Raw genomic sequence first — 72,089 nt, forward strand, 5'->3', positions numbered from 1 at the left:
GCTTTGAGTTCTATTTTTCAAAAATTAGGAATCTTTAACGATGTGGTACCCATGGTGCATGTAATTCTTTGTACTGGATTAAGAAGAAACTTACTTTTGCATTTGGATGACAACAAAATTTAGAGTGTTTTCTGATTGGTCAAGGAAGGTGTCATCTTATTCTATTTTTATTTCCCTTTTCTGGTATCATAACTCACTTCAATTCTTTATGGTATTTAGAGTGATGAATTTCTCAGTGATGATTACTCACCAGGTGTTGATGGAAAACAATGTCTATTGATTGTGGTTGCCTCTAAATAAGAACTATGTGACCTAGGTACAAGATTGTTGTATTAGGTGCAGGAATCTTATGGTAATTTTCTTGAAATTGCACCTTTTCAACAAAGATTTGATTTTTTTATCATGATTGTTAGTAAGATTCTGGACAAAAATAGGAGCTCTCAAATATATGACAAGCGGGGAATTCATCTGAAACAGGACAACATGTATGTGATGTCTATCATAAAGGTGCAGTACATTTTTTCCATAATGTTTCATTATGAATGTAACATGGTTTTAGTTGGCACAGTAATAATAATGTTGCATACTTAATGAATGCTTAAAAAATGATGACGTACCAGGTATCTTAATATTTCCTTGCTCAGATTTTTGGTGACATTTTTATCGGGAAGCATAGTATGATCTTTAAACATTCCCCCTTGCTTCTTCCATGGTTTTATAATCTTATGGTTTGCCTTGCATGAGGACATGCAAGAAGGTAAGCATGGGGGAGTGTTGAGCCTCGATTTTTTTCCAAATTTTCATGATTTTACTGAGTAATTTTATGCCTGTACTAAGTGTCTGTAATCATTATTATTCTTTTTACACATTATTAAATTATTATTTAGAGGCATTTAGAGCTGACAGTTGTTGATCCATGAACTCTTCTTATTTTATTAATTTGAAGAGTATTTAATGTGAAAATTTCATTAATGTTAGGCTCTTTTGTGGCAGGTGCTAACATTCTTGTACTAGCAATTCCTGTACCAACATTCCTGCACCAACAGTTCCTATACCAACAGTGCAGAGATACTAATGCTACTGGTTTTGATAGCTTGGCATGGACCTTGACATTCCTATGCATATTCCAACAAGCCTTGGTCCTACATTCACCTTCCTGCATCATACAACATTCCTGCACCAGTTGTGCCTGCACCAAAAGTTGTACCTGCACCAATTTGGGGCTTTCATACATTTATACATTTCTAGGAAAATATGAAAGAGGTTTTTGTTCAAATGGTTTTTGAACACTTCCAAATAAGCTAATATACACCCAATTTGTATGGATTTATATTTAGGGAATCATTAATGCTTCAGCCCCAAATTCGCAGCAGTTTCCAGACTGCCAAATTCTACCTCGTTTTCCGTGCAATTGAAGGTGAATGGAGAAATTCGGGGACATGGGTTTTGGTCCCAGTATAGCAAGTTCGCTAAGCCTCAAACATGTTTCTAAAATTATTGATGGTGGAAAAGTTACATAAGGTTCTTTAAGGTTGTTTTATAAAAATAAACTATTTTTCCAGAATCTTAGGATCTCATATTTCAAACAGTCAGTTTCAGGCACAATTTCCGAGGCAGTGGAGCTAAACCAAAAAAATATAAGAAAGGTTATTGTTGTAAACATAAAAAAAACTAGGTTTCCAACAAACAAATTTCCCAAATTCGTAATGGTTAAGGGGATACACAGAGTTCTTTGGAGGCAGTTTGTTAAAAATATCAGTTTTTCCATAATTGCAAAAAATGGCCAGATTTGGAAAATTCGTGCCAGATCTTCATTCATTTAATAGGGAAATGGTTGTACTGATATTTTACTGATGAAGATCAGTTGGGATTCAATCCCCATGTTATTTGCTAAGGGAATGATCATGTAAAAATAATATAAAAGGAGGAGTTACGTAGGTGTGCATGATGGAAGATGCAGATTGTAAAGTGCACTTCATTGCAGAAGGAGGATTGGTTCTGATTCTGTAGGGAAGGAGGAGCTGCATGCCCAGTGGGATGATCCCTAGAGGGGACCACTAGAGCCAAGCGCAACTTGTTCAGTCATGATGTAACACAACTTCAAGATTAATAGACATTTTGGCATTCTACTTATATTTATGTTTCTTATGAATTTGGTTGCACTATGATTTAATTGCTGCAAGGGCAACGAGATGGGTGGTTGCACCCATCAACTAGTCCGTTGCCCCAAATCTCTTAGAATTATTTTGCTACATTTTATTTTTTGCATAGTATGTGAGTGCGATTTCATATAAATTTGCAATTTCATTTCATATTTCTGCTTTATGCTTTGATCAATCGATTGGTGATTTTATCTAAAGCTCTTTCTCATAGCTTTGATCATTTTAGTTCAATTAATAATATTGTTATGTATTTTTATAAAGACCAAGGCAGAGGATAAGCATCGAATGTTTTACTGCATCTCTTATTTCCATTACAAGTTAAGTGTGATACTTGCCCTGATCTCATTGTTGCATAACGAGGTTTTCTTTCAGGATATAATGGTGAAGGAAACGATTGTTGAGTAAGAGTTCTGGTTAATTCAACTTAACATGTATCATTGAGCATTCATGATTGCCTTAAAATCATTATTTTAAATGTGAAACTGATTCCTGCACTTTGAAAGAAAAACATTTATTCCTGCACTTTTGCAAGCAAATGCCAGGATCAACATAAGGAAAGATTGTGAATCTTGTTGACAAAACGCTCACAGAATTCTTCATTATAATTAAATGATGCATATATTATAAGGAAGTATTTAATAAGATCAGGGTAAACAACATGAATTATATGTTGGTTCTAATTGCATATTTCTCTTACAGCTAAAGCACTGAATTGTCTTTAATAGAAGCAATGCATTATTATCTTGATTCTTTTTTAAAGCATTCGATTTTTCCTTAAATTAGTTGGAATGAAGTTTCCATGTGATTTCTAGTTTAATTTCATGCTTTTCATCCTTGCAACATAGCAGTAATTTTTAATAGGTTTTGCATTCCTTATTTCTTGAATCAAATTCTTTTGAATGGGGCCTACATTCCTTTGTCCCCTGAACAACTAAAGAAGATTTACTGCAGGAGTCAACTCAACCTATAAGAGGAGGCAGAATTAAATTCCGAGAGTGTGTTTACTTTACTTTCGAAAAGCCTTGTTCATTTTTCCTCAATGATTCTCTTTTAGATTTCTTGTAAAAGCTTGGTTTTGAATTGACATATCCCTAAGGTCGTATTCTAGCATATATTGTGTTACGCCTCTAAGTTTACTTACCGAGATTTACAAATTAAATGTTGATGTAAATCTTGCATTTATACTGCCCGACAGATATCTCATACCTTTATCATCACAATATGTGCTCCAATCCTAAAGCATTGTCCCTGAATATCCCATGTTATGACTAGATATTTCGGTAACTCAAGCTAAGCTCTCATGCTTGAAATCCAAAAAAACTTAAGGATTCCACAATTCCTTAAGGCTCGTATTATTGTTGGGTCATTGGAAGCATCCAAATATTGGGAATCATGTTCTTTCTCTCCAGATTAGAACAATTTTTGCTCCAATGAATAGCTGTAAACTTATGAGAAAAACATTTAGAGTCAGTCTTGTGTAAAAAATTGAGAAAAATTTAGGTAAAAATCATAAACCCATTTTTTTAACTGTGCCCATCGGACCTGTATTTAAGAGGAAAGAGTGCCCCAACACACTTTTCCTTCCAAAAAAGTGCACTATGTCATTCTTCCCAGTTTTGACCAGATAGACCCAACACACCTTTCGATACAAAGAGGGTGTGATGGGCCGAGGGAAAAAATATAAGACTTAAAATCATTGAAAAACTCTCAAAAATATGCATAAAAAAAAAAAAACTATGAGAATGAAAAGAAAAGATAAATCTCCTACCTAGAACTGACGGCACTAGAAATGGTCCACCGAATTAGCTGCAATCACCTAGTGAAGTTTGAGGGTAATATTTACTCAAATCTCACTCACAAGAGGTAAAATGAAAATGGTAAAGAATGTTTTTACTTTTTCCTATTTATGGTCAATTTAATTATTATTTTAATATGCTTTTGATATTTTGACCTAGTTTTACCATGGAACATATATTCTTAACTTTTTGTGGTGTTCTGGGCAAGTTAAAGACTAATTGAAGGATCTGATACAAATTTTAAGTCTAATACAAGTCATTTTGATGAAAAGAGTATACTTTTTTCACTTTTTCATGCTATGTAAACTTACAAAAAAGGAACCCCCTAGAGTCCTCTTTTGACTCTTTTCAGACTCCCAAAACATGAAAAGATTGTCGAGAACTTGTCTTTTCAAACTCGTTAAAGTAAATGAAAAGACGTCTTCCTATTATAAGTTTAACAATTTTCCAGATTGGGATGGACTATTTACAAAAAAGGAATACTTTAGTCAAATATGACTAAAAGGTTCTCCTAAATATCATTTTATGCCTTTTCAGACTCAAGAGACTAAATTTATGAAAGGGAACCTTTGGAGTTTTATTTTTCACATCTTTTTCAAACTCTCTAAACATGAAAAAGAATTCGAGTTACACCTTCGCTGGACTCGTAAATTCATCAAACAATGTTAGATTCATCAAACATGACATGACCAAACCACTCCTCATGGTTCATTAAATATACTCAGAAGGATTCATCTGAAGGATGAACTTATAGATCAAGCATATGTTATCCTCCTTAAGCTTGTAAAAAATAAAGAGGTACTAACTAGAAATGATTGGGGAAATTGGGAAAACAGGGTACTTAACCTATTAATGGCAGTGAGTCACTCTTGAACATGACAATCTTTCACTTCATCTCCGTGACTGTTGGGTTGGGAAATTTTATTGCCTCTTTGGTTAATCACACCATATCAAAAGACTCCACAATTGGTTTTGGGTCAATGCTACCAACTCCATAAAGTGTCGTTGATATGTTCAAGAGAATTCCTTCATTTAACATCTACTACAATACTCTTAATCCTTCATTCATGTATGTCATTCATGAACCATCTCTGCATTAGCTTCATTCCGTCTCAAATCTTGATACCTGTTTCATGTCGTTGATGAGGGATACATCAAGGCCCTACTGCAACAAGTCGCTTCCTATCAACATCAGCTCATTATCCAAGAAGTTGACTTAGAAACTATTTTTGATACCTTGGATCTTGCATACATCAATGGAATTTTTTCTTGCTCTCGGTGACAAGTCCTCATCATTGGCCTTCAACCAAAATATTTTGTGTGGTGTTCGACTTCAACTCATTCATTCACACCACATAGATTGTATTATATTACCTTGAGAGCCATTATCATTATCGATGGTTTCTCTTGCATCTGTTAATGGATTCCATCATTGGCCGGTAATCAGATGGTGTCTACCATGTTTGACTCCAACTCATTAATTTTCATGGTTAGACTTGTACTACCGTGTGACAACGTAGAAAGCCCCGAATCTAGTTCCATCCATTCGAGTTGTATTTTCAGTAATCATACCATATTAAAAAGCATGATGTCTATGATCATTCATACAGTCATCAAAGCACGAGTACACACTTTTCATTAGTGGACGAGACTGCTTGATCATTGTATATGTATTATTGGCTTATATGTTGAGCATGGATATGCCTTCCTCAGAAATGATATCATAATGATAATATGTATTGTAACAGATGATGATCTCGACCTAATTTTTTCTTGATCCAAACTTGACACAAGGTAAAGCACTTCAGTCCTTAGTCACTACTTCTAACTTTGTACTTTAGGGGGAAATATATTACATGTCATTTTGTCACATCTACTCAAAAGGAATGAAAACCGGATCAATCAACATCCTTGAATACTTTGTCATTATCCCTAAGCATCACCTCTCCAAAAAGTCTAAGTTTCTAGGTAAATCATCTCAAAAAACATGATCTTACCCCTAACACACTTTACATGCATGTCCACTTTCAATGTTTGCAAGTTGCAAATCTAAGCATCTACACTAATTAGTGCAGGTTGCTCTACTCTACAGGGGTGTTGATTCTATAATTTCGGTGAAATTAAAAAATATTTTCAAATCTTCTTCTTCGAGAAGGTTGTAAGATGGTTTTAACCATTTATCATGAATAGAGATCTTGAATTCCTATCTCATCCTACTCTAGTGGTCTTATCTCTTATCCCTATAGCTTATCCTCCCTCATATATGAATCTGAAGCCTAGATTGGTAAATCTTAAACTACCACCTTCACCCTATAAATTTACTGCCTCTAATAGAGTCTGGGTTGGCTTTTGGAGATTCTTAGTGCCCTCATGTTGTTTCCTTAAGCTTAAGGAGGCATCATTCATTTATGAATTAGGGTTGAGTGTGGATGATTTCTTTGTGGCAAGGAAGGACAATACAATTGGGGAGACATCTACAAATTCAACTTCTATATATGGTTGTAACTCTCTCCTTTATTTATTAATACAAAAGCACTATGTTTTCCTATACTTGTGTCATGTTGATGCTTATGTATTTCAATGCCATGTTGACTCATTGATTAGAGATATTGGATTATTCTATGTGGATATTGTAGTTCCCTTGCTTATTTTAGTCTTTGTTGCAGGTTCCATTTATAGCGTGAGGAGCTAGAGTTGGAGCTTACAAGCAAGGAGAAGAGGAGGACTTACTACATATTCTAGGTAGGTCTCTTTTTCATATTCTAATCTCTATAAGGAAAACATAGATATTTTTTTCCCTCTGTTGTTCTAGATCAGACCACTAGATCTAGGGAGTTCATTTTTTTCTACAAAAGTGAATTTTCCATATAATAGAGTCAAAGTTAGAGTCAAAAGACCCTCTGAGATCTTGTCTATGTGCTACAATCAAGTTGGTCCTCCAAAGAAGCAAGTTGTCCTATCAAGAAGTCATGTCAATCTAGGAACAATGTCAAGTCGACCTTCTAGCATGGGCAATAAATTATATATATCGGAGGAATCAACCTCATTCTATAAACCATCCAACAAGATCACAGAAGTTCAATCAAAATACAAGAAAGATTCTCACATCAAGTGAAAAAGGAAGAGTACAAGAGGAAGGATAAGCTAAAGTCTTTCAAGGTATGTTTTGTGTTAAATCCTCACATGTGTAGACTATAACTCGGGCATATTCTCATCTATAGAAGGACAAAATCATAGTCTTGTCAAGGAGGTGGATCAAGGGTCAAAGAAGTCTGAAAATGTAAGCCGAATATTCAAAGAAAGGAAGCCTACCCAAGCGAAGGAAAGAATAAGTCTCAAACTACCTTAAGTCTGGCACACGTGTGAAGTATAAGAGGTCGAAAGTTACAGGTAAGGAAGGTCGAAGTTATTGTCAGTGTTGCAAGTCAAAAAAAATTGTCGAAGAATAAAGTGAAGGTTTCTATGAGGAAATTTTGATTCCGGTTGAGAAAGTGCTTTGAGGAGAATTTTGACTTAGTCATAGAGGGTCCTAGCCAAGGTTCATAGGCCTTGAAATTATTCAATTTAAGTTCTATAAGAAAAGAATAATTCTTGTGGTTTTTCCTCTCAGTAGGAGTAGTTTTGAATACTAATAATAATCAAGTGAAAATAGGAAGATAATCAAGTTAAGTAAAATTACATCACAAGTTGTTATTAAAGTAAGATAAATCACCTCATTTAGTTGCCCTAGATTTCTCAACATGGTTTTCTCATTTGATAAGATTCTATAAGAATAGAAGAGATTCTTTCTAGGTTTTCCCCTTGGAGGGGTTTTTCCCTATCTTGGAGCCTACTTCTTATGTCTATTTTATTTATTGTTTATTCTCTTGATAATTGTTTGATGAAAAAATTTGATAAAGAAAAATAAGAAGATAACTAAAGTTCATAAGAAATTATTGAGGATAAGGAGGATTGGTTTAAATAGTTTCCCTACTAGATTCTCCAACATGGTTTCAGAGAAAAGGTGAAGAAAGAGAAGGCAACTTGAATACCATCTGTTGACATAATAAATTTCCTGTCAAGGGGAATCATTTGCAAAAGGACATGGAAAGAAGAAGAATACCTATTGACCTAGAAGGAAGGTTACTACATCAAACTTTCATTAAAGGCCTAATCATCTTAAGAAGTATCAAGCACGCATTGAAGGAAGGAAGGATAAGATCTTGTTGAATGATTTCTAGTGCACTCCATCATCATGAAGGAAAGGAAGAACCAAAGAATCCTAAGATCATCATCCACTCTCTGAAGCTTCTTGAAGACACTATTGTTGAAGCCATCCTATAAGTCATCATTGTAGGGCATCTTTAAAGTCTCTTTGAAGGCCTTGAAAGCATCAATATATTTGGAGACGTTATCGAGAATGACACTCGTTTGATAAGTAAGTACCATTTTGTGCTCCATGTATCAATCTACAGATCAAATGGCTACATTTTGTAAGGAAATCAACAAGCTCATTGGGTCAACAAACTTCCTAGCATGGAAGAAGAGGATTGACTTGGTGCTCACAGAAAATGACGTCATGGAATATGTTCTTGGTGAAGTTACTCAACCAAGCAAAGAGAAAAGTCAATAATTAGCAAGATACAAGAAGGGAGAAGTGAGGGAATTGAGGATTCTTATTGAATCTATAAAATATCATTAGATTCCCTTTGTTGTTGATTTGAAGTCATCTAAAGAAATATATGATAAGTTGGTGAAGTTGCAATTTATAAGTACATCAAGTTAAAAGATATTCTTTAGGAATCAACTATATAGAATAAGGAATTCAAAGGATGAATACATGACCACTTAGCTTCTGAAGCTCTCACAAATAGGTGACCAATTACAAGGGCTTGGTGAGGTCATTTCCAATTCACAAATGACTACTAGTGTATTAAATGATTTACCACCTGATTAGAGTAGTTTTGCAACTAGTGTTGGACATTGGATAAACCAACGCTCCCAGTGTGCTTCACGACATCGACTAACCACCTCTCACGGATCCTTATCTCTAGCAATGCGGTCGTTGATTAAGACCTGCAGGTTTTGGTCTAATGACAATTGTGATTCCCAACGAGTGGTATCAGAGCATAGGTCCCGAGTTTGATACATGTTTGACTTGCATTTGGGGGGAGATTGTGTGACATTGTATAAACCAACGTTCCCGGTGTGTTTCATGACATGGACTAACCACCTCTCATGGATCCTTATCTTCGATGATGTGATCGTTGACTAACACCTACGGGTTTTGGTCCAATGGAAATCATGATTCCCAACAACTAGTGTCTACTCAAGAAAATATACTACTCACTTTGATGAGCTATGGGCTCAATGTATCTTGGGAGAAACTAATATTAAGGAAAATAATGACACCGAGTCAAATGAGAAGTTTCAAGCCTTTATTGTAAAATCCAAGAAGAAAAAAAAGAAATGTTTGGTAATCCAAAGGGAAGCCAAATATGTCTAAGATTCAATGCTTTGGTTTCAATGAGTATGGACATTTTAAGAGGGATTGTCCAAACAAGAAAAACAACAAAAGAAAGGAAAGGAGTGAAGATCTCATAGCTAAAGAAAAGGAAGAACCTAAGAAGAAGCCAAAAGGAGAAGATCCCAATGATCTTAATTATTAAAGGAAGCTCCAACTCCGATAGGTTCATTTGCAATTTGTCTTTCCTTTATTCAAAAGTAGAAACTAGAGTAGCATACACCATTGCATTCTCTAGAAGAATCTTGGTTTTTTGTAAAAGCATGGCATCATCAAAAGAAGCAGATGATAGTAGAGGAATTAGAGTCTACATAATCAAGTTGTTTTGAAAAGGGTCATATAGCTTAAAATAATGAGAATATCGGGGACCATCTAGAAAATTATAGTTCGTCCAAAAATTTTCTAACATAAAATTAGAGGTAGTCATCTTGCAAAGAGGGATCATCAAAATCCAATAAGAACCATCATTTAGGAATGTTATTGGAAGAAGCATTATGACATGACTTATTAGGTCCCTATACTACTAGTGTAACCCCTTATTGTTATTAGTACAACCCTCTTATTATATTTTTGTGCCCATGTAGTTCCCATATTGTTATTATTGTGCCCCATATAAGCCCACTATTGTTATTATTGTGCCCTTACATTATTATTGTTATGTCGACTCTGATTATATTATGACCCCTTAGACTCTTATATATAGAAAGGAGGTCTTTTCATTTGTATCATCCAAGAATTATTCATTTGTGTAATGTAAAGGAGGTTACCCCCTCGAAGAGGCTGATTTCTAAGGCGTTGATCTTTCTTTTCTATCTTTTTGTGAGCTGGTTTCATAACATTTGGTATTAGAGCTTTGGATTCTAGGGTTTCATTGCTCCAAACAAGTCATCGTGGAATTTTTGCTATAACTTTGTTTCTATGATGTTTCGGAAGATTAAAAAAAAACCCATTTGAGACAAAATCGTTCTGAACCTCGGATCCAAATTTTAGATCTTGTCTAGCTATATTTTTGGAGATACGATCTGAGGAAGTTAGGGACTTTCCAAGCTCCAAAATTCAATCTCAAACAGGTCATCATGGAATTTTCGCTATAATTTGTTTTCTACGAAAGTTCAGACTCTGAAATTAAAACCCATTTAAGCCAAAATCATGGGGAAGCTCGGGCCTAAATTTCAGATCTTGTTTCACTATATGTTCGAAGATACAATCCAAGATATTTAGGGTTTCTGCAAGCTCCCGAATTACATCCGAAACAGGTGACTTGGGGAAATCATCATAACTTTCTCTCTGAGCATCAGATTGAAATTTCGTAAGAAGTTACAAAAAGAGGAGGGAATGTAGTTTTCTTTGTATCTTTTTTTAGATCCGAAGGTCGAAACAGTGACACATGGCACATCATACAAGTTCACTCTAATGAAAAATTATATAATCAGGTCATCATGGGAGGTTCAACATAACTCTTTCTTCGAGAACCCAATCTTGATCAGACTTACAGGGTTAGAAAGAGGACTCAGAGTGCTACTATAAGACGTAATTTCAAAACTTGGAGATCTGAAATTATAGCTTTACAGTCGTTTCAATATCGAGCTCCTAAAATCAAGAAAAGGTGATATGAGGAAGTTTGATGGCAAGGATCCGTTAAATTGGATACTACAAATGGAGAAATATTTTGATCTACATGAGGTGAAACTCTTACAAAAGGTATGTTTTGCATCTTTATATTTAGAACCAAATCAATTTTTATGGTATGAAGGGCTTTGTTCTCGTAAATCACTTGTCACATGGTCAATTTTCATGGAGGAAATGATAACACATTATGAGGATACAAAGAAAAACACCTTCTTTAGCCAATTGATAAATCTCAAAAAAAAGGGTTCAATGGTAGAGTACAATGAGGACATTCAAAAATTGAATATAAGGGTAAATGATATTCCAGAGAAGCAAAGGATTGATGTCTTCATAGGGACTTTAAAGGATAATGTTCAAAATGAGGTTCGTCTTTGGGAACCTTGTTGAGCATTAGAAAAGGTATGTAATTACCACTTATTTCTCTGTCTTTTCCTTTAAATCATAACTTCTTTACATTCTAAGATGGTCATATGTTAAAGGATTATGATAAGATTAAGGGGATTTGTGATTAATGTAAAATGACTGATTCTTGTCTGTTTCTATGCAGAAAGTGAAGAAAATGGAAAATCGCCATTCCGAAGGAAAAGACAAGGAAAAACCAATTGTTGTCCCTTTGACAGGAAACCGCATCCAGACGAGGAAATCGAAATTGGAGAGCATGGACCAGGAAAAGGAAGAAGAAACACAGTATCAACACAAGAAAACGAAAAGATAACTGAAGATCAAAGATATGGCGAATCCCTCAGGATCCTTTGATACTGAGGGATCGCTACCTCAAGACTATCTGTATTTTTGGTATTTCCGCCTGGTCATTATAAAAAGGGACAATGCTACTAGCCCAGGGGGCAGATTATTGTTGATTTATAGAATTTGCTATTGCAATTTGAACTTTGATCATCGACTCTCTTTAAAGAGCGATAACTGTAACTCTGTTTTTATGATTAATACATAAACTTTGTTGTTGTTCTGTTATCTGATCCTGGAGTAACCGCAGCAGTGCGTCCCTGGTGGCTAAGGGCCTAACCCTAGTGGATCACTTGCTTTCTATATCATTACTTTCCGATTACAAGTCGTGTGTGGTTTGATTTCCTTTACTTTTCTTATTTAGTAGTCTTATGTTCCTGAACAATTCTTGCTCTGTTATATCGAATTCGTAATTGAATAGTAAGATTACTATTTGCAACTACAAATGTTATGTTGTTCATTCTGAAACAATATCACATTGTCTAATACGGACATTGCTATTCATTTACAGATTGACATTATTGATTGATATTGTTGTTCATTTAGCTACGGTTTACCCACAAATGTGATCATTGTTCATTTGATTACTGTTCAATTACAACTGCAATTGATGTTCCCTTATAACTATGGTTAATGCTTAAATAAGATTACTGATTCAATCATTCTAGATTTGCTATGTGTTTACACTTGATTAAGTTTGTTGTTCAATATTTCGTAGACTTACTTAAGTTTGTTGTTCCTTCCTTAGATTGTTGTTCAATTCATTTATTAGTTAAAGATTGTTTTTCAATTCCTTTCAGTTAAGGTTGCTGCTTAATTCATTCCTGTAGATTAAGCTTTGATGTTCGATCTTTTCAATAGATTAGTTGTTGTTCCTTTTCTGTTTTGTCATTTCAAGTATTTTCTTTGGTGTGAATAGAAATATCTACAACTGTAGCGGACATTGACTACTGATGTCTAGTTCCCAAATTGGAGATATTGTCTTTGATTTTCATTTACATCAATTTACAAGGGAAATAGTTATCATTACTGCATCCTTGACTGATGATTGCTATAGTTTCTTGATTTAGTTACAAAGCATTTAAGTTTCTTTCCATTACAATTAGAGTTTGTTTCCAGCATTTATTTACTTTTGTAAAGCACTATACTACTATCATTACTCTTGAACAAGTGACCACCTCAGACTGAGTACACTCTTGAGATAAAAAATCATACCTGGATTGATAATTAATGTAGGGTAAATAGAGGTTAAAAATACCCTTTTTACTACTAAACATTTTGGCACCGTTGCCGAGGATGAGTGTAGCCATTTGTTTCTTTTGAAAAGAGAGTAGTGTAAGTACCTACTAGGAAAGAGTTGGGTTTTAAAAACAGAAGTAAGAACCTGCGTACGAAGCATGTAACAGCCCTGCTCCCCCGCCTGCTTTCCTGCAGATTTGTTTTTATTTTGGCTAGAAATAAGTATTTGATTTTTGTGCATGAATAAGCAGAAAAAGCCTGAAAAGAATCTTAAACCACTACCCAAGCCTGATAAAGCTAAGGGGTCAGTGACCCTTGGTTGATCGACCCTTATAGACGAAATCCTGAAAAAAGTAGAATCTCAGCCTTCAGTAAGACCTAGGAAAGTTGCTTCTAGACAACCTACTAGTTCCCTTCGGGCCACAGAATCACCATCCATAGCCTTTGCTGAGGTGCAAAGCTAAACAGAGGAGCAAGATTTTCAAGAAATTAGAATTCTAGCCCAAAAGCATTACAAGAAGGGAACTTTAGTAATATTTACGAAGGAGGAGGAGAAACAGGGGAAACCAAAGAACCAAGATCTCCTCTTGGAATAGTTCAGCCATTAAGCAGCCCAGACAAGGGAAGTGCTGTAAAAATCACCCAGAACGAAGTTGAAGAACCTGAAGAGCTAAAGTCCCCCCAGATATTAGTTCAACAAGGAACTCTCATCATCCCAGATAAAAGAAGTGTTGTTAAGACCATTTTTGTTAAGGCCATTCTTGCTCCTTCTAGCTAGCCTAGGAATACCCTCCTAGAAATCCCAGAAGGTTATTGACACATATTTGACAAAATGGCCCAGAACCAGGAGACACCCCAAACCTCTACACTACAATATCCCATTGTAGATACTGCAGCTAATGCACCTATGAAGGCCATTCCTCTCCAGCATATCCCTACATTCCATGGCCTAACATCAGAAGATGCAGATGTATTTTTGTTTGAATTCAATGTGCTGTGCAGAGGGTATGACTATACCTTTGATCCCCAAAAGCTAAAATTATTTCCCTCTACATTAAAAGGGGTTGCTTTACAATGGTTTATGGGGTTAGGTGGAGGAGTCATAAACAACTGGGATCAGATGAAAGAGGCTTTCCTGAAGAAATATCAGGATTATTGTAGGTCTAGAGAGTTAAAAGATGAAATATTTCATATGGTAGCTAGACCTAATGAGACACTAGAAGAATATGTTGAACATTTTTAGTATAATCTTCAAAGATCTCCTTATGCATCATTACCCTTACCTGACAATGTATTGAAAACAACATTAATTAAAGGCATGAAGGAACAATTGGTTGAAACACTAAATATTATGGGAAAAGGAGAAATTTATCAAGAAAATTTTGCTGACATTATTGATTTATGTATCAGGACTTCATGAGGCAGCACAAGGCTAAAACCAGCGAAGCATGACAGGTTCACAAGGGACAACAAGATCTCTGGAGAAGGAATAACCCGCGTAGAAATCAGAAATTTATTGGAGAATTTCAAAACTTATATATTGGGGACTCTGACAAAGCAGCTTGATATTATGCAAGAGAAACAGAAACAAGTAGAAGCAGAGAAAAATCTGGTAATATTCTACCCAAGATGCAGAAAGAAACATAGCCACAAGGAGTGCCCACTAGATGTAGTTCAAGTCTGTGTTATTTGTACAAAAGACCACTCCACAGAGAAATGCCCCTCACTTCCTGGTTTGAAGGTAGTATACAAAGAAGCAGAAGAATAATCAAAGTCGGTGTACCTACTCAATCAGCACCATCAATGGTAGCCGCGACAATCAATTATGTCCTCCGATCCATCTTCTTCTTTCCACCCTCCGTAATATCATGCTCATCAATATAATAGAATGTGGCAAAATCAACCTCCCTTTTCAAACTGGTCACAACAATCATTCCCTTCATCATCACCATGGCTCAATCAAACAAGCCAACCTAATTGGCCAAATTTTCCCTACGCTCCACCATATTGGAAAAACAATGCATATCCAACACAATGGTCCCCTCCCACTTCGCAGAGTCAAGCCTGGCAGACAAACTGGCAAAGACCGATGAATCAGCCAACAGGAACCATTCCACTCCCTCAACCTACACTGCCAGCACTACAACAAAATCCCCAATCCAACTTAAGACTACAACTCCCAACCCAACCCAACCCGAACCCAAATAATAGACCGGTTCAATCTGTTCAAATAATCGAAACACCAGAACTAGAAACCAATCTAAGGGAGTGCAACGACCTTCAATTAAGGTCTGGGCACATTATAGAAACTGAGGGAGATAAAAATGTTCAAGTTGAAAATCAGTTACCCGTAGAACAACCATTACAAGAAGAAGATGTGGTCAGACAACAAACTCATGACCAAGCAACCACATCTTCTCCCCCATTCCTAGAACGATTAATCATACCGCGCCCTATAGAACATCCTGACTTTGATATTCTAGGAGAACTAAAGAATTTGTATATAAAAATCCCACTCCTCCAAGCTATCCAAGATATCCCAATATATGCAAAAACCATTAAAGAGTTATGTATAAAAAAACCAAGGAGGAGAATAACAAATAACCCAACAGTCCAAGTAGTTGGCACCCTATCTGATCTGTTATCAGGAAGAGAAACACATGTCAAATATGAAGACCCAGGAAACCCAATAGTGATAGTGCAAATCAATGGACAAACCTTCTCAAATTCCCTAGTTGATTTAGGGGCTGCAATTAATATTTTAACAACCACCACTTGTCAAAAACTGGGCATCACATCAGTGGAACCAACCTCCACCTTATTAGAATTGGCTGACCAATCAGTGGTTAAACCAGAAGGTACACTTCACGATGTAATGGTATCCATAGATTCTTGGGAATATCCTGCCGACTTTCTGATAATCAACCCCAAAAACCGACTTGATGGACACCCATTAATTTTATGTAGACCTTGGCTTGCGACTGTTGATGCTTACATTGGCTGCTGACAAGGCAGTATGACCATAACTAGAGGGAGTAATATCAAGAATCTAGCTCTATAACCCCCAGCGCAGCCAAGTGTAACAATAATAAAAACTAACAAACATCCTATATCATACCTCACAGAAAACATTAGGTCCCCATTAACCATAGAATATGCCCTCAATTTAAAAATCAAATAGAGGATGATGTTATTAACAACTTCATTAACCAATCTGAATCCAAATCCCATGTACAATGTCACATGATAGAGGCAGCATTTTACGATGAACTAGAAGAAGATCCTCTCAAAGACACTCATGATCAAACAATATCCACTACCTCTGTTTCAAACAGTAAAACTATAGATATTTAGCCAAGAAAAACCTTGAACATTAACAAAAACTTGACTCCTGAACAAGAAGAAAAGTCGGTCCAACTACTGAAAAAATATAAGGAAGCTTTTGCATGGGATTATCCAGACATGAAGGGAATTTATCCCCAGCTGTGTACGCACCACATTTATATAGAAAAATATGTGAGACCCGTTCGCCAACCCCAACGAAGACTCAACCCTCACCTGAAGGATATTGTGAAAGCTGAATTACAAAAACTTTTTGATCTGATAATCACCCTATGAGTGAACTCAAATAAAGATTTATTAATTGGAGGTATTACAGACTCGTGCGGGTGTGTCTAAGTTATTTAAGCAACGGATCGATCAAATTGCAAATACATAGACACTTGAAATGGAAAACAATAGAGAAATACAGTAAGCAAATACAAGAACACAAGAAATTAATAAGGAGTTCACCCTATCCTCCAGGGTTACATCTCTAGTCCAACTTCAGTGGTGGCCTTCTTTTTATTGTCTTGAAGCAAAGAATTACAATGAAGGAGCTCAATATGAGTCTCCTGAAATAGATTGGCTTGGCAGGGTGGTTCTTGGATTCCCCAAACCACTAGAGTACACAGACTCTTTTCTTTGCTAGCTCTTTGACCTCTCTAGTCTGACAGATCCTCTCAGGGATGGCTTGAGTCTCTCAAGCTCTCTGGTGCTTGACGCTGCCTTTGGTTAGCTCGACCCTTTGTCCTCTTTCTACTTTTTTCCTTACTGGTTCTTCTCTTCTCTGTCTTCTGTCTTCGGTGTTCCGTCTTTCGGTTCCCGACTCATGCCCTCTGTCTGGTCTATACATGGCTTTAAAGTCATTTGAGCTCATGGCAGTTTGCTTCCTCTTCCACCTCCATTGGATCGCCTACTTGCAGCTACGCTTGGAGTTCCCTATTCTCGGCGTCATCATCAGACTCACAGGGAGTGGCCACTTGTCCTCCTGCAAACCAGGCCAGCCTGCCTCGTCAGTCCAATTCTTTGGTTACGTCATGGAATGAGTCTTCTGCCACCTTGGCGGTCAAAGCAGACCTCAAGTTCTTCTAAATCACGGCTTAACCCTCCGTCAATTCCGTCTTCTCCAATGGGCACAATCTCAACCATTAGATCTGGAGCCACCAGATCTGATGCCATCCGCTCGTTTTGTGCAGTAGACTTGCTCATCCGTTAGCGTGCAATGAGTGGAGGTTTTCTCTCTCCTCCGCCTGCCACGCGTTGGCACTGAGTGTAATCACTCCTTTTTCATCAAAAATTCTTACCACCCATGGATGCCTCTGATCATTACCGTCGGTTTTGGAGCGGGTCCCGCCTTTAGCACTTAGCCTTTTTTCCAACAGTTTTCCCGGCTCCCACGCGATTGAGTGCTCGAGGCTTCTCCATTTTGAGGGTTTTCGCCCAGCGATGCGTGATTCATGCTTCAAAAACTCCCTCTGTTTCTCAATCCAGGCCTCCCAGGGGCTAATTTTTCCTCCCGCGTAGTCTCCATGGGCCTCGGTCAGCGCGCTTTGACCAAGGTCCTCGTCATCCACGCTGGCTACCACTGCCACTGGTTTAGAGGTGTTTTTTATTGTTGTTTTAAATTCTTTGAAGTCTATCCCGATCTGGTACAACCATGGCTCTGTTAATCATGGATCCAATTCAAATCACAGCCTTCCCACTGAAAAGCTTTTGGACCACCAAAAGTTGGTTTTCTTTCAAACATCGACTAAGTGAGGGTACTACTGTCTCACTTGCCCCATCTCAATCCACTTTGCACTGCTCAGCTTCGAACCTTTGATTCCAATTCTAAGGTACTCAACGTCTCCTCTGCATGTTGTCCTCACCTTCCTGTCCAGCACTGTGTCTTCTTGCAATTCATTAAGATATTCAAGTAGCAGGTCATCAATAGAAGGCAATTGACTCTGCTCTTCAGGATCCTCAATTAGAGAAGGTTCAAACAATCTCAAGCAATCTGCATTTACGACTGAGTAGATGTGCATGTAAGCTGGTAGATCAAGGCAAAAATCATTTTCACCAATCTTCTCAAGTATCCTAAAAGGTCCATACCTGATAGGCTTTATATTTTTACCTTTGCCTTGCATCCTGTCCTTGTTGATATACAGCCAGACTTGGTCTCCAACTTGAAAACTATGCTCCATCTGATGCTTTTCATGCCTAGCCTTGTATTTGGCTTGGCTCTTTTCCAACTATTCCTGTACTGCCTAGTGGATCTCCTAGATCTGTTCAATGAACCTAGTTGCCTTGTCCACATCACTGTGTCCATCAACCGTGGTATCTTTACCAAAGACAAAATCCAAAGGAGACCTTGGTGTGAAACCAAAATAGGTCTCAAAAGGAGATCTCTATGTAGAAGAGTGTTTTGCTCTGTTGTAAGCATGCTGCACATAACACAAATGTTCATCCCAAAGCTTAGGATGTTTGATGCAATATCCTCTAAGTAGCTGGATCACTGTCCTGTTAACTACTTCTATCTGGCCATCAGTTTGTGGATGAAAAGCTGTGCTTTTCTTCAGTTGGGTGTCCATCAGCTCCCACAGACTTGACCAAAACTTCCCCACAAATCGGGTGTCTCGATCAAATACAATAGAAGTGGGTAATCCAAAATGAACCCATACATATTCAAAGAATAGTTTGGCAGTTTGTTAAGCTATAATCTGCTTATTACAAGGTATCAAAATACACATTTTTCTGAACCTATCCACAACCACATATAGATAATCATGACCTTTTCTAGACTTAGGCAGCCCTCCAACAAAATCCATCGAAACACTTTCCCAAGGGTGAGAAGGAACTGGTAATGGAGTGTACAGGCCTAGTTTTCTATTGTTGGGCTTTCTTTTAGCACACATAATACACCCCCTTACATATCTAGAAATTGTCTCATTCATTTTCGGCCAATAGCAAAATCTTTGCAGTTATGCAACTGTTTTACTTACCCCCAAGTGACCTGATATCAGAGAAGTATGTGCCTCTCTGATTATCTTTACTCTCTCAGTTTGTGGAATGTAGAGTTTCCCACAATGATATAAGAGTCAGTCCTTCACATGATAATCCAATTCTTCTACCCTTTTTCCTTGACTCAAAGTTGCATATACATCTTTAAAGTCTATATCTTGAGCATATTGTTCAATGTAGATTTCATGTAGTACAAAATTATGCTTAAGTATAGTAGATGCATTTATAATGGATCTAGACAACATGTCTGCAACTTTGTTATGTATGCCCGTTTTATCTCTGACGACTAAATGAAACTGTTGTAAGAAAACCCATCCACCTGTAATGTCTTGATTGTGGTAACTTAGTTTGGGACTGTAGATATTGAAGTGGTTGATGATCAGTATGCATTACTGTCTCTTTGCCCATTAAATAACGTTTCTACTTTTTCACACTCTGAATTAATGCATACAATTCTTTATCATATGTAGGATAGTTAACTACTGCAGGATTAAAAGTCTCAGAATGATAACATATGGGTTTATCGTGTTGTGTCAACACTGCTCCCATGGCATAGTCACTGGCATCTGTTTAGATTTCAAATGGTCTTTGTAGATCAGGCAGTGCTAGTACAGGTGTTTTACTAATCTTTTCTTTCAAGGTGTCGAAGGCTTTCTAATGTTTGCCTCCCCACTGAAACACCTTGTCTAATCCTGTCAAAGCATGTAAGGGAGCTCCAATTGAGGAAAAGTTAGAGATAAACTTCCTCCAATATTGTGTTGCTCCTAAGAAGCTTCTTACTTCTGTAGCATACTTGGGTTTATGCTAGTTCACAATGACTGCCACTTTAGAGGGATCTATTTTCAATTCACCACCCCCTACTATATGACCCAAATAATTTAGAGATGTTTTGCCAAATTCACATTTTGAGAGTTTAACATAAATTTTTTCTCTTTTCAAAACATCTAATGTCTGCTTAACATGCTTTAAGTGTTCTTCCCATGTTTTACTAAAAATCAGAATGTCATCCAGATACACAATAACAAAATCATCAAGAAAAGGTTTGAGTACATCATTCATTAATCTCATGAAAGTAGCAGGAGCATTGGTCAAGCCAAAAGGCATAACCAGCCACTCATACAATCCCTGCTTTGTTTTGAAAGCAGTCTTCCATGCATCTTGCTCTGCAACTCTGACCTGATGGTATCCACTGTGCAAATCCAGCTTGGTGAAATAAACAACTTCCTTTAATTTATCTAAAAGATCATCTATGCGAGGAAGGGGATAACGATTTTTTATTGTTATCTTATTCAGTGCTTGGTAGTCAATGCACATTCTCCACAAGCCATCTTTCTTTCTCACCAAAACAATTGGTGACCCACATGGTGATGTGCTAGGCCTGATAAACCCCTTCTCAAGCAACTCCTGCACCTGCTTCTTGATTTCAACATTCTCTAAAGCAGACAACCTGTACATTCCAATGTTAGGTAATGGAACATCTTGCTGCAAAATAATATCATGTACTATTTCCTTTTTGGGTGGCAAACCTTTAGGTTCCTGAAATAGGACATCATACTCTGAAATAATCTTTTCTATATCAGCTTGCTGCTTAGCATGACAACCCTCAAATACATTGGCTTGATCAAGTTTCTTTTCATTTACAACCATTAGTAAGAATTGTTTGCATGAATTTATCATTCTTTTCATCTGCCCTGAGTTTATGAGAGTATAATTATTCTTGAGCTTGTGAGCTCTTACAAAGTATTCGATTCCATCTTTAACAAGTAGATACTTGTTCTCAGCTCTATAGAAAATAGATGTTCTATCATACAAGGACTCCCTAAAACAATTCCACATATATCCAAAGGAATTATGTCTAACTCAACCTCATCTACAAATGCTGACCCAAAAGAAAACTTGAGCTTGCATTGTCTAGTCACTTGTAGTTGTGCTTTATCATTCAACCATCCTAATGGGTATGGTTTCTTGTGAGGTGTAGTTGCTAATCCCAATTTCTTTATAATTGCTTCAAAAATCAAATTTACTTGTGAGCCACTATAAAAAAAAAGTATCAATCTTTTGATGTTTGGAAATAACTCGAATATGGAAAAGCTCATGTCTTTTTCTCTCATGTTCTTCATCAATAACAGGTTGAGTAGAATTACTAGTAGATGCTTCAAAATTCTTACCTTTTATACTGGTGGCTGTAATGATTGTTTCATCTCCCGAGTCTGACCCCAAATCTTTCTGAATAACTTCAGCAGTCTTCTTCTTCTTTCCCTCGAACTTCTTAGGTCTCAGCTCTGGATGCAAAATCCAACAATGCTCATCATCATGCCCATCCTTTTTATAGTGAGTGCATGAAGCTTTGCTTTTCTGTGCAGTGTTAGCCTTCCTTGCTTTCCACTTCTGCTTTCTTTTCTCCTTGCTCTTGCTTGCAGTGGGTTGGGATGGCCCCCTAAGTTCTGGATTTCCATTCTTTCCTCTAGCTTCTAGATGAGTAGCTTGTACAGATACCTCATCTATACTAGTGGGATTAAACATGAGGATGGTATGCCTCATGTAGATGTGAAGACCACCAATGTACTTCAAAAGAGTCTCTGGTGAGTCTAACGAGATACCTAGAATCAATGCTATCTTTCTAAATTCTTGAGTGTACCCTTACACACTTTGCCCTTTCAACTGCCGAAGAGTTTGCCAACTCATCATGGCTTGTTGCATGTAGGCCAATGGATAGAACTGCTTCTTGATTTCAGAAACAAAGTCACTCTAGACAGAGGTAGTCTTACCATGTATTTTCATGTCAGCTTGGGTTCTGCCTTCCCACCAAACCAAGGCAATGCCTCCTAGGTGTAGGCTTGCCAGTTGAATTTTACTCTTGTCTGAATCGATGTTCTGTACTCTGCAATACACATCAATTTGTCTAATCCAATTGTCCAACTTTTCAGCATTTAGCTCTCCATCATATATAAGCAAGTCAAATTTAACATCTAGTTCGATCAAAGATGCTTTCTTATTATGCACAAGGCTATTAGGAGGTGTGAGAAAGATTTCCTCTTTCATTTTTCCCTTTGAGTGGTCATGGGAATGAGATTCATCTTCTTCTTTGTCTTGTTTAGAACCTGATGAATCTTCATCCTTATGCTTTCTAAATTCCCTATACATTTCTTCTACCATATACTTTATAGCTAGGAAACTCTCTATGAATTGAGGGTCTGGCCCCATAGAACCTTCCTCTAACATTGTCTTCCGAGGATAGACTCTCCCAATTTCAGGATTAGTTTCGACCAACTCTCCTCCTAATTTGAGCTTTGATCTAGCGAGCATTCAACAGCTAAACCAACATAAGCTCGTCTAACCTTACAGCCTAGATCTCTGATACCACTTGATCTGATAATCACCCTATGAGTGACCTCAGTTAAAGATTTATTAATTGGAGGTATTAAAGACTCATGTGCTAGTGTGTCTAAGTTATTTAAGCAATGGATTGATTAGATTGCAAATACATAGACACTTGAAATGGAAAACAATAGAGAAATACAATAAGAAAATACAAGAACACAAGAAATTAATAAGGAGTTCACCCTATCCTCCAGGGCTACATCTCCGGTCCAGCTTCAGTGGTGGCCTTCTTTTTATTGTGTCTTGAAGCAGAGAATTACAATGAAGGAGCTCAATATGAGTCTCCTGAAACAGATTGGCTTGGCAGGGTGGTTCTTGGATTCCCCAAACCACTAGAGTACACAGACTCTTTTCTTTGCCAGCTCTTTGACCTCTCTGGTCTGACAGATCCTCTCAGGGATGGCTTGAGTCTCTCAAGCTCTCTGGTGCTCGATGCTGCCTTTGGTCAGCTCGGCCCTCTGTCCTCTTTCTGCTTTTTGCCTTACTAGTTCTTCTCCTCTGTCTTCGGTGTTTCGTCTTTCGGTTCCCGACTCATGCCCTCTGTCTGGTCTATACATGGCTTTAAAGTCATTCGAGCTCATGGTGGTTCGCTTCCTCTTCCATCTCTATTAGATCACCTGCTTGCAACTGCACTTGGAGTTCCTTGTTCTCGGCGTCATCATCAGACTAACAGGGAGCGGCCACTTGTCCTCCTGCAAACCATGCCAGCCTGCCTCGTCAGTCCAATTCTTTGGTTACGTTGTGGAATGAGTCTTCCGCCACCTTGGCAATCAAAGCGGACCTCAAGTTCTTCTAAATCGCAGCTTAACCCTCCATCAATTTCATCTTCTCCATCGGGCGCGATCTCAGCCGTTAGATCTGTAGCCCTCAGATCCGACGCCATCCGCTTGTTTCACACGGTGGACTTGCTCGTCCGTTAGCACACGATGAGTGGCAGTTTTCTCTTTCCTCCCCCTGCCACTTGTCGGGTGCTGAATGGAATTTCTCCTTTTTCATCAAAACTGCTTACCGCCCATGGATGCCTCCGATCATTATCGTCGGTTTTGGAGCGGGTCTCGCCTTTAGTGCTTAGCCTTTTGTCCCACGGTTTTCCCGGCTCCCACGTGACCGAGTGTTCGGGGCTTCTCCATTTTGAGGGTTTTCGCCTAGCGATGCATGATTCACGCTTCAAAAAATCCCTCTGTTTCCCGATCCGGGCCTCCTAGGGGCTAATTTCACCTCCCGCGCAGTCTCCATGGGCCTCGGTCAGCGCACTTTGACCGAGGTCCTCGTCGTTCCACGTTGGCTGCCACTACCACTAGTTTAGAGGTGTTTTTGATCATTGTTTTAAATTCTTTGAAGTCTATCCCAACCTGGTACAGCCATGGCTCTGTTAATCATTCTTTATGGATCCAATTTAGATCACTTTTGGATGTAAACTTCATCTATCCAATCTCCGATAGCAAGTGGCTCTCTCCGCTAGTAGTGGTGCCAAAGAAGATTGGAAAGTGGAGGATTTTTGTAGATTACAGAGAATTAAATAAAGCAACCCAGAAAGACCACTTTCCCCTTCCATTCATTGATCAGGTATTATATACATTAGCAAGAAAGAAATTATTTTCTTTCTTGGATGGCTTCAGTGGATACAATCAGATTCAGATTGCCCCTGAAGACCAGGACAAAACTACTTTTATTTGTCCTTGGGGAACATTTTCCTACAGAGTCCTACCCTTTGGCCTATGCAATTCCCCTGCCACTTTTCAAAGGGCCATCCTCAGCATCTTTTCAGATTTAAAAATGAAGGGCTCAAAGTATATATGGATGATTTCACACCATACGGAGATGATTTTGACCCAACACTAACACATTGGAAAAGGTGTTGCAACGATGTATCGCCACTAGGCTTTGCTTGAGCCATGAAAAGTTCTATATGATGATGACTGAAGGACTCATCCTAGGTCATTATATCTCAACGGCTAGAATACAGGTAGATCCGGCCAAAATTCAAATAATTTTGTTAATACCTACTCCTACCACACATACAGAGGTACGCAGTTTTCTTGGATTTTTTGGTTATTATAGGAGATTCATAGAACATTTTTCTCAAATAGCTACACCTCTATACGCACTAACAGGGAATGTTGATTTTGTTTGGACAGACAAAATGCGACCGTGCTTTTGAGGATCTGAAAAAGCTTGTGTCAACAGCCCCAGTGCTTAGAGGCCCAAATTGGGACCTGCCATTTCAAATTTCACCAGATGCTTCGGACACAGGTATTGGAGCAGTCCTTGGGTAGGAAGAAGACAAAAAACCATATGCAATCTACTATATCAGCAAGAATTTGTCTCCTGCTGAGCTAAACTATACTATTATTGAAAAAGAATTTTTAGCTGTAATACATGCTGTAAACAAATTTAGGCATTATATCACTGGATATCCTATTGTTTTATATGCAGATCACTCTGCCATAAAATATTTAGCAAATAAACCTATTGCAAATGGTAGAGTAACAAGATGTTTGATCTTATTGCAGGAATTTGACATCACAATAAAATATCGACCTGGGAAAGAGAATCTTGTAGCTGATTTTCTCTCATGAATGCCGAAGCCAGTGGACACAGCAGTAGTCGAAGATCAATTCCCAGATGAACATTTATTTGTTGTTACTGTCAAAACACCCTGGTATGCTGATGTTGCAAATTATTTAGCAGTAGGCAAATTACCAAAGCATCTGACCCCCAATGAACGAAAATAGATTGTGCAACGTAGTACCCGATTTTCTTGGATTGGGGGCTACCTATTTCATACAGGGGCAGATATGCACATCAGAAGATGCGTCCGTGAAGACGAAATATTTGACATTTTGAAAGCCTGTCATGACGGACCGTGTGGCGGACATTTCGCAGATCGAAGGACCGGTCACAAGGTTCTGCAAACAGGATATTACTGGCCCACAATCTTTAAAGATGCTAAGAAATTTGTTCAAGCCTGTGACAGTTGCCAAAGAGCAGGATGCCCTAGACAGTCCGACGAAATGCCTTTAAACCCACAGCTAGTAATCGAACCATTTGAGCATTGGGCGCTTGATTTTGTTGGTCCGATCAACCCATCATCAAATCAGAAAACATATATTCTGGTGGCAACAGAGTATGTGACCAAATGGGTTGAAGCAGAGGCACTTCCAAGAGCTACAAAGGACTCTGTCATTCATTTCCTGTTCCAAATATTTGTGCGATATGGCCTCCCAAGGGACACAATCACGAACGGAGGACCACATTTTGTAGGTAATAAAACCGCTGCAACATTAAAAAATTATCACATTCAGCATAAAATTACCACTCCGTATCACCCACAGGAAAATGGCCAAGTAGAGAGCACGAATAAAGTGATAGAGGCAATATTAACAAAAACCATTGCGTCACACAGGCGTGATTGGGTTTCAAGATTGCGGAAGTCCTGTGGGCATACCGAACAACGTGGAGAAACACCACCAGTTATTCACCATATCTGCGAGTATTTGGAAAGGAACCCATCTTTCCAATAGAGTTCGAAATACAAACGTTAAGAACAGCACAGGAGGTCGGTCTGGATTTAAATGAGGCCCAGACTAATAGATTACAACAAATTAACGAGCTAGATGAAATTAGGCTCTCAGCTCTTCAACACACTGCATTAATCCAACAACAGAGAGCAAAATGGCATGACACCCTGATCAAAAAGAAAATCTTCCACGAAGGAGATTGGGCACTCCTATACGATTCCAGGTTTCAGGATTTTCTGGGAAAACTTCAGACTCAATGGCTTGGACCGTATGAAATCCAAAAAGTGCATGACAATGGCACCATTACTTTGACTACTATTGATGGATCTGGACATACCTTTAAAGCGGACATACCTTTAAAGCAAATGGCTACCGAGTGCGACTGTACCATAAACCGCTTACTCAGGAATCCTTCTAGCAGCAACTCCGGGAAGATTCTGACATGCAGATTCTGGCCGAGGAAAAGGATTCTTCCTCGCCTGTGGTTCACTAAGTAATTTCATTATTCCTAAAATTTGTACATAACTTTTTCTTTTCTGCTCGTAAAAATTACTTTCTGTACAGATTTTTGCATTTTTGCATTTTTTTCATTTTGCTGTTCCTTTCCGAAGGAACAACACTTTCGCCATTTTGCTGTTCCTTTTCGAAGGAACAACACTTTTGCATTTTGTTGTTCCTTTCCGAAGGAACAACATTTTCACCATTTTGCTATTCCTTTTCGAAGGAACAACACTTTTGCATTTTGCTGTTCCTTTCTGAAGGAACAACATTTTCACCGTTTTGTTGTTCCTTTCCGAAGGAACAACACTTTTGCATTTTGCTGTTCCTTTTCGAAGGAACAACATTTTCGCCATTTTTCTATTCCTTTCCGAAGGAACAACACTTTTTCATTTTGTTGTTCCTTTCCAAAGGAACAACATTTTCGCCTTTTTTGCTGTTCCTTTCCGAAGGAACAACACTTTTGCATTTTGTTGTTCCTTTCCGAAGGAACAACATTTCCGCCTTTTTGTTGTTCCTTTCCGAAGGAACAACACTTTCACGTTTTGCTATTCCTTTCCGAAGGAACAACACTTCCGCATTTTTGCTATTCCTTTCCGAAGGAACAACACTTCCGCATTTTTGCTATTCCTTTCCGAAGGAACAACACTTTCGTTTTCTATTGTTTCTTTCCAAAGGAACAACACTTTCGTTTTCTGTTTTTCCTTTCTGAAGGAACAACACTTTCGTTTTTTTGCTATTCCTTTCCGAAGGAACAACATTTCCGCATTTTTGTTCACACTTCCTTTATTTGTTGTTCCTCTCAAGGAACAACAATTTCGAGTATGTTTTTTTTCTTTTTTGCTTGCTGCTCCTCTTAAAGGAATCATGGTTTTTGCGTGCAGATGTTCTTTTGTTGTCCCTCTAAAGAAACAACAGCTGTTCCATCTAAAGAACATCACTTTTTGAGTGCATTTTTCTTCTTTTTGTGTGTATGTGTGTTTCACCATTTAGAGGATTTTTGTGAATGATGGTCATTTAAGGCACAACTATACATTTATGCAAGAATACAAAAACTAGAGGATACTGAAATCAGCCAACCCAAAGAAAAATCATTATCTTTAAAGAAATTTCTTTGAATTGATAAGAGAAAAGAGGAAAGGACACAACTATTTATATCACTTTGTTGTCTTTATTTTCACTAACACCAATTTGATTGATTATTTTTATCATGATGGTTCTTTCTAAATCTCCATAATTCTCTTTGATCATTATTATTGAATAAGAATAAGGGCATATTTTCCTCTATTGAGATGTTCAGACTTCTTCCACCATCCCTACTCTTAAGGAGTGTTGAGCCACCCTCTGTATATAAATAGGAAAGTGTTATATAAAAGAAAAGAAGAAAAAAAGAAAAGATACATATCTATATGATTACTAACATGATTTGTCAAATGAAGGATAGGGGGTTTCATCAAGAGCCAACCTACCATGATTATAAGGAAGAATGTGAAGTGGCATTCCCACTATGGCCACCACACCAGGGATATGATAAAAGTCCTTGGAACAGGAGGTCTCATCATGAGCCGGCCTGCCCACCTTTCACTCCTTCTTGGTGAATGGCATTGTGATTCATCTGGTTACCAAGCTAGCACAATGGCCTCCATTATGACATTGCACATCACTTTTCTAGGCATACACAAAGGATTATGGTTCCAAGGGTGAAATAAGCAACTTTGTCAAGGTTATGGACACCTGTGGGCAACAGAGCTCTGTTAATGGTATTTGAAGTCATATTTTTCATACACCAATAGTCATTATAAACCCTTCTTCTTATAATTTTATAGTGATTTCAAATGAGATTATGTTATATAACCTTTGCGAACCTTTTATACATGAAAATCATATATAAATCAATCATAATGGTTAAAGTGGATAATGATTGCATAAGAACTTTTACTTACGTTAGCTATCCTATCCTCTATTTTTCGCATCATATCACGACATTTCCATATTTATTAGCGATTTCCATCATAAGCCTCGATTTCAGTAATCCGCTCATTTTTGTAAACATGTCATGGATCTATATGCCGTTCCTTTATTCTACTGTACGATTGCAGTTCAGCATGCTGCTCCTTTATTTGATGGCCGAGGACAGCCTATCACATTTCAAGGGGGCACGGGTGATCTCCATAATTCACTGGCATACGTGTCAACTCATTATTTGGAGGTATTATGACTCCATCAAAACTTGGGAATAGCAAGTCTAACGGTATTGTATTTCCCAATATGCATGGCTTGTTGTTCCAACGCCATTTCTGTGTTTTGGCTCTATAAAAATTAACAGTGAGCTAAAGTTTGAACAACTTGCTATTCCATCGTCTTCTCTGTGTTTTTTTTAACAGTGAGCTAAAGTTTGAACAGCTTGTTGTTCCATCGTCATCTCTGTGTTTTTTACAGTGTGCTAAGCTTTAATTAAACATGTTCTAAATTCAAAGTTAAATTCTATTACTGGAAAATGCATAAAGCTTAATATAATGTTTATCATTAAACTCAGATTAAAGCATAGTAAAAAATAAATAAATCAATCTATCTATATGAAAACTCCACCAAATGTATCTATCTATCTATATAAAAACTCCACCAACTTTCTCACTTTGGTAAATAAAAATCAAGTTACTTACCTCTCTATGTTAAGGGCCATTACTTTCCATTCAAATTGATCAAAATACACTATTGTGAACATGGAGATTTGATATCTCTTACATCATGGTGACACATTTTCATACCACCTATCTATATATATAAAACCACTGTATGAAAATAAAGTGTTGTTAATGTGGAGATTTGCTTTATCTTACATCATGGTGACACATTTTCATGCCACCTTACTATATATAACCAATTTATTCATAATATTGTAATGAAGAAACTTTATGGTATGCTCTTGTTCCCATATTTGACTTCTTATTTATATTTTATTATATATGTATCAACTTGAATATGGGATACCTTTATAGCTAACCTTCTGCATGAAGCTTCGTTATGGGTTGACAAGGTTTCCAAGGCCACCGTGTCAGGTAGATGACGATCAATCAATTCAAACTATTTTGTAATGTGACGTATCAACCATTCCCTTGTATTGTGAACATCATTTTCTTATCAATTAAAGTTGAACGTCATGTGATTCTCTGCTCATCCATGTCGGCGAATTCCAGCCACTGTGTGCCTGCCACATGGCATGTCATTTCTTTACGTTATCTTCTTCCTCGACAGAGAAAGCGACACCTTGCTTTGGTGGCACCCACGCCACGCAGTTCACCGACTTCTTGTTTCGGCACCGCGCCGACTTACTTTTCGTGTCGGTTACCGCGTCTGGTATCGAATTGATTACGTGGCAGTCACCGCCATGGCTATGCAATCAAAAACTTCAATTTCAAAATTACTTCCGTGGGGTGTATCTAAAATGGTAAAGGGAATATTGGGTCACTCACGCAACGTTCGAATAGAAGCCTTTCCCTCTGTGCTATTATGCGAGGTTTGGAGATATTTTTTACGGAGTTGTTTTTAATGAGATTTTTTGGAAGTTTTTTTGGTGAGTTTTTTTGGTTAAATTTTTCTAAAATTCGGCAGTAATTTATTGAAATGGCAAGTTTGATAGTTAATTTTTGCACAATCATAGCGTCCTAGAGGTATTTCAGGTTGCTGAATCCAAATATGCAGTTAAAAAACCATTTTAAATAATGCAAATCAAGATTTAACCTCAATTTTTTCTGCCGGATTCGTCACCCGAATCTCCAAAAAATCGCACTAAAAACAACTCCATTTTTTAGGTTTTGGTTTTGATGTTATTTTAAGATGGTCAATGGGGTGGCGATTTTGGTGGAATAAGTTTTTAGCTAATTAAAAGCAAGTTAGGGTTATCCTTAAAATTAAAATATATATATATATATATATATATTTTTTTTTTAATGTAGATAATATGTATAAGAAGATCAATATTTTGTATTACTATGATCACATTTATAATAATGAGTTCATATGTTTTCAAATAGCATTTAGCATTAATGATATATATATATATATATATATATATATATATATATATATATATATATATATGAGATTATATACTATTTTCGTTGTAATTTAGTTTTTTTGGTTTAAAAGGTTGAAAGAGGCATGCTATATGTATTAAGTGTAAAATTTGAATATATTAAAATGGAAAAAAATAAAAAAATCTATATCTAAAAATACATCGAAAATCCACTTTAAAACACTTGCCTAAAAACATGATTTAACATAAATGTATCTCAACTTTAATTAAGAAATGAGAGTTTTGCAACTATCTTAATTTTTGAGGTAGTTTGAGAGTCACACTTGATTTTTTTCCTCCTTTACATGTTTAATAGATTCAAGGTTAAAAGTAACATTTGCACTTTAGGGTGCAAAGGGAACGTTGCCAGTGTTAAATAGAAGGTGGATTTAAAAACACCATTTGGAGATCTCTACACTGGACTTAAATATCTCTACAATGTTGCTTCGTGGAATCTCATATTAAAAAAACCTTCGACCTAATAAATATTTTACCATAAACCTAGTTTTATCTTAATATGAATTTATCATAAGTTAATAACGTTCAAACTTCTCCATACCAATCCTTTTACAAAATTAAGTGTCTAACTTGAATGTGCTAAATTGAAAAAAAAAAAAAAAACAATATCTACAAAAGAAAACAAATAGAAAACCCAATTTAAAATACTCACCTTAAAATATGAATTAACATAAATATATCTCAACCTTTCAAAAATGAGAAATTTGTAGCTATCTTAATTTTCGAAGTAGTTTGAAATTCATATTTGATTCTTTTCTTTTTTTAAATGTATAATAAATTCAAAATTAAAATAAATTTTTTATCACAGATATACTTATTTTAATATGAATTTATTAATCAAATTTTTGAATGCTCAATTTTCTTACAAATTTTTATATTATTTATTAAGAAATTTAATTTCTCTGAACTATGAAAAAATCCAATTAAAATTAATCTAAAACACTTATCATTAAAATATAATTGGTTATGACCATTATATCAAAATGACAATAATATGTCTCACCATGAACATGCCCTTGAAAATCAAGCGCTTCTCCTGGCTAGCTACGCACAAGCACATATTGACTTGGGATAACTTGCTTAAGAGGGGATTCCTGGCCCTCGCATTTGCTCTCTTTGTTGGCAGAACTCTGAGAGCAGCACTCACCTCTTCCTCAACTGTCCTGTGGCTGTTGAGATTTGGGCCAAGGTCTCCTCTCTTATAGGTGTCCCCTATTTCAACGATGCATACTCTATACATGAATGCATAAATCTTTGGTACGACAAAGTGAAAGCTTATATAACAATCCCTCTCTATGTTCCATGGGGGATTTGGAGGACCAGGAACGCTCTTATCTTTTAGAGTAGGACCCCTGTGATCATGGATGTTTCCTTGAATATCGTGGCCTACTTCCAAGAAATTGGCCCCTGGGTGCCAAAACCCTGTTCTCGATCCATCTCTTCAATGGATTTGAATGGGATCTTCCCCATTTGCACCTTCAATGGGGCTTCCTCAAATAATGATTGTGGCTATGGTGTCACCCTCCACATTAATCTCGATACAATCTTTCAGTTCTTTTGGTATGGAGGTAGGGGAGATAATTGCAGGGCTGAGCTGCTTGCGATGTGGGGTGCACTCCAGTGTTCTTCTTGGCTTGGGCTAGACAATCTACTGATCATTGGTGACTCTCTTTCAATGATTAAGTGGGCTTTGGGACAATGCTCTCTTGAGGTCCCTATCCTTTGTAATTGGATGCTATAGATTAGGGAACTCATCCCCTCTTTTTCGACGGTTTCTTTTCAACATGTTTTTCGGGAACAAAATATGGAGGCTGACGCTCTATCCAAGTGTGGCCTCACCCTCTGCCCTAGCTTCCTGTTTTTTGAAAAGTTCTCCTTTAGGCAGAGTCATGAAGTTGGTTTCTTTGAGTTTTAGCTCCTCTTTTCTATTGTTGATAGACGGTCTCAATGTCAGTTCTTGGAGAGGGGTATGCACTATCCCCATATATTTCATTCAGGCTAGGATGTTTTTTGTTGGTTTTGACTCTTATTTACATCTGGATAGCAGATATTTTGATTTTTCTAATCTTCAGACAGATAATGTATGTAATTGGAACACAATCATATTTTGGCTATCCTATTTCTTTTCTGGCAAAGACTGCCTGATGTTATTGTAAAACTTTCTCCATAGAATGAAAATTTTGTTTTTTTTGTCTGAAAAATGTCTCCACCATACTAAATTATAAAATGCAGCGCTAAATAAATACTTTTAATTTAGAAAAAAACTAAGGAAAAACTAAAATTTAAATTTACCTCGATCCACAATAAGTTTTCATTTTAAAAAACAACACAATAAACCTAATGAGAGTCCATCTTGTGTAATGTAGATAAACTAAAATAAAGGGAAAAAAAAGATAGGACTATGATAGACTTAAATAACAACATTTATGTAAAGTAATTGTATGAAAGGTTTTAGAATTCTCTCCAATCATGATTAAAGTAGGAAATTCTAAAGTTTTCATATTTATAAAAGAAAATTTTGAAATTATAAAACATCTTAAAAATTTAAATAAATATATATGGTTCATGGACACTGAGTGACCAACCTTTATGGAAAATCCAAATACAACCATAGGGATCTACTTATGGGCCAAACTAGCAAAACCTACCCTCAAAGAAGTCCACCAGATATGACATTGTGACTTCTCAATAAACAAGATACTTAACCACAAGAACTCAACTGATTAAGCTATCCCTTAAGACTATAATTTTATAAAATTATATATAATATATAAAAAATGCTATTTTTTAAAATTAAGAAATTCAAATATATAAATTTCCATTAAAATAAAAAATACATTCAAATATCTAGAAGAAATAAATAGATTTAACCGCTAGGTATTAAATCAATATTTTGTTATGTCATACTCAGTAAATCACTAATGGCACCATAATAAGCCTCATCATATCATGGGAAAGCAAGCTGTAAAACAACGCTCTGTTCGCGGTCCCACTGTCTAGTCAGCATGCCGACTACTGTAGCATTGTTAGGATAAAGCGTTTAGAATCTCAAGACTTGTGGTGCAAGGCACGTCCTTCAATAGTTAGTAGTTAAGAAAGGGGCGCATATGGCCGACGTCTACTGTTCCACTCTCTAAAGCTGTCAGTAAACGAAAAAACAGAAACCCAAAAAGGCTTTCATTAAAACAATACCATGTCTCATACAATTTCAATCCAACGGTCCTCAAATCTCCACATTAAACCATACAGACACTACCAAATTTAGATTCTGAAATGTGCTTACACGTGTATGATGAGGTGTCAGTGCTCCAACATACACGGTCCAGTAAGGCCTTCTATTGGCTTTGCTGCTCCGTCTTTGAACATCCAACCAGAAAATGACCTGAAAAATCCATCTGGGCAGACCACCGACCATTTCTATCCTTTTTAAAAAATAAGCCCTTTTGCAAGAATATCGGTATTCAGTTGCTATTTACAGTCTAAATCTCTTCAAGTTTCAGAACCCATCTGCAAGAATATCTGAATATTCATTATTGTGTAAGGATTTATTTGTTTTCTGAACTACCATCATTTCATTCTCTTTGATATAGCATCAAGAACATGGCCACTGAGAGAACAACACCTTCTGAGTCTAGCATGAACGAGGTGGGTCATTTTGCACTGCTATCTATTGGTGTTTCTTCCATGGGAGATCATTATTTGTATAATTTCTTTTTTCTGTTATCTGCCTTGGATTTTACATGGACTATGAAAGTTCCTCTGGTTTTAGTTTGATTAGTGACCTCGGTGGCTCCATAATCATGGTATTGATTATGGCATTTATCATATAAATTATAGATTGAATCTGATCATGGTTTTTGTTTTGTAAACATGTGTACAAATGAGACAGTGAAAGGATTGAATCAATGCATATATTCCCTTGGCATCTTGCTTAGGAATGTTTATGCCAGGGATTCAACTAGATTCAAACCTTAAGTTTTTCTATAGATTCCTAAGATAGCTTACTGATGTTCACGTGATTGCATGTAACCCAAGAGAATCATGCCTGCTCTGTGTTTGTAGGTGACCATTATAGGTTTTGGATATAAGGTATTCTTGTTGTAAAATCATCCCCAAATGTTGCATCCTTGCTTTTATTCTGGGCAGTAAAGAAGCATGGAGCTTAAGTTACTGGATTTCTTTTAGTTGACTGTTGTTGAGATGCCCCATTATAGGTTTTGAAATCAGAACATACTTTTACCCGCTTGAAGTTGTAAAATGACCCCAAAGTGTTAGTTCATTGATTCTTGTTTCGGTGCTAGGTGAATGGATGGATGCCTTTGGTTTGCCTTTTTGGTCATAGATTAAGTCGTGTGCTTGTCCCCACGGTGTAGCCCTAGAGATGCAGAGAAATTGTTTGGGCCAGGAACAAAATGTAGAAAGGCCTTGGATGATTGCGATGTTCCCAGTGCAAGCTTTGCAATCAAGGGTTTCCATGCTCACGATTCTAGTTACTATGCGATGAAGTTTTAACAATTAGGATGGATTCTGTGCTTACATAGGCTCAATTTGTACTTGGTTGTCAAACACGCAGGTTTAGTTCCTGTCGATTGAGTTGCTAATGGTCTTGTTTATTTGATTGATGTTTCAGTCTATTGAGAAAAAAATGGAGGATCTTAGTATTGAGAAGATAGAAGACGCACCGAAAGAATTTGACTCTTCTATTCCAGAGGCTGAAGAAAAGGAAATTTTGAAGGAAGAAAAAGCCCATGAGGTCAAGGAAAATGAAAGCCCAGACGAGCAACAGACTCGTGAAGTTGTCATTGAAGAAACTGAAATCCCCGAGGATCAAGATTCTCTCAAGGTTGCAGAAACTGAAACCCTTAAGGAACAAGATTCCCGTGAGATTGACGACAACAGAGCTAGTGAATTTTCAAAGGTGCAGGAAATTCCAAAGGCTAAAGAGGAGGATGCTTTTGAAGATGCCCCTGAGGCTATAGAGAAAGAAACCTTGAAGGCAGTAGAAACCCCTGATGTTGTAGAGAAGGAATGCTCCAATGAAGAGGTGGCCTACAAGGATTCTTCCGATTTGTTGGCAGAAGAGAAATTGAATAAAGATGTATCTGAATCTGCTGAGGCTGATAGGGAGAAGGAGGTCAATGTTGCAGAGGTTCGAGAGGTTTCCGTTCCGGCGGTGGATCACAGATCCGGAGCTGGAGATGAGAGCAAAACAGAGGATGTTCCAACTACAGTGGTTCATGAGACAAGCGATGGAGAAAAGCCTTCACCACGCCGTTCAGGGGAGATCTTCCAAAATGTAGGATCCAAGATGATTCAATCTGTGCAGAAGCTTAAGAATGTCATCAGTGGAAAATCTTCTAATGGAAAGCCATCCAAAACAACAGATTGAAGCCCTTTGCTGCGGAGGCTGAAACTTCCAACAGACTAGGGAAAAAAGAGAGCCGCTGGGCTTGAACATCTAGAAGGGACTTTGTTTCTATAAGCATGGATAGGCATTATGTAATTCAATGTATGTATTCTGGTTATCTTTGTTGTTTTTTCCTCATTTTTGCCTGTGACCTGAAAACTTCATAGTGAGACAAATTTTTAGGCCTTGAGAGATATATCTCTCAACCTTGTCATGGTGGGACGTAATGCATCCAGGAAAAATAAATTGCTCAAGTGAGTAGATTTTATGGCTCAGTGTGAGATAGGCTTTTTTATCAGCTTATGTAAGTAAACTGTAAATGTAGTGATTGAAGTAAAACAATATATATTTGATTGGATTGTCTTCTATTTGTATATTTCTTTATGCAATTCACGAGATAGGCTTTTTTATCAGCTTATGTAAGTAAAATGTAAATGTAGTGATTGAAATAAAACAATATATATTTTATTGGATTGTCTTCTATTTTTATATTTCTTTATGCAATTCACGTGATTATTTATATTATGTATTTGATATGATTGTTACAGCTTCATTTGTACTCTGTGTGTTGCATGATTATCCATCTCATAAGTCTGGAACTTTACCAAATAAAACAGAAGAGATTGTCAATAATATGAGCATTTCCAACAAAGATACTATGGGACTTCATTTTATTTCTTGGACAGGAAATGTCAAATAAAGCTCAGATGAAATTTGTTACTGATCGTAGAGCTAAAGTCAACCAGATATTTAATGCTGTTTATAAAGCTATGTTGGATTTTAATAGTGTATAAGTTCTAAAGCTTGTTTTCATTTGCTTAAATATCTGGGATGAAATACACGGATGAATTCCTGCATAGAATGCATGTTTCCAGCTGAATGTGAGCTTGGTTGCCATGTTCTGAGATAATGGCATGGAATGAATGAGCATCCTCATTAATCGCCCATTGTTTGTCTTTTTTTTCATGGATTTTGAAACTTGTTTTCATTTTCTCTTTTTTTCATGGATTTTGAAACTTGTTTTCATTTTCTCACAGCTTTGTGAGAAAGCATTCAAATAAATTAGTGCACAGAACATAGTTGTAGGAAGTGTCCCTCCCCACCTCTTCAGCCACTAGTACCGTGCTCTGAGTGTCAGTGCTTAGGGAGTGCCCAGGGAGTGGACTCCTAAAATCTGGGAGCTGATATAGAGTTGCAGGTAGCATTCCCCCACCCCACCCCACCCCACCCAAACTCGCTTTGGCCCCTAAAATTGCGTTATGAGCGGAAGCACTTAGGGAATGCCCTTGAGAGCAGGATCCCAAAGTCCAGGGGAGCACTCTAGACCTTTAGGGCATCCTACCTGCCCATTCAAGAGCATGGTACTCCCGAGGACACTCTAAAACCAAAGAGTGTGCTCCTCCCTAAGCGTTCCTTGGATGCTCCCTTGGTGCTGATTAGGTGCTCTTAATAGTAATGTTAAATTCTTGAAGTTAAGGGATAAAAAGGAAAGAAATGTAAGTCAAAGTTAGCATTTCATTTATTTTTTCTTGTTATCTTTTTACTTAAACTTTTAACAATGCCATTAATTGTTTTAGGATGTTTGAGAGTGGTTCAACCTCATTAGACATTATATGGAGAAAATAGAATTTCATATGTTATTCAAAATTCAACAAACTTAATAGTTTTCAGGGTTTTTTAATTGATGGGATTGTGGCATTTTCATTGGATTCTATCACATATGAGGGTATGTGATTGACATTTAATCAAGAGCACCAAGCCCTATATGTATCCTAATGTTGGTGATGTTGATTGTTGAACTGCTCTCAGTTTTCGGGGTTTTTAAATTGATGGGATTGCGACAGTTTCATTGGGTTCTCACATATAATGGTATGTGATTGACATTTAATCAAGCACACCAATCCCTATATGTATCCTAATGTTGGTGACATTGATTGTTGAACTCCTTTGTCTGGCCTTAAAAAGAATGTACCCTTCACTCAAACCAAAATCATTGATCAAACATATTAAGCTTTTTCTACCTTATTTTAAGGCTTCAATTAGGCATTGTCATCAAAATTGGTTGATTTCTATTGATGTCCCTAGAAGATTGGGGTAGATGAAAAGTCTAGACAAGAGGCAAACAATAAAGGATGATACTAATGATGAGGATCTTGATATAAATGATGATGGAACACACATGGGGGTTTTACCTCACATCTACAACATCAGGCAACATGGGTGCTTTCACAATTGGGGAACACTATAGAGGTGTGTTTAGCAACTAGCTTAGTTTATTGTTTGGAGCGACTGAACTTTTAGTCTTTATACTTCGGTGTGTAAATCAACTATTTTATAAACATAAATATTTTGTCATGTTATCATTGATAGCTACTAGATAACCTATTTCATTCCATAAGTTAATGGTCTAGTTTCCTTAATATGGCTTAAATATTTTTATGTTTGTTTGTAATTTCTTAATGTACTATGGATACCATTCCTATATTTATTGATGTACGGATATATATATATATATATATATATATATATATATTTTGATATATTTTGCAACTAATTTGGCATTATGGATGTTTATATATATATATATATATATATATATATATAGATATATATATAACTCGGGGTTTTTGTATAATGATACTCCTACACTAAAAAATGTTTCCACTCCATGCAACCTTGTGATCCATAAATTGCCATGGATATTCCACTGGATAGTTTTTACTTTGTTACAATACTCTTGATAAAATATACTTGAAAATCCAAGATCTACATATTACAGTTTTTTTTTCTCTTTAGATTTAAAGATTTGTAGATTAATGTTAATAGTGTATGCATGTGAATTAAAATTATGCAGAAAATGGAGAACGGAAAAATAAAAGCTCTCACACACATTTGACACAAGATATGACCTAGGAAACTCTTCCAGGAGAAAAACCCAGCTAGAAGGTGAGGTTGCTCAGCTCTCTCTCTAAATAGAAAATATTTGCAAGTACAAATAAGTATGATTTGTGCCCTGTGGGCTACTATAGTGCACAATTCCTCTGTGTGTACTCTATCTCCTATCTCTCTCCGCTATTTTAGCTTATTTATGGAACAAATACACTCGAAATTATGGAACAAATTTTCCTCCTAGTGGTCTGGTTACAATATAGATTCTTCTAGAGACTTCTTCTTCATAACCATGTGGCTAGCCCCTTTTTCATGAATAATGGTGATTGACATGATTCTTGTGCCATTAGAAATGTCTCTATATGTAGAATAGGAAAAAAAAGTATGGCATTAATGCACCAATTTTTTATCCCCAGAAAACGTTGTTTGATGCCTCAAAATGCTCTTGGAATATTTTAGACCTCAATTTGCCAAACTTACTCTCATCGGTAAAAAGGGTTCTATGAGTTTATTCGTGCACTTTTTCCGCTCTAAAATCATTGATACGGATGAAAAACAATATAATGATCCAATCTTGATCACACCTCCCCATTTTGGGAGGATTTTGGTCCTCAAAAGTTTCTACTAAATGAGGCGAGGAAAAATTTCCCCTACCTTCTCTCGTGTGTACCATTTAGCTTTCCTTGAAAGTTGTCATTTCAACCCAATCTGGCAAAGATCATGTTGTCCCTATCCTGTAGTTGTAGACCTCTTCTGCAAAATTGTATCTTCTGTCAACTCTTTTTGAGTATCTGATACTAAATCCTCAATAGAAGGTAGCACATGTTACTCTTCCTCATCTAACATGGAGGGCTCATAGAGTTTCAAATTCTTTACATTCACAACTGAGTAAATGAATATATATGGTGTAAACTAAGTAGGCATTATCACCCACCTTTTCCAGTATCTTAAAGGGACCATACTGCAGTGCCTTGGTTTTCATACCAAGCCCCTCTAGTCTCTCCTTATTCAACTATAGCCATGATATGTCTCCCACCTTGAATGATTTCTTTGGTCTATGCTAATCATGTGTGGCCTTATATTTCTCCTTTAACTTCCATGGTGTCTCTTGTACTTGTATATGGATTTCCCTGATTTTCTCTATAAAATTTTCAGCGCTCAAGGTGCTTCATGTAAGATCTTCCTTCACTCCTTGCCGCCCATATGCAATGTCCAAAGGTGAAGGTAAAAAATATCCCAAACAAGTTTCAAATAGGGACTTTCTTGTAGAAGTGTGGATTGCTTTGTTGTAAGAATGTTGTATATATACCATATTTTCATCTCGGGTCTTTGGATGCTTCTAGTTGTATTCCCTCAGAAGTTGCACTAAAGTATTGTTGACTACCTCTGTCTTACCATCTATCTGTGGATGAAATGTTGTAGATCTTTTCAACTCTATGTCCATCTTCTCCCACAATGTAGTCTAAAATGCACTGAGAAATCTTGTGTCCCTGTCTAAAATGACGCTCCTTGGCATCCCAAAGTGCACCCATACTTGGTCAAAGAACAAGTTTGATGCTTCTTTCCCACTTATGGTTTTCTTATAAGGCTTCAAAATACACATCTTGCTGAACCTGTCAACTACTACAAACATATAGTCATATCCCTTTCTGGTTTTTGGTAAACCTCCCACAAAGTTTACGAAATTTTTTTGCCAAGGACGAGTGGGTATAGGTAAGGGATGATATAGACCTAATTTCCTATTGCTAGGCTTGCTAGTACAACAAATCATGCATCCTCTTATGAATCTAACTATCTACTCTTGTATCTTCCAATACATATACCTATACAAGTTAACCATAGTCTTCCCTCCAACAAAGTGCCCAGCAACCTTAAAGGTGCAAACCTCTCTAATTAGTTGCAACACTCAACTTTAAAAATACATATCTTATCCAACATATAGAGTAACCCATCCTAGAGATGGTAATCAACAATGTTATTCCCATCATGCACATGACTCTAACTCTACAACTATTGAAGCACCTCCTTGAATTCCTTATCCTATGAATATGCCTCTTTGTATGCATCATGGGTGAATGGATTCATGTACATTAATGTTCTCAAAGTTGTGATATTTGGTGTGGGTAGAATTGGAAGCATGTAAGTGAACTTGTTTGTGTCACCCTTCTTGTATTTAATCAGTAAATGAAATTGTTGTAGAAACCCCATCCACTTGCAATATCTGGTCTGTCTTTGCTTACTTTGGTTCTGCAATTATTATTGTAGCTCCCAAAGGCAACCATTGGGTTGAGGAGAGACCAATACCTAGGACATCTTGATGATTATTTTAAAGATTTGATGGGAATTCATATCACATTTAGTATTCAATATATTTGAGAGAAAATTGATTCAGAACCTTCATTAAGAGGGGAATTGCAAAGGCAGATGTAAACTAATACTCACGAAAGCATTAATATTAGATTCGCGGTGACCAACATCACATAAACTTGTAGCTTATTAGTTGTTATAGTAAATTTGTTAGAAGACTTGAGCAAAAGAGAAAATCAATACACAGGGCTTAAATATAAGAATTTGGTGCATCAAAGTTCAATGTGAAATGGATGAGACACATATTTGAATGGAATGCTAGGATACATGGAGCGCATTTTAAGGATTAGATTTCATATCACTATAGGCATCTTTAATCAACATTTGACTTAGATGAATCCATAAATTCATGAAAAAATATCCAACCACTGCTACTACATGCAATCTAAGAAGAATAGTGAGAACATATGTAATAAACATAGAAAAGATGTTAAAATTGGCAACTAGGGCCAAACTCCATGTGGGTCATTTTATTTATGGCAGCTGATATTTTTCTTGGATCCCTCTAATCGAGAGGTGTAGGATTGATCTAAAGATCATCTGATTCTGATAAGTATTCATGGAGTTATGAATTTATTTGCGTTATAAGACAATTTTTCAAGGTCGGCCAACAACCAAATAAACCCCACATGTGCTCAATGTTTTAGTATAAATAGAGGTGGCCTTCAAGTCATTTCAACACACTTGGGATCTCTTCCTCTCTTTGATTGTATTTGGGTTTTAGTAGGAAGAGAGATCCTAAGGAATAACATTGCCCTGTTCCAGAGGGTAGAAAGCCGAAACTGCTGGAAAAGCCGGCACTGTCGGAAAAGCCAGAACTGTCGGAAAAGCCGGAACTGCCAGAAATGTCGAAAAAGCCGGAACTGCCGGAAACGCCAGAAACGCCGGAAAAGCTGAAACTTCCGAAAAAGCCAGAAAAACCGGAACTGCCAGAAAAGTCGAAAATGCCGGAACTGCGGAACTGCTGGGAACAGCTGGAACTGCCAGAACTGCCGGGAAATGCCGAAATAGCCGGAGCATCTGTCTCCGAAGGAGAGCAGCATGCAAGGGTCAACTAACTAACATTGGGACAGTTGTATGGTACTTAGCAACAAATACACCAAGCATGCAATGTTACAAGTAGCATGCAAGGGACAACTAGCATGCAACAACAAGCATGCTAAGGACAACAAGCAAGCAAGGTGTAGCCAACACATAGGTCAGGATGGCAACATGGTGCAGCAATGGCACATAATGCAGTACAATGATGGGTACGATCATGATTAATGTAGCGTGATGAGATGCAGCATAGTGATGATGGGTGCAGCATGGTGCAGCACGGTGAGGTGCAACATGATGACGAAATGCAACACAACAATAGGTGAAGGAGTCACCTTGGAGAACTAGTTGAAGCAACATGTCTTCAACTGATCTCTTGTATCATCTTCTTAGAGATTATCTATGCTCTTATCTAGATAAGTCAAAGTGTTGACTTCTGTTGTAAACATACTATCTCTCTCTCTCTCTCTCTCTCTGCTAAACTATTGAAGAACATATAAGAAGAATTGATCAAGGGTTTCCCTACATTGGGGTTTGTCCCTGGCTAGCGCCACATCTTGTGTCCTCTTGTCTTAGATTGTCTTCTGCGATTTATGTTTATGTTCTATCTGCAGTTTACTTTAATGATGATGTCATTGCTAATCTGGAAAAGATATTGAGCTAACTGTGAAAATTGAAATAAATTTATCTAAGCATAGAACATAACTAAAATTAACATGGAATCAGGGCTAAGGTGAAGACACTGCCCAAGAAAGAGTGAAAGAGCAATCACAGAAGATAGTTGGGAAATGACAAAAGGATCAACGGATTCCTCATCTCTCTTCAAATTCACCAAGGGTGAAGTCGAATGTTATGAAACCAGCTCAAGAAAAGATAGAAAAGATAGATCAACGCTTTAGAATTCAGCCTCTTCGAGGGGGCAACCTCCTTTACATTACATAAATGAACAATTCTTGAATGATACAAATGAAAAGACCTCCTTTCTATATATAGGAGTCTAAGGGGTCATAACATAATCAGAGCCGACATAACAATAATAATGTAAGGGCACAATAATAACAATAGTGGGCTTCTATGTGGCACAATAGTAACAATATGGGCACTACATGAGTACATCAATATAATAAGTGGGTTGTACTAATAACAATAAGGGGTTACACTAGTAGTATAGGGGCCTAACATGCCCCTCTCCTTCAAAAAGCGTTGTCCTCAACGCTTGAGTAGTTCTTGATGCTTCTGTATAAAATTCTTGTCCTCCCATGTGGAATCTTCAGCGGGTAAGTTCTTCCAGTTGATGAGATACTTTGAAATTGATCGATTTCGTAGCTATCGGGTTCTTTTTTCTGTGACTGCTCCAGGTTCCAATATGATTTTTCCTTCCTCTTCAATTTCTGGCAATATTTTTTGAATTGGGATCTTTTGCAACTTTTGAATAAGTGGCCATACTTCTTCGTCCTTCTTCCATTCATCCATTGCTTCGTTTATCCAATTTGGTTGGATAATAGAAATGGCACAAAACAATGCTTCCACATCCTCATCCTTGAAGAGTCTTCCCATTCGGTAAGGTTCCATTTTTTAAGTGCATGTAGTATTGCCAACATTTCCTTCTCATAAATAGCTTGCTTGAGATGTAGCAGTAAAAATACCCAATCACCTACATCAAAACATTTTTCACTACGATGTTGATCTACCTGTTGTTTCGTTTGATTTTGCACCGAAGTGGCGTTATCCTTTAAAAGTTGGAGAACTTCTTGTTGATGCTCGATGTGATCTTTCTCTGCTTGAACCTTTTTCTTCTTGATATGTCCTTCTATCTCTAGAGTTTGAGGAGTGGTAATTTCTTCCAATCCTTTACAAGATATGGTTGGATTCCTTTCTTGATGCTCGATGTGATCTTTCACTTCTTGAACATTTTTCTTCTTGATATGTCCTTCTATCTTGATAGCTTGAGGAGTGGTAATTTCGACCAATGAATTACAAGATATGGTTGGATTCATTTCTTCTTTCTCAATGTGATCTTTCACTTCTTGCACCTTTTTCTTCTTGATATGTCCTTCTATCTTGAGAGTTTGAGGAGTGGTAATTTTTGCCAATGCTTTACAGGATATGGTCTGATTCATTTCTTCATTCTCGGGGGTGGGGTCCTGGCGTATATCCTCTTCTTTTGATGTTTCTTGATCCTTTTCTTCCTCCTCTTCATATTCTATGTAAAATAATTTCTTCTCGGCACACTTATGACCTTTAGTGCATTTGCTATCACAATTGTAACAAAACCCCTTTTCTCTTTTTTCTTCCAATTTTTGTGGTGTAACCCTTGTAGGTTGTGGAAGGCTGGGAGAAACAACACTTCCATCTTTATAGTTATGAGGGGTACGCTTCCTGGTTTCCATAATTTTGCTTTCCACTATGTCACAAAGCCCTTTTACTCTTTCCAATTGTTGTGGTGTTGCTCTAAAGAAGGTGTTGCTCTTTGTATCCTCATAATGTGCTATCATTTCCTCCGTGAAAATTGACCACGTAACAAGTTGTTTACGAGAACAAAGCCCTTCATACCATAAAAATTGATCCGGTTCTAAATATGAAGATGCAATACATACCTTTTGTAACAGTTGTACACCATGTAGATCAAAATATTGCTCCATTTGAAGTATCCAATTTACCGGATCCTTGCCATCAAACTTCCTCATCATGTTTTTTCTTGATTTTAGGAGCTCAATCTTGAAACGACTGTAACTCTGTACTTTCAGATATTTAAGTTCTGAATTTGTGACCTGTAGTAGCCCTCTGTGTTCTCTTTCCAATGCCACCAGTCTGATCCAAATTGGATTCTCCATGAAAGAGTTATGCACAATCTCCCAAGATGCCCTGATTATAGACCTTTCCAGAAGAGCGAACTTGTATGAAGTGTCACGTGTCACTATTTCGACCTTTGGATCTGAAAAATGCATACAAGAAACTACAGTCCGTCCTCTATCTATATCTTCTTACGAAATTTCAATCCGATCCCCAGAGAGAAAATTATGACGATTTTCCCCAGTTCACCTATTTGGAATGTAATTCTGGAGTCTGCAAAAAGACGAACTTCCTCAGATCATATCTCTGCAAATATAGCGCGAAAAGCTCTGAAATTCGGACCCAAGGTTCAACGCAAATTCTTCTCAGATGGTTTTTTTTTGCAACTTTTGAAACGTCGCAGAAAAAAAGTTATAGCAAAAATGCCACGATGACCTATTTGGAGCAGCGAAACCCTAGAATACAAAGCTCTAATACCAAATGTTATGAAACCAGCTCAAGAAAAGATAGAAAAGATAGATCAACGCCTTAAAATTCAGCCTCTTCGAGGGGGCAACCTCCTTTCTATATATAGGAGTCTAAGGGGTCATAACATAATCAGAGCCCACATAACAATAATAATGTAAGGCACAATAATAACAATAGTGGGCTTCTATGTGGCACAATAGTAACAATATGGGCACTACATGGGTACATCAATATAATAAGTGGGTTGTACTAACAACAATAAGGGGTTACACTAGTAGTATAGGGGCCTAACATGAGGTGAAGACACTGCCCAAGCAAGAGTGAAAGAGCAATCACCGAAGATAGTTGGGAAACGACAAAAGGATCAGCGGATTCCTCATCTCTCTTCAAATTCACCAAGGGTGAAGTCGAAGCTGAGAATATTATCAGAATGGCGCAATGGAATGTGGCCTACCTAAAAATCACTTCTTTGGAAGGCCGAATCTCAGGGTGGAATGAAAGGCATATAACTAGTTCGACCATTATGCGAAGGAGTGTCCGAATGGCAAGGACACATCACTTGATGATGATAACAATCGTTCTAGGGACATCTTCAATGATCAAAAGAATGACAGGTAATGCAGGTCATCAAAATGGCTGACTCTTCATAGAAAGCAAGGAATCCCAGGTATGAAGAATCAAATGTTGTTTCTAATAAGATAAAGAAGCGTTATCTTGTATTGGTCCCTCCTTCAGATTCTTTGGGAATCTGGCTTATAGATTGTAGTGCTTCAAGGCACTTCATCGGATAGATGGGTGCACTCTCTAATTTGGTAGAGATGGAAACAATCGTTGGATTATACTTGGAGCCGATGCCACCTATCCCGGAAAGGGTGTAGGGAATGTTAACTCTCAATTGAATAAGGGTAACTCGATTCATTTACAAAATCTCTTTTATGTACCTGATCGCAAGAAGAACCTAGTGTCCATCTCGAAAATGGAAGTCAAAGGTTCCAGGGTGGCATTCATTGATGGGAAGGTACATGTTAAAAAAATATAATTTTCAAAGATGCTTTTTCTCATGGGTTCAGGGTTGGTAATTTGTATCAAATTGCAGGATGGTCCAGTGGGGATCATGTCAATTGACATATTTCATCTATAACACCAGAGGTCTACCTATGGGGCCCTACCTGATGTGAGTCAAATGGTGATAGGGATGCTTGAATTCAAGTAGAGCATGAAGGTACATGTCTGAGATGTACCAAAGGAAAATCTCATAAGGGGGCCATTCCCCTCATGCAACAGGTCCACAGGTTTGGAACAACCCGAGGAGTTTGAGATTCATGATCGAGAATCTCATGTATACAGGTGGAAGAAAGCCCTCTATGGCTTGAAGCAAAACACGCTGGACGTAGTATGAGAGGATTGATAGCTGTCTGATGAAGCTGAGATTCACTAGGAGTGAAACCGATCCAAACCATTACCCGAAGGTTGTGGATGATAGACCTCTCATACCAGCACCTTATGAGGACGACCTATTTCTGACAGGTGCAGACCCTCTCATTTGCAGAAAAAGGAGGGAGTTGGATTCCAGATGTGGAATGATAAACTGCAAGCCTGTGACTACCTCGAGGATCTTAATTTTCAGAGGTTATATGGTAGTGATGTCAGACCAGATTTGGGAAATGCCTCTAAGTTTCATAAACTCATTCGCATTGATGTTCTTGGTGAACTTCCGTTCAGACATATGTTTTGTACTTTGCATGGTGAGCTCATATCTGGTTGAGCCTCACTGGATTGGTGCCAAGAATATTCTGAGATATCTTTGGGGCACAATCTCTCATGGATTGAGATACACTGCCGAAAATATGAAATTGCATGATTATTCGAATGCTGACTGGGCAGGCAATGTGGAGGATCACTAGATCACTTCTCAGTGTTGGTTCTCTTTGGATTTTGCTTCGATATCATGGATGAGCAGGAAGCAGAAGTCAGTTGCTATAAGAACCACTGGGACCGAATACATAGCTATGAGTATAATCTTGTGTGAAGCTGCATGGTTGCAGAAGCTCTTAAGTGCGCTGTTTTTACACATGATGAATACCACTGTGATTCTCTGTGACAACCAGAGGGGAGATTCGATTATTGAGGAATCTCGTATTCGATGATTGCTCCAGCAGAGACATCAGACACTGCCTTATCTGCGATATGGTAAGTTGATGAGCAAGGAGGCTCCATTGCATTGACACTGATGTACATGTCACAAACATTTTGTCAAAGCCCTGGGGAAAGGTCAAACCTGTGATTTTCCTGAATGACTTGGAGTCATTGAGAGACCTTCTTATAAGGGTCCTGCAAGTTGCATGCATTAAGCCCTGGGAGCTCTATGGGGCTTGGGGTGTTTACTGGAGCAACATACGACCATAGGGTGACTCACCCTCCCCTGGTGGTGCACTATGAATAGGATGATTAGTTCTTCTGTGGGCCGGGATGATGAGTTCTCCCGTGGCAACTGTGGAACAGGATGATTAGTTCTCCTATGGGTTGAGATGATTAGTTCTCCCATGAAAACTGTGGAACAAGATGATTTTTTCTCTGTGGCGACTATGGAACAAGATGATTAGTTCTCCTGTGGGCCAGGATGATTTGTTCTCCATGGCGACTGTGGAACAAGATGAATAGTTCTCCTGTGGGCCAGGATGATTCGTTCTCCTATGGACAGGATGATTCGTTCTCCTATGGACAAGATGATTAGTTCTCCTGTCGAGGCATCCTACCCATGCAGTCTGGGACTCATGGGAAGTACCTCTCATCTGATCAATGAGCAGGGAATTGAGGATAGGGAACATAGTAGTACTATCGATGGACATATCGCTGTATCTACCGTACTCCTTATGCCAGGATGACCTCCATTGATTTGGGATCAGTGTGAGTGGTTTGAGACACTCTCTTGTGACATTGGTCTGGGATTAGTATGAGTGGTTTGAGACACTCTCTTGTGATATTGATCCAGGATCAATAAAACTGACTTCGGGTCAGTAAAAGTGATGTGACACATTCTCTTCAGATGAAACTGACTTTGGGTCAGTAGAGAATGGTATGAGACATTCTCGATCAATTCTTCTTCTTCATGGTTCAGAAGAGCAGAGCAGAGCTCAGTAGATCAAAGCAGAGCAGAGCTCAGCAGATCAGAGTAGAGCAGAGCAGTGCAAGGCACTGATGGCAGAGATAGTACAGTGGGACATGTGGATCAATGGATGGAGTTATCCCTAGTTGAGAGGGAGTGTTAAAATTGGAAACTAGGGCCAAACTCCATGTGGGTCATCTTATTTATGGCAGCTGATATTTCTCTTGGATCCCTCTCATCGAGAGGTGTAGGATTGATCTAAAGATCATCTGATTCCGATAAGTATTCATGGAGTTATGAATTTATTTGCATTATAAGACAATTTGTCAAGGTCAAACAACGACCAAATAAACCCCACATGTGCTCATCGTTTTAGTATAAATAGAGGTGGCCTTCAAGTCATTTCAACACACTTGGGATCTCTTCCTCTCTCTACTTGTCTTTGGGTTTTAATAGGAGAGATCCTAAGGAATAATGTTGCCTTGTTCCAGAGGGCAGAAAACCGGAAAAGCCGAAAAAGCCAGAACTGCTAGAAAAGCCAGAAAAGCTGGCACCATCGGAAAAGTCGGAAATGTCGGAAAAGCTAGAATTGTCGGAAAAGCCGGAACTGCTGGAAAAGACGGAACAACCGGAAAAGCTAGAAAAGCTGGAACTGCCAGAAAAGTCGGAAATGCCTGAAAAGCCAAAACTGCCGGAAAAGCCGGAACTATTGGAACTGCCGGAACTGTCAGAACTGCTGGGAACAGCCAGAGCTGCCAGAACTATATGGAATTGCCGAAACAGCCGGAGCATCGGTCTCTAAAGGAGAGCAACATGCAAGGGACAACTAACTAACATTGCGACAGTTGTATGGTACTTAGCAGATACACCAAGCATGCAATGTTACAGCTAGCATGCAAGGGACAACTAGCATGCAACAACAAGCATGCTAGGGACAACAAGCATGCTAGGGACAACAAGCAAGCAAGGGACAATAAGCAAGAAAGGTGCAACCAACACATAGGTCAGGATGGAAACATGGTGCAACAATGGCACATACTGCAGTACAATGATGGGTACAGTCATAATTAATGAAGCATGATGAGATGCAGCATAGTGATGATGGGTGCATCGCAGTGAGGTGCAACATGATGATGAAATGCAACACAACGATAAGTGAAGGAGTCACCTTGAAGAATTAGTTGAAGCAGCATGTCTTCAACTAATCTCATGTATCATCTTCTTAGAGATGATTTATACTCTTATCTAGATAAGTCAAAGTGTTTACTTCTATTGTAAACGTACTATCTCTCTCTCTCTCTCTCTGTGCTGAATTATTGAAGAACATATAAGAAGAATTGATCAAGGGTTTCCCCACATTGGGGTTTGTCCCTGGTTAGCACCACATCTTGTGTCCTCTTATCTTGTATTGTCTTCTGCGATTTATGTTTATGTTCTATCTTTAGTTTACTTTAATTCTGATGTGATTGCTAATTTGGAAAAGATATTGAGCTAACTGTGAAAATTTAAATAAATTGCTCTAACCATAGAACATACCCAAAATTAACAAAAGAGCACATACTACAGATTCAGATGAGCCAAAATCGCCAATTTTTTTATTAATCTTCCATAGAGTGTACATTTCATTAACAGTTTATAGGACTTCTCTCTTGGAAACAAAAATTCTGAACCCTTGGTTATGTATCATAAAAATGCTTTTATAGGGCCTTAGAGGGAGTGTCTGTTACAAAATATTCCTGATTGATTTCTTACAACGAATCATCATAGCAAAATATTTGCATGATCCATGGCACAACTGTACTAACCAACCTCTAACTAACTAACTAAAAATAAAAATATTTACATAAAACGTGAAATTAAAGTGTCATGGTCGAAACGATCTGCAATATATTTAGACATGATAGGCTGGTTGTGGAGGCATCATTGATGGTTTGATGATTTGGAGCACAGGAGGAATGGCAAACTGCTTACATCTTTGCCACAATGCTGGAGTTGGCTGAAGAGCCTAGAAGAACCGCTGATATGCGATTTTGAGATTGGTATGCCCTGTGTAATTTAGTATAGGACGAAATAGGGTCTTTACCATCCCCAATAGTTGAAAATCCCTCTTCAAATAATTAACTATAGTCTTACCCTTCAGAGTGAAAGTCCTCTCATGGGAAGAATCCACTTTGCTTTTGGCCTCCACTAGTCTTTGACTATAATGTTCCCAATATATCAACACTCCCCCAAAGTCCCAACAACTGGGTAACCTTGCTCTAACAATCCTCTCAAACTCAACATTAAAAGCAATCACATCCTTTGATACCACCTCTAGGCATTCCTCAGCTTTGACTCTAGCTTCCTCCTTCTGGACAACTTTAGAGATCTCCATGATAACAGTTACTATGTCCACCACATCTATGGGCCTCAACTCACTAAGTGGCCTTTCATTCAAAAATTGAATGAACTTTTTGGAAATTTGGGAGTTCTTTTCTCCATCCTCTTTGGTTGATAGGATGAAGACTTCATAATCTTTGATTACAATTCTTTGTTCATCCATCAAGGTTATGTACTCCCAGTTGTTTCTTATCTCTTCAATGATCTCATCCCAGACCAGTTGCTTGGCTTGCAGCAAAGACATGTTTCCTTTCAGCTTTCCCTTCAGCTTAGAGACCTCCTGGTTTGCTGCCTGTAGGTTCTTACTGATGATGTCTGCATTTGTTGTGGCAGTCTCCAGCTACCTCTCTCTCTGCACTAGGCTTTTTGGGTAGCATCCAAATCATTATGCACCCTTTTAAGCTCCCCTTCTGAAAGATAGAGTTCAGTAAGGGTCTTAGTGAGATGTTCAATGGGGTTTTGAGGATCTTCAGGTACAATTACTGCACATATATGTGTGTCTATTCTCATTTGCAGCTCTGCTACCTGCTGCTTGAGGGCTACTATTTCATTATTCATTTCAATGAGTTCTTTGGCTAGGATATCCTTCTCTTCTTCCATCCATGCAAGTTCTTTAGATTTCACATGCTCACTACCTGGAATCTCCAGTTTATGCCTTAGCTCCTGGATTTATGTTTGGGAACTTTGAAGGAGGGCTTCAAAGGTAGTTTTGTATTTTGAATTTACACCTAACTTCACGATAAACTCTTTGAAGGTCTCATTTTGCATGTGGAGAGCCCTCGAGTTGGCTCTCTCCTACTTTAACATCCAAAGAAAGACTGTGCTAGTGGATGCTATAGTGAGAACTTCATTTGATTTCTTTCTAAGTCCATAGCGACCAACAACCTAGTCTGATATGGAACTGAATGAGATGCCATTTGTTACTACATCTCTTCCCTCGCCTTATTATTTGTTTATTCGATGTCCTTTCTAGTCGGCCAACTGTGGCTAATCAAATTACCCATTTTTACCTACTTTCACCTATTCCTTTCCATCTATTTTATAGCTCTTATGAGGTTGATTTGTATCCCAATTAATGAAAAGGTATATCGTATTGGCATGTCTTCTTGAATTGTTAATTAATGAAGTGGTAGTCATAGGGGAACGATACTTAGACGATTTGCTGATGAGATTCCTTGCAGATTCATATCGGCCATTGTTCAGCGAAACAAAACCTAGCGTGATGATGTTGATTGCAGACTGGTGGTGCTATTCGAGGACTGAACCATCAAATAATCAATTGCTCGAATAGCTGGCAGAACTAGCTTTGTTGCTATATTTTCATTCTGTTTTATATTTGAGGAATTATTGTATATTTTTGAACAGACAGATCACCATGATTTTGGGTTTGTTATGTAATTCTATTCATGCAATGACGATTGTGTATAAGTATGGCACAACTTAGAAGAACGATAAGCTTCGTTTTGCATGTAACAACAAAACTTCAGTTGTAATTCCTTTTTATGAATTAATGAGAATATCAACATTTTGTAACTCCGCATAATCTTTAATTCTTAGCCATGACCTTGATCGGAGAGTTGAGCCCACTCTTTCGATAAGGTGCTGCTGGACACTGTCATGTGGATATGTATGTTGTTTAGTTATATTGTTAATGCTTTAGGATTGTTGTTCATTTCTTTATTGCTTTATTATATTGTTGTTATTTCAGAGTGTTGTTACTTCAATTTGATATTACTTAGAGTTGGTGTTATTTATTTTTCTATTACTCGATTTGTAGAACTCGTTGGGCCTTGTATTTCGTAATTGCTCAATACTGGGTAGGGAACCTGTGGCCTGCATAGACCTTGCACGATAACCTTGAATTAACTAGATGAACCCCAGAATGAAAAATAAATGTAAGAGGTACTGAATTCATAAACCTATAGTAATACCCCAACATTTTGGCATCGTTACCAGGGAGGCTATCAAAGGCGCAAAAGTACAACTAATATTGACCATAGGATCCACTCTCTCGTCCTCGTCAGGCAAGGTTTTGCACCAAACATTTTTCACGACTTGAGCACTAGATTTGAATTGATTGTTTTGATTGTTTGATTTATTTTTCTTCCTTTTAATTGATAGTAGAACCCACTCTCTCGTCTTGGTCAGGGGATGTTTGCACCAACCCTTTTCTAGGACCTGAGCATTAGATTTCTTTGATTATTTTGATTTTCTGTCTTTTAATTGACTTTAAAACCCACTCTCTCCTCCTGGTCAGGTGAAGGTTTGTACCAACCCTTTTCCAGAACTCGAGCATTAGATTTCCTTGATTGCTTTTATTTTCTGTCTTTTAATTAACTATAAAAACCACTCTCTTGTCCTCGTCAAGCGAGGTTTGCAGCAACCCTTTAACTAGGACCCGAGCATTAGAGTTCTTTTGGTTGTTTTAATTTAATTCTCTATCTCTTAGATTGCATGAACAAGGAAACAAAATCAAGGGGAAGAGGAAGATCCCAAAAAGAGGTCGAGGAAGGAAAGATATAGGCATAATCACCTATGTTCAGGGAATCACCGCGAGAGATGAATCAGGAAATTCATCAAGGGGTGCTGTCAGGGTAAGACCTCAAACATGATCCAGGGCCCAGATAGTCTTGCAACCAAAACCATCCTTGACAAAAGAATAAAAGTCTAGAGAAGAGGAAGAAGGGAGTAGAGGATCTGAGGAATTAAATTTTCAAAGTCTTGGATAAGAAGAGGCAGGGGAAGTAAACCATCCACATGATTGAGGAAGCGTTTTTAAGCAAACTCAACTGCGTAACGTTGAACAACTGAAACCTGCTAAAATTCCAAGTGAATATTGGAGGATATTCATGGCCAATAACACAACTTCTACAATCGAATTCCCAATTGGAGAAATTAGGGGTGATGCACCCATGAAACCTATTCATCTAACAACATTACCTAAGCTCCATGGCCTCTCTTCAGAGGATCTGGATACATTCCTCTTCGAGTTTGATTTTGTCTGTCAAAGATATGACTATGTTTGAGATGCTCAAAAATTGATGATTTTCCTTGCTACATGAAGGGGACAACGTTGCGTTCGTTTATGGGTCTAGGAGGAAATTCTATTACGACGTGGGATAATATGAAGCAAACTTTCGTTGAGAAGCATCAGGACTACTGCAAGTCTCAAGATATTAAAGAAGAGATCAAGATAATGTAGAAGGAGGATGGGAATATGGAGGATTTTGTGGAACACTTTAAATATAGCTTGCAAAGATCAGGGATAAGGGTATTTTAAAGATAATCTTACTCTAAGCATTGAAAGAAGAATCTCTGGAACTTCTTAATGTGGTAGGAAATGCAGATGTCTCAAAGGAAGATTTTGATACCATCTATGAACTGTGTGTCAAATATTCACGAGGAGCTGCAAGGCATAAGAAAGGGAAACCAAGAAGATTATGGTAGAACTCTCAAATCATCCAACAACGAGGTCACAAAAACAACAATTGGGAACTTACTGGACAATTTGAGCACTGACATCCTATGCATATTGTCTTAACAACTAGATGTTCTACAAAAGAAACAAAATGAAGCCGAGAAAGCAATGACCATCTTCTACCCATAGTGTAGGAAGAAGCACTAGCTAAAGGAGTGTCCGCTTAATGCCATTGAAACCTGTGCAATATGTGAGAAATATCACTCCACAAGCACGTGTCCATCACTTCCTGGGCTGAAGGCAATCTTTCAGTGGGCAAAAGAAGAGATGAACCAACTCTATTTTATGGGACCAAAGAAGTCATGGCAACCGTGACCTCATAATATGAATCAAGGTATGAATCAAGACCCTTCTCAATATTTTAATAATTGGAATTTTGGGTCTTAGCCTGCATCATTTCCACCTTCATGGCCATAGTATTAATAGTATCCTACGCCATGACATTCATGGTCACCCCAACCTGGTCCAGTCCCTTCTTGGTCTCAGAATTGGCGTGGACCCCCTATTCCTACAAATCAAATTCCTAAACCTATGATAGAGTAGTAGTTACAAATCCCACCAAATTCCTCCACTAGTAATCCTTATCTTCGTCTTCAACTGCCTATTCAAACCAACCTGAATCTAAATAATAGGGGAGTCCAATAGGTTGAGACACTCAACCTTCCTGCATATTGTATTGCCAATTTAGAATGCAATGAATTGAATCTTCGATTTGGGCGAGTGGTGAATACAAAGACTTCACCAATAATTATTGAACAAACTGAGGGCGAAGTCTCGTCGTCAGAACCAGAACTTGAACACCCCTCTGGGGAAGTTGGGGGTAATCCAACACAAATTGTTGTGGAACAACATCCCCCCACCAAAACAATTGTCACTCGAGGGGGTCACACATGCCCACCTTATCTTGAGAGGTTGTCCCTGAGTAAACATATCCCTCAACCTGAATTTGATCTCTTGGGGGAATTACATATATATTTGTTAAAATTCCATTTCTCCAGACCATGAAATGCGTGCCGATTTATGCCAAAACAATTAGGGAATTATTCTCAAAGAAACCTGGGAGGAAGCCTAAATACCCACTTACTATTCATGTCATGGGGAATTTGTCAGACATGATGTTGGGAAAAACTACACCCGTCAAATATGGTGACTGACCCAGGAAACTCGATCCTCACAGTCCAAATCAATGGTGTTGATATTCCAAATGTTCTGGTAGATCTTGGGGCTGCAATTAACGTTATAACTTCAACAACTATACTTACTATGGGCTTACTTAACCTTAAACCAACCCCAATGGTTCTATAACTTGCAGATCGATCTACTGTGAGACCTGTAGGGAAATTTGAAGATGTAATCATTTCCATGGATTCTTGGGAATACCCTGTTGATCTCTTAGTACTACACACTCAATCACCAGTAGGGGGACATCCCTTGATCTTAGGAAGGCCATGGCTCACTACGGTCGATGCCTACATTGGGTGTCAATCTGGGAACATGGTAATATCAAATGGGGAAATTATGAAGAACCTTGTTCTTTACCCTCCTGCGGAACCAAGCTCATCGGTCGAACCTGGGTTTACCCTAGCACAAAAGCCTTCCCTTTGGGATGAATCTAAACCTGAAAATGAAAATGTTAGACCAATTCTCACTATTTGGAAAGCTCTTTGTTTCAAAGAATAAACAAAAGACGACACAATTAGTACGTTTATTAGTGATCTCGAGGCTTCGTTTCTTACCCGACCCTATGACTATTAGAGTCTGTTATGAGCTGTATTACCCAGGAAGTTATTCAACCAGAAATTAAAACTGAAAACTTTCTTGGCACAACAAATCATAACATTATTCTAGTAGAGATTGATCCAGGGAAAACTTTGAACATCAATCCCAACCTATCGCCCTCCCAAACTGAACAATTATTAAAAATTATTCAGAATGAGAAGGAGGCCTTTGCTTGGGAATACACGAATATGAAGGAATTCATCTCAATTTATGTACCCATAACACACACACACACACACACACACACATATATAAGAGGAATGTCGTCCTATTCACCAACCACAAAGAAGAATGAACCCCGCTTTGAAAAACATTGTTAAGGAAGAACTGCAGAAGCTATTGGATATTGGGTTTATTTATCCGATCTCTGACTGTCAATGGTGTCACACGGAATGAGTCGATCTTGCGGACAAGATAGACCTTCCTAGAATCTAACGATATCTAGTGACAAGCAAGCCAATCAAAAACTAGCTTTCTCTAAATATGCAATATATAAGCAAAGGCAAACAAGTGTTTTAGGCCTACCTTGGGTCCAATGCAAGTTTGTGGAAGCCTCGCTCTTTTGATCCAAATGGGCTCCCTTGTAGCGAATCTGCAAACAAAAACAAGCAAACAAATTAAATAGCACATGAAAAGCCAATATCATAAAGCATACTTATCATGATGATCAAGTAATTCATGAAACAAATGACATAAGACAATTTGTTGAGAAAAATGAATCTGATTGTATTAATTCAAATCAAAGAAGAACTTTACAACCTGTGCCTTGATGCTGTACAAGCTCCTCCCAGGGTCCAACAAGAAGTCTCCTCTACTTTGAAAAGTTTCAATCTCTTCCCAATGAAGCCAAAAAGGTATGTGATCTCTCCTCTGAAGCTTAACTAGGAAGTCTCAATTCTACCAACATTTACCCTAAAAAATGTTCAGCTTCTAACCTCCCTAGCAACTAGCCCAATGCCTTAATTTATAATGCAATGTAGGGAAGTTACTAGGTCCTCCTTCAAAGGGATAAAGTCCTCCTTCAAAGGGATAGCTCCTCTCATCAAGGGATTAGCTCCTTCTCTTTTGGGATGCATGAACCACCTAAGAGCGAACAATCCACGTCAAAATTCCTTCTAGAATCATCTAGAATTAACCCAAAGTGAGTTTTTTAGAATAAACTTGCGCCCTTTTGACTTTCACAGGGGTCCACACCCACTCCTTTAGGGACAGAGCGGGCAATTCCGCAGGTATTGTGAACAGGGGGTGCGGGACCGCAGGAAATAGTGAGAGAAAGTGTGGAACCAGAGCTTTGTTGATTTTCAATGTCTTTCTCTCATTTTCAAAGCTTGACTTGAAGAGCTGAGGTCTAAGACTTGCTTAGGAGGATAGTACAAGTGATGATAGACCCATACTGACTGCAAATAGTCATGGTGACAATATTTTTGTGTAACAGATTGCCCCCTAAAGTGCGAAGTCTGTAGTAGATGAGGATTTCATTTATCATCTAGGAAGAGTGAAGTACTTTATCATTTCTAGGATCATCTTGTGGAGAGCCCGGTTGGAACTTATAAAAACATTCAATGAAAAATATATATATGAGATCATATCATCGCTGAGGTAGGCATTCCCATACTCAGATCAAAACTGACTAGAAAAATAACTACTGCTCTGATATACGAATGATCTTGTAATACATCACAAGTATAGAAACATGTAGACATAGTATGGACGCAGCCATCTGTTTATGAATAGTCCACAGTATAATGAATACAAATTCCTCGTAGCCTGGGTGGTAGAAACTAGATCCAGGGTCTTCATTTCTACTTCCTGAAATAGTACGATTCTAACCATGTGAATGAATGTGTTGAAGTCGAACATAGTAGAAACCACTTGATTACCAGTCAATGATGTAAACTGTTAACAAGTGTGAGAGAAACCACCAGTAATGTCACTGGCTCTCAAAGTACTCAGTACAATTCATGAGATGTGAATAGATGTGTTGATGTCGAACATGTCACAGAGTCCTTTGATCGAAGGTCAATGATGCAACCTATCGTCAAAGGCCAGAAAACTGCCATTGAGGCATGCAGATCCCAAGGTACTGACGATTTCTAGGTCATCTTTCTAGATAATGAGCTGAAGTCGATAGAAAGTGATCCGTCGTAGGCAAGCCTACAACATGAAATCATAGATCATGTTGAAGAAATTTAGTTGCAAGGATTGACTCAGGGATGGTCAAGATGGATGACAGATATTTTGCAGATGAATGGCTTATTGGCACTGACCTCTTGAAACCATAACGACACAGCAGATGGTTTGGTGACAATTGACCCAAAGTTAATACCCAGAAATCGGCTGAAGACTTTCAATGTGGTTTGATCAACTGTTAGGCAAAGGATTTCCCAACCCAGGTGAATGAAAGTGTCGTGTTCAAGAGTGGAAAGTATGACAAACAGGCTAATTTTTCTCTCTTTTCCCCCACCATTTTTGGCAAGTACCTCTTTATTTTTGACAAGCTTGAGGAGGATAACATTTGCTTGATTATAATCTCATCCTTCAGATGAGTCCAAATTAGTTTAAATTCAAACCCTAAGAAGGAGTGGTCCGTTCCTGTTTGTAATTGAACAGGTCCTTTACTGTTAAATTTTAATGAGTCCAGTATAGGAGAAACTTGGCGTTTTTCAATTTTAGAGAGTCTGAAAAAATTTAAGAAGACTCCAGGGTTGACCTTTTTCGTAAATTTATGTCTCCCAAGCTCGAAAAAATATAAAATAATACTTGAGAGAACCGCTTGATCATTACGACCAAGGAGTACTTTTCGTAATTAGTGCCTCTGATCTGAAAAAGTAAAAAAGCGATCAATGACACATCATTTTATAACCAATATTGAATTTGAAATGACAAAAATCCGGCAATCTTTTCATGTTTTTACAGTCAGAAAAAGAGTTGTAAGTGGACCGTCTTTTTAGTTCCGTTTTAACGAGTTTAAAAAGAAAAACTCAGTGATCTTTTCATGTTTTAGGAGTCAGAAAAGAGCTTAAAGGTGACTCTAATGTTTTTTCGTCGAAAATGACTGATTTCGCCTGAAAAATCCATTATCCTGAACAAAAACTTCAAAAATTACTCGTACCTGTTTAAAATGGATAAAAACGTTGCAATAGTTACCTTTATAAAGTGAAACATAAACAAATTTACAATTCATTTATTCAAAAAACTTATAAAAAGGGCTTTCGTCAATTCATTTCCGTTTGAGATTTGGGTGAGAAAATAGAGCTTTTGGTAAGAAACTTCCCGTGAAGATTGCGGAAAATCCATCCGTCGAAATCGAGCGCTGTCTCCTCCAGGTAATCCACATCATCCTACTCTTCAATTTTATCTGTTTCAATTTGTTTTTTAGGGTTTTATTTCATTTTTTATAGGATTTTTATGCTAGAAACTCGCGCGCAGGGGCTCGCAGGCACAACACATGCAGCCTGCGGACCCCGACTTTTTCTCAATGGGGAAAAAGTCAGGGGTTCGCACCTGTCGTGAAGGCAAGGTGCGGACCCACGCACTATCTCTAACAGAGAGGGTGCGGTCCCCGCAGCAAGGGTTTTTAACCCTAAATTTCTCAAAATTCACCCAAACAATTCAATTTTTTGCATTCTAATTCGCCTTTTTGTTGGATGTAGAGTATACATCATGCTTGATTGGCGAGAACGGGAGCATGAGGACGTAGATCTTGCCGCGTTAAATCACCAACCTTCGATCGATGCATTGAAGGCATGCGGCTTGTACAAATTCTAGGCCATACCTGGCATGAGGGCCCAGGTGGACTTCTTGCAGTGGCTGGTAGACAGGTGGAGCATATAGGACCAGTGTTTCTTCATTGGTGGCCACTAGCTCGAAATGGAGCCGGCAGACATATACTTTTTGACTAGTTTGCCTAAGAGAGGTGAAGACTTGACTCTATTCGGGACTAGGCCAGGTGGCCAGTCTGTCGATAGCCTCCGACTAGAGTTCTGTAGCAACCAGACTAGATACAAAGGGATAGACATCAAAACCATATCCCGTCCTGAACTTATGGTGATCGCATTTACTGTTACCAAGCTCTGTGGGAGTGCCGCACTACATATAGCCACTGGATCCCAGATGCGGATGGCAGTCGACTGCTTTCGAGGCACCATCTTCAACTGGTGCGATGCTGTGTTGGCTAATGTAAAAGGCCAACTGACCAGAGCCAAGAACGGAAAACTGAAGACCTTTGGTTATGGTGCTTTAGTTGTGAGCTTTGGTCTAGAGAGGGTCCCAATGTTGGTCTCGCAGCACCTCACTGTGGAGCTGGACTTCCTCGAGAGCCCAAACTGATGCAATGGGTTGCAGTTATGGCCCGTCATCCTGATGAGGGGACAAAGGTCATTTGATTCAAACCTGAGTATTTCCATTGGTTGGAAAACCAGGTTTTTGCTATTCAGGACTTTCCTTATGCTGGGGTAGATTTTCACGGTGACCCAGACATGGCTCTTCCACTAGGAGAGCAATGGGATGACTCAGGTAAAATCATTTTCAACATTTTCCTATTTTAATTTTTTTTGTTTTTATCTCATCCCAAAACTGATAGTAAAAGTTTCAAATGCAGACGTGGGTCCATAGCAACCAGCCACTCTCCGGCCTTATGAGAGGAAACAACCAGCTGCAGCGGCACCAACCCCACAAAACGAATCAACAGAGACCTTGGACGAATTGGAGAGCCATCTAGAGAGTTTGACAGGAGACATTCAAGAGACCGACATAGATGAAATTCCTCGTCTACTATAGCACTACGTGATTGGGGTCCCAGGACCTTTTAGGAGGTTCCTTTGTAAGGTGGCCCGTACAGTGGTTTCTTATCGAGATCATCACCAGTGATAGGATGATCGCCTATTGTAGACACATATGACATTTTTGCTTTTTGTACTTATCATTTTTGCCGATCATAAGGTGTTTTTCAACCTATGATTGAGGACGATGTATATTTTGACACACTCCTATATTATACTATATCACTATTATCAGCTTATCTTGCAAAAAATGTTATGGAATGTTTTTAAATTTACTTGTATGATTATTGCAAATGTCTACTTAACATTCGAGAAGCAATTGCATCTGCTAATGTTTTTAAAGATCTTGGAATATGTTGATATTCAATATAATCAAATTCACGTTCCAAGAGACGCACTCTAAAAAATAATCTCAATAACACTGGATTTCTAATAGCATATACTCTATTAAGCTGTAATACAATGAGTTCAGAATCTAATCTCACTATCAAACTCCAAATCCTGAATGAAATAGATTCAAATAATAACTCAATCACTACACTATACTAGGTAATGTTTTTCGTTGTTTGACCGAGACTTACCCCAATCATAGATACCAACTCGTCAGAGGGAGAAAATATAACCCAAGCTGCGGAAGAAATGTTCCGTGTATTACAACAAGCACCATCAGCAAAACCAATGTATGTTTGGAGAGGCATCGACATCTGCAATATCAAGAGTAAAACCAAGATAAGCTTGAATAATGAAGAAAATCACTCTCTAAGCTAAGCACACTTTTTAAACTAAAACACACCAGCTAGAAAGAAAACTAACCTAACTGAAAATCTCCACACCCATATTTTAAGCATAATACCTCTTCAGGTAAAGACCATTTTTGGGTTTACCTAAAGAGTCCCCGTCAAAGTTTACCAATTCATAGACCCCTTTTGCTAGCTTTCGCTTGACAACATAGGGACCATGCCACATAGGGACGAATTTCCCAGCGCCTAATTCATCATTTGCTTGATCATATAATAAGAATAGGTCTCTTTCTGAAAAATTTTGAGGGGTCACATTTTGATCATACTGAGCTTTAATACGTTTTGCATGAGTTTCGATCGCCAATGCAGCATCACGTCGATTCTCATCTAGCTGAGCCAAGTATAACAAACGTTTTTCCTCTTCGGAAGTGGCTGGAAGTAACTCGATGTCCATTTGCAATGATGGGATTTCGCATTCAATGGGTAACACAGCTTCCAGACCATAAACTAGTTGGAAAGGAGTGAACCCTGTTGACGTTTTTATTGAGGTTCGATACGCCCAAAGCGCTAAAAATAGCATGTTATGCCAATTCGACCGATGAATCCCAATGATTCGTTGGATCATGATGACTAGAACTTTGTTGATGGCTTCAACCAGACCATTAGCTTGTGGATAATAAGGAGTTGAACTATCGTGACGCAAGCCAAGCTGGCCTATAAGTTCAGTCATCATAACATTTCGAAAATGACGCCCATGATTAGTGATAATCGCTTTGGAACACCAAACCTAGCAATTATATGATTGAACATGAAAATCGCAGCTGTTTTGCCGTCTGCCCCAAATCTAGGCATCGCCTCGGCCCACTTGGTAAAATAATCTACCGCAAGGATGATATACGCATGCCCCCCCGAGCCGAGTGAGGGTTACATGTAATAAAATCGATACCCCATTCTGAAAACGGATAGACGACAATTATAGGGTGGAGAGGAGCAGGTGGAGTGCGCATCTTTCGATAAAAAATTTGGTAGTTGTGGCATTTTCGGATCGCGTTAATACAATCTTTAAACAAATATAGCCAGAAGTAGCCAGCATGCAATATCTTTTGGGCTGTGGCATACCCAGACATATGACCGCCACACGCTCCAGAGTGACAGTCATTTAGAACCCTTTCAGCTTTCTCATGAGTTAAACAACGTCGAAAAACAGAGTCCGCCCCATGGTGATAAAGAGTATCTCCAATAATTCTGAATTGTTGGGATTGGAATCGTATTTTTCGACGTTCCGACCGTGAAATTTCTGGCCAAAAGGATTGGGTCTGGAGATAAACGATGATATCCCCATACCATGGATCTAAAGTGTTGATTAGAAACAAGGATTCGTCCGCAATGGGCTCCTCCGCCACAGTTTCCGTGTCAACACGCGAGACGTAACACATTAACTCCGCAAAAACTAAAGACTTCTTTGACTTAGACTTTTCAAATTCCAAGTCGAACTTCTACAGGATCACAATCCATTTAGAGTACTTGCCCCCTAGCAATTGCTTGGTCAGAATATAGATCATAGGATTGCAATCAGAAATTACTGTAGTTTTATGTAGTAAAATGTAATGACGAAAATGTTGGACAACTTGAATAGCTGCCAATGCCAATTTCTCCACATGTGAGTATTTTAGCTCAGTTGGATTTAAAGTTCGACTAAGGCAATATATCACATGTTCAGTACCGAATTCATATTCCTGAACTTACACCATTCCAATGGTGGAATGGGAGGCGGCAAGATACAAGAAGTAGTCCTGGTTGTAGTTGGGAGGATGAAATAATAGTGCATGGGTCAACGCGTGTTTTAGTGCATCAAAAGATTTCTCAGCTATCTCATCCCAAAGAATGGAGTATTCTGTTTCAACAACCGGGTAAAACCCTTTGTGATCTTGGTGTAGTTAAGAATGAATCGATGTAAAAAGTTTTCTTTCCCTTGCAAACTTTGGAGTTGGCGAAGACTCAAAGGAGGAGGAAATTTGACAATAGCTTCAACCTTCGAGGGATCAATGCGAATGCCGGCTTTTGAAACAACAAACCCCAGTAACCGACCCGTTTCTATACAGAAAACACACTTGTGTGGATTCAACCTAATCTGATAATGCCTACACCTCATAAATATTGCTCGTAAATGGATGAGATGATCAGCTCGATGTAATGAATGAGCAGGCAAATCATCGAGATAGGGTTGCACAATGTGCTTGATGTCATGAAACGCATAAGACATGGCCCTTTGAAAAGTTGCCCCAGCATTCTTGAGCCCAAAAGGTAATTTGCAATAAGCAAATGTCCCCCATGGACAAATGAAAGCCGTTTTTGTTTGATCGGCAGGTAGAATATTGATTTGATTGTATCCGGAAAAACCATCCATGAAGGAGAATATTTCACTGCCAACACAATCATCAATGATTTGGTCGATATAGTGAGTTGGGTAATTGTCTTTTGGACAGGCTCGATTAATGTCCCTATAATCGATACATATTCTTATTGTCCCTTGCTTTTTGTTAACCAGAACAATATTCGATACCCAATCCGTTAACGAAATCGGATATTGAAACCTGCTTTGAGTAATTTTTCAACTTCTGCTTTAATAGCAGCAGCTTTTCTCGGGTGAATCTGACGCAAACGTTGCCGGACGGGTTTAGCGTCTGGGTAAGTTTTGATTTCATGAACAACAATTGCGAGGTCAATTCCTGGCATTTCCTCATATGACCAGGCAAACACATTGTGGAATTCTTGAAATAGGGCCTTATATATTTGAATTTCATCTTCCGTACACGAGGCACCTATATGAATGTTTTCAACAATTCCAGGCTTAACCGAAATGTCAATAGGAATAGTTCAAGAAATGTTTCCCAAATTTAACTTTGAATCAGGATTTGTCATTGGATTATGAGGTTCCTTGACATATTCAGTCGTAAAAATTGGTGAAAAATCATTTTCAAAACGATCACTCTCGGGTAAAAACAAAGATCTATGATGAAGATCTTCCCATGGTAAATCATCGACACATAGGATTTCATGAATTTTCTCATCAGTGTGAACAAGTTTGGAAAACGTTGTTGAATCTGAGTTTGATGTGAAAAGTGATTCCTCATGGACCACATTCACTAAGTCAATTTTGGTTGAAGATGGGTTGGAAAACGATTGCACGGCCTGATACGCAATTTCATATGGACTCAAAGGCATAACATCACCAAATGAGTCTATCTCAGATTTAGAAGGTACGATCCAAGGATCATCATAAACAATGGTGTCTGACGAAATCATATGAATGGCTGCAGTAGAAGACGATGCGTTGATAGGAGGAAAAGGAAAAGTTCCCAGTAAACCGACATCTTTAACTAGTCCTACTCCAACATCCTTATACGGGATAGTCATTTTACCGACATGCTGAATACTTTCAGAAGAGGCTGGGTCGGATGAAAAGTAAGTCAGCTGGTCTATAGTTACGATATTTCCATTATGAGGGAACTTTATAAGCTGAAAGACCGATGAAACGACAACTGTCATAGCGTAAGACCAACTACGACCCAAGAGAAGGTTGTAATCTAGAGGGGCATCAACCACCTCCACATCTAGATTAACAGTTTTGCCTTCTACCCCTATAGGTAAATCCTGTAGAATACCAAACGGATGAAACCCACGGCCATCAAAGGCCTTTAGAATCGTCGGGGATTGATTTAGCGAAGGAGAACCAAGCGATGTCCAACATTGTATCGACATAATACACGTTGAGGCTCCCTCATCAATTACAGTCCTGTAAATAGGTCTGTTTTTGACTAACACTGGGATCTGGAAAGCCATTTGATGAGGTAAGCGTGGTGTACTATTTTCTAGATCGAAAATTATAAGGTTTGAGTCCTGAACGTCAACAACTCCTATAGCCGACAATAGTAATTTACGTTGTGCTGGACATGATTGCAGCACTTCCAAAGCCAACATTGCTGAAGGTGAAACAGCTAAATCTTCAACAATGTTATAGTTCTGAGCCGCTCTCGCATGTGGATTGAAAGCTGACTTTCGAAGTATACCCTTGGCAGGCGGTTTGATTACTAAGTCTGGGTTAGGTTTCTCGATCTGTAGCGGATCGGAACCGGGAGCTGAGGTTGATGGGTTAGAATGAGAAGATTCTGCTTCTTTACCATCAACAGGACTTTTACTACCATAATCATGTGATTGAGTCGCAATCCTAACATGGGACATCATCAATATGGGTTCTTCGTTGGCATTTGAGGAAGAACCTATCATCTTACTGTCTTGACTTGGAAAAGGATCCTTCAAAACAACAGGCGTTTGGGAACCTTTGACAATTTTCGCAACCTCTGCACAATGAGGGTAGCCTCTTGTAAAATGCTCTTCGTCACAAATGATACAAGGATAACGAGGTTTGCGTTTCTCATCATTTGATTCTGCTTTTTCTGGTTTCTCTCTCGAATTTTTATCTGTTTTATTTTTCTTCTTCACTTTCTTCTTACCACCGGATTTTGATTTGGCTGTAGATGAATCTACAACATGAATATCGGTGGAAATTTCTGCGGAAGAATCTCCTGTCGGGGAATCTGGCAAGGTTATGATAGGAGAAGAATTCTTGGAAGACCTCTTCTTACTTTTGGTATTAACCGTACCAATCATACCATCAGCGACATGAGACCCTGAAGGAGCTGCAGCGATTTGATTTTGCTTAGGAAGATCGGGGATTTTCTCGTGTAATGTACATGACTGAGTATAAACTAAGTCAAGGTACTATGCTTGAGCAATTACTTGCTCTTCAGTAACGACTCCGGCCTTAGCTACATCCTCAGTGATCTTTGGCAATAAAGATTTTACAAACCATTCAGCTAAGATCTGATCCGGAATAAAAACCTTCACTAAATTCCGTCGACGTCTCCATTCATGAATGTGATCTGAAATGTAAGTGGACGTTGACTGCTTTAATGACGTTAATAATTCCGTGCCATTGTCATATCTGACAGGCAACTGAAAATGAGTTAAAAACGAAGTAGCTAACTGACTAAAGTTATAAAAAGTGGCTCGCAGTAACTCAATGTACCACTTGGCCACAAGACCAATTAGAGTGCGCTGGAAAAGCCTTAAATGGATTGAATCATCTGAAATGGAATTAGACACACACCAGAGGTGATAAGTCATCACATGGTTCGACGAGTCCTCTCTTGATTTGCCTTCAAACTTAGGAATATCACTAAGCAACTTATTCGGCATTGGCGGCCAAAACGGAAGATAGTTAATGGGATCGTTCGTTAGGCACGACAAGTGAGGCAAGTCCAAAGTTGCGATAGACAGTAACTGACGATTAGGGTCCCTAAAACTTTGGGTCATGATACCAGCCCCAAGAGGAGGATATCCAGGATAACTAGGAATTGGAATTGCATTTGGGATATTGTATCCTCCCGGAAAACCAGGATTAACCGGAACGTACTGGGGTTGTTGAGGCTGTTGATATGTATACCCAGGGTATGGTTGATACTGATAGACTGGCTGCTGCACAGCTAGATCGAGTTGGTACTGTCCCTGGTACGGTTGATAAGTAAACTGATGTTGACTTGTGACAACCGTACTTGAACCAGGTTGTCCTACAGGCATCTGAACCGAAGTTTGAATTGTGGATCCAGACTGAGGTAAAGATGTCTGAGGAGTTGATACAGGAACAGTAGAAACCGGAGCTGTCGATACTCCAGAAGTAGGTGGGGTAGATTGAATAGATGTTGCAGCAGTTGCAGCAGCCGTTTGAGGCGGAGTACGAGGCGTACTAGGCCCAGGCTGAGAAACTACAGAAGGTACAGAAGTTTGAATAGTAGACTAGACAGGTTGCTGGGATGAACCAGAAACTAAGGGTTGTCCAGTTTAAGATGGCAACTGTACATTCGGTTGCAAGACCTGTTGAGTTTGCGATGTATCCCACACTAAGTTCATTCCGGGGTACGGACCCATAACAGGTTGAGAATATTGAGGACCATAACCAGGTTGAGGGTAGGGTTGATAATTCAGAGGTACATTTCCAGTTCCTTGAACATATGATTGACCGGAAGGTGGTTGGAAACCTTGGTTCGAGTACTGACCTTGGGGTTGATAACCCTGAGGCACGTACTGATACTGGGGTTGACCTTGAGGTACATATTGATACTGGGGTTGACCTTGAGGTACATATTGAGTCTGGGTGGACCTTGCAGAACATACTGTCCCGTAGGTATGTACTGTCCTTGAGGTTGCCCCCCAGGCGCAAATTGTGTACCTTGAGGTTGCCCCCCAGGTGATAATTAAGGATTTTTAGGCTACCCCCCAGGCGGTAACTGGCCACCTTGAGGTTGAGGATTAGGAATAGTACCTGACATCATGAGAATATCTTCTACACTCAACGGCTTAGTACCATTATTTCCAGTTAATAACCCTTGTTCAATGGGTTGAGGAGATGCTCCCGAAAAAGTACCAGTAAGTGACTGATACCCAGAGGGAACAGAAGGACCGTCGTACAAAAAGTATTCTGGAGATTGAGAAAACATGGATGACTGTCTTGACATATTTAACGGAGGATAGTAACCTCTAGGTGTTGGGTGATAAGGAATACGAGGTGGTGAAAAACTTAGTCCCGGGTTTTCCAAAAAATTAGTCAATGAAAGATACCAAGCACTGCTCCTAGGTGGACTGTAAAAGATTGATTCACGCTCCCTAAGTTCTATAACACGTTGATTTTCAGGGATAGCGATGCCTACTTCTTCTTCCGGAGTAGCAAGTTCTTCAATAGCTATGAGTCCAGAAGGAAGATTTTGGGTAATTATTCTTTCTATCCTGGGTGAACCAGGACCACTAGAAGTAGCAGCAATTTCACTCTCAGGTTCGGATATTTCAGGTTCCTCACCTATATCACTAGTAGATGAAAAGCTATCAGTAATTTCGGAAACAGACACAGATTGTGGATTATAATCTGCTACTAGAGCTTGAAAATCAGGATGTACCACCAAAGAAGACTCTCCTTCTTCAGGTGACCCAACTCTACTGTCTCTAGGAGTTACGAGGGCTCTTAACCCTTCAGGCTGGCTCGGTGAAAACTCAGGAGGTTGGCCCCGAAGTGTACGAGACTTCCTTGGTAATTCAGCCACGATTAAATATTTTAACTACTTCACACGCAAACAAAGTAAAATCTCAATGAAAACCACCTAAAGCCTCTAAAGAACCAAACAAATTTGAATCACATGCCTAAATAATCTAGGAGATCAAACCACACACAAACAGTAACTTTCCGTACTGAAAACACTAGTTGGTGATGAAATCCAACGTCGCAGAGTTCAATACAGAAATGACGGTTGGAACAGTTACCCCGACAACTTGCTTAATGAATAGACTGGCACAAGTTCCTCCACTAAACCATCTCGAGTGAAGAGAACCCCCCAGAAAATCCAAGTGAGTGTAGCCGACGTCTGCTCCAGGTACAGTGGGATCTTCCCACCACTGTCACCTTAGGAAGAATCCTATAGAATATGGTCACTATGGTTACCAACAAAAACAAATATACCTGGGGGAACAGTCTACGATCCGATACGCATGCAAGGGCAGAGTAACAAGCTCAATTCCTTTGAAGGCTCCTGACATAATCCAAGGTTTACCAAGAAGTGACCCCAGGCTCCTCGACAATGGTTAATCCGAGGTTTACCATTTTTAATACGTGAATATCTGGCGACGTTCCCAATGAGGAAGGATTGATTCCCACACTGGTTCGGAAACGTCTCATACTTCTCCTTTAAGAGGAGCTTTCCTAGAGCATAGATGCAACAATTGGATTTTTCTCCTACCGTAGGATACAACTACTTGTTTGTTTTACTACCTTGGAGAGTTAATTACTCCCTACTCCAAGACACTAGCCTAAGCTATGTTGGTGTATTAGAGCCCTAGAAACAAAAAGATTACTAGATAGATTTTACTTTAAGCGTTATTTTTATTGGATTTTGTTTAAGTCAAGAGGTGCAGAGATGAAACTTGTGGTGTGAAGACTCGACTCGAAATCACTAAAAAATGCACTTAAGATGATTAAGCAATCTTTTCCCTTCAATGAACTTCTAGCTAGGAAAGAGTTTGAGAATGCAAATGCTTGTAAACACAAATCTTTCTTAACCAACAAATTAAAAGAAGAGCTTTTTGTCTTTTCCAATGCACTCAAAACGAGACAACTAGTTACTTTCAAAAAAATTTCCCTTTTCTTTCAAACACTCAAATACTACAAAAATAAACTTTTTCCAAAAGAGATTTTTATTTTTTATAAAACACTCAAAACTATGGAAATAACTAATCTTGAGATTTATAAATTATAAAAAACTATTTGAAGTCAAAGCTTACAAGATGTCTTTTTTAAGGATGTTTTACTTAGCTATAAGAAAACTAAGGACTAATTTGTCCAGAATCACAAATCAGTCAAAAAACAACTAATTTTTGTTTTCTTTTCTAAAAATGAAATCCAAACTTTTAACACAAGCCTTTTTGAAGTTTCGCTAAGAGAAAACACAAGATGGGTTCCTCAACAAAGGTAGGTTTTGCAAATGGTCAGACTCATAAGAAGGCCAGTAAAAACCAAGGTGATCTGAGGCTTCTACAGCTTCTAAGCTCTGAGCTACTACAAGACCAAAATGAAGACCAAGCCTGGCAACCAAAACTTCTAGGAATTTCACCTAAAACCCTAACACCAATGGAATTAACCTAAGAAAAGTTCTTAACAATTCATATGTAGGTCTGGGCAGGGGATAATAACATCTAAACAAAACTAAGCTGACTAATAGAGAAAATCTTAGGTTTTCCAAAATTTTGACAGGGTCTGCAGGCCCACAGTTCACACAGGTGTGGTACCACTCTGTGCTAAAAGCAAAACTGCGGATAGGTCCGCACTGTGTTGCAAGCCGAGGGTGCGGTCCTCTCCCAAAGTTATGAAAAACAGAAAATAATCCTAGATCTACTAAATCTACCCAATTCCACACACAACAAGCCAAAAATAGAAACAAAAACACAGTTTCTCAGGTCAAAGTAAAGCAAATAAAGAAATCAAGTCCCTAGTATGGTCGCCATTTTGTCACACGGAATGAGTCGATCTTGCGGACAAGATAGACCTTCCTAGAATCTAATGATATCTAGTGACAAGCAAGCCAATCAAAAACTATCTTTCTATAAATATGCAATATATAAGCAAAGGAAAACAAGTGTTTTAGGCCTACCTTGGATCCAATGCAAGTTTGTGGAAGGCTCGCTCCTTTGATCCAAATGAGCTCCCTTGTAGCGAATATGCAAAAACAAACAAGCAAACAAATTAAATAGCACCTGAAAAGCCAACATCATAAAGCATACTTATCATGATGATCAAGGAATTCATGAAACAAATGACATAAGGCAATTTGTTGAGAAAAATGAATATGATTGTATTAATTCAAATCAAAGAAGAACTTTACAACCTGTGCCTTGATGCTGTACAAGCTCCTCCCAGGGTCCAACAAGAAGTCTCCTCTACTTTGACAAGTTTCACTCTCTTCCCAATGAAGCCAAAAAGGTATGTGATCTCTCCTCTCAAGCTTAACTAGGAAGTCTCAATTCCACCAACATTTACCCTAAAAAATGTTCAGCTTTTAACCTCCCTAGCAACCAGCCCAATGCCTTAATTTATAGTGCAATGGAGGGAAGTTACTAGGTCCTCCTTCAAAGGGATAAAGCCCTCCTTCAAAGGGATAGCTCCTCTCATCAAGGGATTAGCTCCTTCTCTTTTGGGATGCATGAACCACCTAAGAGCGAACAATCCACGTCAAAATTCCTTCTAGAATCATCTAGAATTAACCCAAAATGAGTTTTTTAGAATAAACTTGCACCCTTTTGACTTTCACAGGGGTTCGCACCCACTCCTTTAGGGACAAAGCGGGCAATTCCGCAGGTATTGTGAACAGGGGGTGCGG

General features: G+C 38.4%; 1 protein-coding gene across 1 annotated transcript; it reads left to right on the plus strand.

Moving 5' to 3' along the window:
- Positions 1 to 34,258: 34,258 nt before the first annotated feature.
- Positions 34,259 to 36,662, plus strand: LOC149246113 (uncharacterized). The gene is made up of 2 exons (XM_089457826.1): positions 34,259 to 34,532; positions 35,518 to 36,662. The coding sequence occupies exons 1-2, from the start codon at positions 34,488 to 34,490 to the stop codon at positions 36,274 to 36,276; spliced, it is 804 nt and encodes a 267-aa protein (XP_089313952.1). The 5' UTR covers positions 34,259 to 34,487; the 3' UTR covers positions 36,277 to 36,662.
- The last annotated feature ends 35,427 nt before the right edge of the window (positions 36,663 to 72,089 follow it).

This window comes from Pinus tabuliformis, chromosome 7 (genome assembly GCF_031772625.1).
Source record: "Pinus tabuliformis cultivar Carrire ecotype Pingquan chromosome 7, CPIR1, whole genome shotgun sequence".
NCBI classification, from domain to species: domain Eukaryota; kingdom Viridiplantae; phylum Streptophyta; class Pinopsida; order Pinales; family Pinaceae; genus Pinus; species Pinus tabuliformis.

Bases quoted from the DNA above. Each gene is read 5' to 3' on its own strand.
- LOC149246113 (XM_089457826.1), top strand. From the start codon at position 34,488: ATGGCCACTGAGAGAACAACACCTTCTGAGTCTAGCATGAACGAG. The intron at 34,533-35,517 runs GTGGGTCATTTT...TTGATGTTTCAG, and splicing joins CTGAGTCTAGCATGAACGAG to TCTATTGAGAAAAAAATGGA.